This window comes from Dendropsophus ebraccatus, chromosome 10, assembly GCF_027789765.1.
Source record: "Dendropsophus ebraccatus isolate aDenEbr1 chromosome 10, aDenEbr1.pat, whole genome shotgun sequence".
NCBI lineage: Eukaryota > Metazoa > Chordata > Amphibia > Anura > Hylidae > Dendropsophus > Dendropsophus ebraccatus.
Genome location: NC_091463.1, coordinates 88,580,848 through 88,652,936, shown reverse-complemented (window position 1 = coordinate 88,652,936; position 72,089 = coordinate 88,580,848). Strand labels below are relative to the sequence as shown.

The window sequence follows — 72,089 nt, the reverse complement described above, 5'->3', positions numbered from 1 at the left end:
GACGCGGACGCGCGCCGGTCACGTGGTCGGAACACACAACGCAACCGCGCGCATGCGCGTCACACAGGCAAAGAAGAGGATAGTCTGCTGCCATCTACAGGCAAAACAGGCACATGGCCAATGTAAAATGGTGCAATGTGATACAACCAAATGCAAAACCACATGTATACATGGGCCATCTGTAAATAACATTTAAAAAACATGTGTTTGGAAAAAATTGGGAAACATTTTTTTATATACTAATGGACGAATACATAAAGAAAAAATATATATGATGAATAATAATAACGATAGACAATGACAATCACAGAGTGAATACATAAATAACAAAATAAATCATGAAAAAAATAAATGAAAATAAAAATATATAAATAATGAAAATAAAAATAAAAAGTAAAAAATGTGTAAAACATGTATGAAAAAATATATAAAAAAATGGACAAACAAATACGAATAAAGGATTATATATATGAGAAAAACAATAAATAGATGACTAAATAAATAAATATTAAATAAATAAATAAATGACTGTAAATAATAAAAACAATAACAACAATAATAACAATAATAATAATTAATATTTATTTATTTAGTCATCTATTTATTGTTTTTCTCATATATATTATCCTTTATTCGTATTTGTTTGTCCATTTTTTTATATATTTTTTCATACATGTTTTACACATTTTTTACTTTTTCTTTTTATTTTTATTTTCATTATTTATATATTTTTATTTTCATTCATTTTTTTCATGATTTATTTTGTTATTTATGTATTCACTCTGTGATTGTCATTGTCTATCGTTATTATTATTCATCATATATATTTTTTCTTTATGTATTCGTCCATTAGTATATAAAAAAATGTTTCCCAATTTTTTCCAAACACATATTTTTTAAATGTTATTTACACATGGCCCATGTATACATGTGGTTTTGCATTTGGTTGTATCACATTGCACCATTTTACATTGGCCATGTGCCTGTTTTGCCTGTAGATGGCAGCAGACTATCCTCTTCTTTGCCTGTGTGACGCGCATGCGCGCGGTTACGTTGTGTGTTCCGACCACGTGACCAGCGCGCGTCCGCGTCATACAGGCATCACATGTGACCAGCATATCACGTGATCGGGCATGCGGACGTCATCATATTGCGCACGTGACCGGCGCGCGTCCGCGTCATATAGGTATCACATGTGACCGGCATGTCATGTGACCGGCCATGCGGACGTCATCATATTGCGCCGTTTGCGCGGACGTCGGTCGCACCCGGAAGCAGTATCTCTATTTACCAGGTAGTCTGATTTTATGTGATACACTACACGTGCGGAGCGGGTGGGTGATTGGCCCCTTTAGTGGCATTTTAGGTATTTATAGTGTGACCCTCCAGCAGATAGGTACCCCTTGAAAAAGGCTACGCCGAAACGTGCGTTGGGGTGGGGGCCGCCGGTGGACACCTTGACCTTTATTATTTATGGTAGGACACCTTAGTAATTTCTTTCATCAGTTGTAATTTATGAATTGTTTACTGCACTCCTTTGGCTTGCTTAGTATATACTATTTACTTATAGCCTTCTTGGCACTGTATTTAGCACTTTAGTCTACCATTTACTTATTTATTTATTTATTTATCTACTTGTGTCCATCTGCAGCAGCCCCCTCATTGTATGTTTGTCGTTTTTAATATTTCTTGTCAGCCATGGTTCATTGTGTATTTATTCATTATTTTGTTATTCTTTTGCAATTTTAACAATAAAATTTATATGTTGTAATATGTCAGATCAGAGGTTCAGTTGTTTTTCTATTGGTATTTAGCTTGCTACTAGAACCCGAAGTTCTTAAACCTTACATTTATCCCCCATACATTAGAGCAGTACAGGTAGTGTATTGTATGGTGGAGTTCTACAGACTTTATATATGTGTTAAAGCCATCTGTAAGTAGGATGAAAGACACTGATTCCACATCTGTAGTTTGTAGCTTTCTCCTCCTTTGTATTTCCCCGCTGTAAGCCGACACACTGGGCGTGCTGATACATAGAGAATATAATAGAATATAATAGAGAGAGACTTGGGCTGGGTTCACACTGTGTTTTTGCAATTTGTTTTTTTGCAAAAATGGATGCATTTGTGTGAATCCGTTTTGATCCGTTTTTCCATTGATTTCCATTGTAAAAAAAAAAAAAAAACAGATCCGTTTTTTTTTTTTTTTTTTTTTTTTTTACGGACACAAACGTAGCTGACACCACTTTTGTGTCCGTTTAAAAAAACTGATCCGTTTTGATCCGTTTTTCTCTACAATGGAAGTCAATGGAAAAACGGATCAAAACAGATGCACACAAATGCATCCATTTTTTGCAAAAAACGGATGAAAAAAACAGATAGCAAAAACGCAGTGTGAACCCAGCCTTAGACTCCTTTATTTGTGGCTTATAGCAAAGCAATGCAATAACATATATAACTTATATTTAGTGGGTGTTTGGAGGTGACGGTCCCTGTAACATTGCTTCTATATTCTTATATATTAGGGATCATAAATAATTAATAACAAATGTTTCCATAGTGTTAATATCGTAAAGATAAAGTAACATGTCCATATGGTGGAATAGTGGCTGCTGTATAGTAGAAGATAGCTCCAATAATCATTCCAGAGTGGTTTCATGGTGGAAGGAAATCATTATATACGGGGGGAGTCAGAAGTCTCAGAAGACCCTATTACTTCAAAAAGGAAAATGACATTTTTAAATACCCCCCAGCAAGTAATAGGTGTGGGGACTATATTTTGGCCGCCATCTTAAAAGCTGCCATATTGGATCAAGGGCAAGTTCTTCCATTGGGAAGGTGGTTGTTTAGCATATCAGAAGAGAACACAATTGTATCAGAGATCAATTCCCCACAATCAGATTTACAATAAACAATATCTCATGTGATTCAAAAGTTATTAACACAGAAAGTTGCAAAAACAACTAGTGAAGTTCCCTGGGATGGCCGGGTGCTGTCCATGGTGCTGAACACAGAGCTGAAGGCGCTTAATCTAATCAATATGAACCCGCATGAGAACTCTCTCTGTGTTATATTATGTTATACTATGATATATACTGACATAATCACATATGGAAAATATTCTGCTGAAATGATTGGGAATAATGACTATTATGTTATAATAAAATGTGTCTATTGGGACCAAAGTGCTGTATGGAAGTGTAGTGTAGTATACTGTAGCACCATGGAAAATACAGCCTAGATGTGGACTACTCCTAGATACTAGTATGTGGAGCAGTCCCAGAGTTATTCCCTGCACTGGATAACCAATCAGGCAGATGATCGGCCGTGGGTCGTCCACGTCCACAGGAAGCCAAATATTACAATTTAATCATTTCGACCTCTGGGAATGAGGGTCTAGAATTCAAAGATAATTCATGAATCCTGATGGGACACAACTATACTTATTAGTTATTATAGATATCTCAATAAATCTCCAACACCAGTTACCACATTTTTAAATGTTAAAGGTTTTTCTGATCAAACTAAAATGTTATTATGTTGCCGCCCTTCAGGAGAAAATATCAGACAGCCTATTCTCCTCCTACATCATCTTCATGTCCCCTGCCGGGCGATGCTGCCTTCACTTCTGAGATGGATCTCAGGGGTGACAGCCACTTATCCAATCACTGATAGACGGAACAGCACCGCGGCCAGTGATTGGCTGACCAGGCTGTCACCCCCAAGATAAGTCTCGGAAGTGGAGATGGGATCATTCAGCCAGGGACCTTAAGATAACATAGGAGGAGACTGGAGGAGCACGGAAAGGGAAGAATAGGCTGTTTGTTATATTCACCACAAGAGCAGTAACATGTTAAAAATTTTTGTTTGAGCGGAATACCCCTTTAATACACAATAGAACAGTGGAATGCAAGAAGTAATTGTCAGATAAAAACCAAAAGTTACAAAGAAACATACATACATATATACAAGGCAACAGTTGGGGTTGGGAAGCTTACTAGACCCCATACATATACACCCACCGGCCACGCTAGTAACGGGTTGGACCCCTTTTGCCTTCAGAACTGCCTCAATTCTTGGTGGCATAGATACAACAAGGTGCTGGAAGCTTCCTCAGAGATTTTGGTCCATATTGACATGATGGCATCACACAGTTGGCGCAGATTTGTCGGCTGCACATCCATGATGCCAATCTCCCGTTCCACCACATCCCAAAGATGCTCTATTGGATTGAGATCTGGTGACTGTGGAGGCCATTGGAGTACAGTAAACTCATTGTCATGTTCAAGAAACCAGTCTGAGATGATTCTAGCTTTATGACATGGCGCATTATCCTGCTGAAAGTAGCCATCAGATGTTGGGTACATTGTGGTCATAAAGGGATGGACATGGTCAGCAACAATACTCAGGTAGGCTGTGGCGTTGCAACGATGCTCAATTGGTACCAAGGGGCCCAAAGAGTGCCAAGAAAATATTCCCCACACCATGACACCACCACCACCAGCCTGAACCGTTGATACAAGGCAGGATGGATCCATGCTTTCATGTTGTTGACGCCAAATTCTGACCCTACCATCCGAATGTCGCAGCAGAAATCGAGACTCATCAGACCAGGCAACGTTTTTCCAATCTTCTACTGTCCAATTTCGATGAGCTTGTGCAAATTGTAGCCTCAGTTTCCTGTTCTTAGCTGAGCGGAGTGGCACCCGGTGTGGTCTTCTGCTGCTGTAGCCCATCTGTCTCACAGTTGGCCGTACTGTGCGGTCAGAGATGCTCTTCTGCCTACCTTGGTTGTAACGGTTGGCTATTTGAGTCACTGTTGCCTTTCTATCAGCTTGAACCAGTCTGCCCATTCTCCTCTGACCTCTGGCATCAACAAGGCATTTCCGCCCACAGAACTGCCGCTCACTGGATGTTTTTTCTTTTTCGGACCATTCTCTGTAAACCCTAGAGATGGTTGTGTGTGAAAATCCCAGTAAATCAGCAGTTTCTGAAATACTCAGACCAGCCCTTCTGGCACCAACAACCATGCCACGTTCAAAGGCCCTAAAATCACCTTTCTTCCCCATACTGATGCTCGGTTTGAACTGCAGGAGATTGTCTTGACCATGTCTACATGCCTAAATGCACTGAGTTGCCGCCATGTGATTGGCTGATTAGAAATTAAGTGGTAACGTGCAGTTGGACAGGTGTACCTAATAAAGTGGCCGGTGAGTGTATATCTATAAGATACATTACCCTAACAGGGCACATATACCGGGGTTATTATCCTGAGAAGTAACTAGTTAGGTTCCCGGCTGCCACAGCAATCCAATGAGGAGACAGAGAGAGTTCCTTACATCAACTTTTTCACCCTTAGATGCAGTGGTCACTACTGACTGTGGTGTCTGGGGGGTAATCTGCCTGATTACATGCCGCCATCACCTCACCCACCGGTGCAGGTTCCTCTCCTTACAGTCAGCAGTTCCCCCGCCACAGTGACATGTCTAGTGTCATGGAGATCTATTCTTATATGTCAGGAGCACAAGGGTCCCCTTAGTATTATACAGAGTACAGGGGTCCCCTTAGTATTATACAGAGTACAGGGGTCCCCTTAGTATTATACAGAGTACAGGGGTCCCCTTAGTATTATACAGAGTACAAGGGTCCCCTTAGTATTATACAGAGTACAGGGGTCCCCTTAGTATTATACAGAGTACAGGGGTCCCCTTAGTATTATACAGAGTACAGGGGTCCCCTTAGTATTATACAGAGTACAAGGGTCCCCTTAGTATTATACAGAGTACAGGGGTCCCTTTAGTATTATACAGAGTACAGGGCTCTCCTGAGTGTTATACAGAGTACGGGGCTCTCCTGAGTGTTATACAGATTACAGCGCTCTCCTCAGTGTTATACAGAGCACAGGGGTCTCCTGAGTGTTATACAGAGTACAGGGCTCTCCTGAGTGTTATACAGATTACAGCATTCTCCTCAGTGTTATACAGAGTACAGGGCTCTCCTGAGTGTTATACAGATTACAGGGCTCTCCTAAGTGTTATACAGAGTACGGGGCTCTCCTGAGTGTTATACAGAGTACGGGGGGTCTCCTGAGTGTTATACAGAGTACGGGGGGTCTCCTGAGTGTTATACAGAGTACAGGGGTCTCCTGAGTGTTATACAGAGTACAGGGGTCTCCTGAGTGTTATACAGAGTACAGGGCTCTCCTGAGTGTTATACAGATTACGGGGCTCTCCTGAGTGTTATACAGAGCACGGGGGTCTCCTGAGTGTTATACAGAGCACGGGGGTCTCCTGAGTGTTATACAGAGCACGGGGGTCTCCTGAGTGTTATACAGAGTACGGGGGTCTCCTGAGTGTTATACAGAGTACGGGGCTCTCCTGAGTGTTATACAGAGTACAGGGGCTCTCCTGATCATTATACAGAGTACAGGGGCTCTCCTGATCATTATACAGAGTACAGGGGTCTCCTGAGTGTTATACAGAGTACAGGGGTCTCCTGAGTGTTATACAGAGTACAGGGGTCTCCTGAGTGTTATACAGAGTACGGGGCTCTCCTGAGTGTTATACAGAGTACAGGGGTCTCCTGAGTGTTATACAGAGTACAGGGGTCTCCTGAGTGTTATACAGAGCACAGGGGTTTCCTGAGTGTTATACAGAGTACAGGGCTCTCCTGAGTGTTATACAGAGTACAGGGCTCTCCTGAGTGTTATACAGAGTACAGGGGTCTCCTGAGTGTTATACAGAGTACAGGGCTCTCCTGAGTGTAATACAGAGCACGGGGGTCTCCTGAGTGTTATATAGAGCACAGGGGTCTTCTGAGTGTTATACAGAGTACAGGGGTCTCCTGAGTGTTATACAGAGTACAAGGGTCCCCTTAGTATTATACAGAGTACAGGGGTCCCCTTAGTATTATACAGAGTACGGGGCTCTCCTGAGTGTTATACAGATTACAGCATTCTCCTCAGTGTTATACAGATTACAGGGCTCTCCTGAGTGTTATACAGATTACAGCGCTCTCCTGAGTGTTATACAGAGTACAGGGGTCTCCTGAGTGTTATACAGATTACAGCGCTCTCCTGAGTGTTATACAGAGTACAGGGGGTCTCCCGAGTGTTATACAGAGTACAGGGGTCTCCTGAGTGTTATACAGATTACAGCGCTCTCCTGAGTGTTATACAGAGTACAGGGGTCTCCTGAGTGTTATACAGAGTACGGGGCTCTCCTGAGTGTTTTACAGAGTACGGGGCTCTCCTGAGTGTTATACAGAGTACTGGGCTCTCCTGAGTGTTATACAGAGTACAGGGGTCTCCTGGGTGTTATACAGAGTACAGGGGTCTCCTGAGTGTTATACAGAGAACAGGGGTCTCCTGAGTGTTATACAGAGCACAGGGGTCTCCTGAGTGTTATACAGAGCACAGGGCTCTCCTGAGTGTTATACAGAGTACAGGGGTCTCTGCTGATGGTACAGACCACCAGAGAGGAGGAGACATCACATCTGGGCTACAGGGAGGACATTTATATTCTCTTCTTTTTCTTCCCTCTCAGTTCGGCCACAGGTGAAGGTCTCCGGTCAGGAAAGAGATGGGATTCTGACGCTTCACTGCCAGGCGTACGGATTTCATCCCAAACCAGTGGACGTGAAGTGGATGAAAAACGGGGTGGACGACCTTCCTGCATATCAGACCACACGCACCCTCCCCAATCCTGACGGCACCTATCAGATCAGGGTCAGTGCGGAGGTGTTACCCAAAGAGGGCGACAGCTACTCCTGTTATGTGGATCACAGCAGCCTGGGGGAGCCACTGAGCATCGTGTGGGGTGAGTTGTATCCATACTGGGGGAGCCACTGAGCATTGTGTGGGGTGAGTTGTATCCATACTAGGGGGAGACTATGGCATATGTCAGGACTGGTGTTATCTAGGAGCAGACAAGGTCCTACCTGTTCCACTCTCCATCGCTTATGTCTAGAGACATTAGAGAGATTACTTATGTCTAGAGATTTTTTTCCTCCGTACCCCCACATACACGTGTATACTTAGTTCACCCCAGCGTGTAAGTGCTCTAATTAGGAATATGGAATAAGCTGCTGCCAGACACTTCTGTTGGCGGTTTATCTACCCACCCAACATATACAGTACCCTCATAAGTACAATACATAAGTATGCTAGTGTCAACCAAAAAAAGAAATTAACAAACCTAAAAAAAAAAACATACCAAATTTTATGAAAAAGAATAATCTTTATTCAACAAATTTAAATAGTTAATAAAAACACATAAAATACATATATCACTGGTAGAAAGTACACAGACAAGATAAAAGAACCTGGATGAGATGCCCCAGATACTGGAAGCTAGGCACCAAAATAAAGCAGGTGTAATATTGCTATATGTAGTTTAATGGAGTCAATCATGGTACTTGGGCTCCATCTAAAGGTCAACAAGAGGAATAACACACTATGAAATACAGTAAGGCCAGGTTCACACACTGTAAGACACCAGTCGTTCTGTGACCCGGGCGGGTTGCAGAACGGCCAATGTCTGTGAAGATCATCCTGGCCGGTACTGCAGTACTGGCCGGATGAACTTCATTTGTACCAAATTGGGATGCAGGCGCGTCCGTGTGCGCCCGCATCCCAATACGTCATTGCACACAATGCTGGAGCCGCACACTCCATTGTGTGAACTGTCAGTGGTGTGCGGCCACTATTCAATGAATAACAGCTGCACAAAACTGACAGCTAGAGATCCCGAGAGGAGTGTATACTATGGGGGGGATTTATGAAGACTGGCGTACAAGTACGCCGCTCTTATATTAAGCCCCGCCCCCTTTTTCCCAGCAGGATTCGCTAAGAGGTGCACGAATCTGCGCCCGGCGTACCAAATCTACACCTGCTTCCAGCTGGTGTAGATTTGCGTCATGATTTACACCTGCGAGCAGGCATATATCACGCCCCCCATGCTCCACCAGCCTGCCCATTGGGCGAGCGGGGCGTACTCCAGGAGTACGCCAGGGAGGAGGGGCGAACCTGGGCCTTCACCTTGGCGTACACTTTGTAAATGCCCCCCTATATGTGTACACTCCGGATGGGACTCATTACAAAGTATAATTGGACAGACAACCCAAAACAAAGTCCTGCCTAAATAAATCTACTGTGCAACCAAACCTATACACACAACCAAAGAAATTGCACAAATAATCTAGAAGTATAACAAATCCTTTATTACCATATACATCATATACATAATATTAAAAACTCAAAATTTCCATGGGGAATGACACAGATAACACTAAGGCCAGAGGGGGAGGAAGATCTCAGTGCGGTAAACCAACCAAGTATATATATATATACACATATATATGCTAAAGTGCTATAGTGTAATATGTGCCAGTTACAACGCTGCCATCTGGTGGTCACTAATAGTAAAGTACAGGCAGTAATGTTGAACTAGAACACCTCAACATAGAAGTGGACAGCTAAATCAGTACTATATAATCTATAGAGGGAAAACAGGTACGTAATTCCTCAGCTGGCCACCAACTAACAAAGGAGCGCCAAAAGTAAAACGCCATATACAATTGCAGTTCATATGTGACCACATTCCAGGAGCTCCTGATGAAGAGAGCGAAACGTGCGTCGGGCTTGTGGGCCGGACGGTGGTAAGATCTCAGTGTGTGTGCGGTGCCTGGACGCTGGAATGTGGTCACATATGAACTGCAATTGTATATGACGTTTTACTTTTGGCGCTCCTTTGTTAGTTGGTGGCCAGCTGAGGAATTACGTACCTGTTTTCCTCTATAGATTATATAGTACTGGTTTAGCTGTCCACTTCTATGTTGAGGTGTTCTAGTTCAACATTACTGCCTGTACTTTACTATTAGTCACCACCAGATGGCAGCGTTGTAATTGGCACATATTACGCTATAGTACTTTAGCATATATATATATATATATGTGTGTGTATATGTATGTATGTATGTATATATATATATATATATATATATATATATATATATATATATATATATATATATAAACAAAGAAAAAAAGCAGCACTTCAGGTATATAGTATAGGGGTGCCAGCGGTAAACACCCGGGTCCAGGGTGTAGGCAATATAAATTCAAAAATACCGCAGCACACCTCAATTGCAATAGAAAAGCTAAAATTATTATGTTAATTTGTTTTCCCTAAGACCCATTGGCATCACAACATATGGGGTAAATTCGCCCCTGCGAGCCCCTGGGACGAAGGAATATTTAATGAAAAAATATCAATTAAATTTTAATCCCCTCCTCCATGAGGTATAAATAGGCTCCACCTCCCCCTAGACCTCAGTCTAATTATAAAGAAACATAAAACACAGGGAGGGAGTCTTGTGATGCCAATGGGTCTTAGGGAAAACAAATTAACATAATAATTTTAGCTTCCCTTACGTCCCATTGGCATCACAACATATGGGGAATTAGCAAGCATTATCCCCAATGGGCGGGTTATTTATTATGTCCGCATTAAGAACAGATCTTGCAAAGGTTGTTCTTGACAAGAAAGAAGTATCCAGCCTGAAATATCTCACAAAGGTAGTCAAAGACGACCAGGTAGCTGCCTGGCATATGTCCTCAAGTGGCACAGCGGCACGCTCTGCCCAAGTGGAGGCCACAGCTCTAGTAGAGTGAGCCCTGGTAAATTCTGGTGGATCCAGATCAGCAAAGGAGTAACATAAGGCAATGGAGTCACAGATCCATCTGAATATTGAAGGTTTTGAAGCCTTTCTCCCCTTGTTCTTTCCTGCGAAAGGGATAAAGAAATTCTTGTCGTTACGAAAATCACCTACTTTATGTAGATAGATCTTGATAGCTCTGGATATGTCCAATAAAGAAAGATCCAAGTCTTCTTTAGATGATCCAGTAGGAGAAAATACAGGCAATACTATTGGCTGGTTGATGTTGGCAAATGAAGCCACCATAGGCAGGAATCCTGGAAGGAACCTAAGGATAACTTTGTCTTGGGAAAAAAATCACGTATGGAGGTGCGGAGCCAAGGGCTTGAAGTTCTCCAACTCTCTTAGCAGAGGTAATGGCTAGTAAAAGAGAAACTTTCAATGTTAACTTGAAGTTTACTTCCTCCCAAGGCTTAAAGGGAGGAAGACACAGGCGTCTCAACACAAAGGATAAGTCCCATGGGTCTACCTGCTTTACCAGGTTAGGCCTAGTCTAGCCTTAACAAAATTCTTTACCTCCAAGATCTGAAAGAAACGTGAGTTTAGGTGTGCAGAGAGGGCTGCTATCTGCACCTTGATGGAACTAGGTTTTAATCCTTTATAGAAGCCTTCCTGTAAAAACTCCAATGACTGTGGAGTAGAAGGTTTAAGTCCATCAATACTCCTGCTTGCACACCAATCTTGAAAATCTTCCAAATACGTGCATAAGATTTATTTGTAGTGCTACTACGAGCGTGAGAAAGGGTATACTATACCTTCTCAGAAAAACTAGAGTCTAATACGGTCCTCTCAGTCTCCAAGCTGTCAAGCTGAGGCTGGAAAGATTCCTGCACAGATGTTGACCCTGGAATATTAGATCCGGATGCAGAGGTAATCTCCAAAATTCCCCTATGCTCATATTCATGGGCAGGGTGAACCATGACCCCTTCGGCCAGAAGGGAGTTAATATTATTACTGACGACTGATCTAGACTGATCTTAGTCAAACTCTGGGAATCATGGCTATGGGAGGAAAGATATACGCCAGCTGGTATGTCCATGGTATTGTCATTGAGTCCAATACCGTGGGATTGTCTGCCCTGTAAAAGGAACAGAAATTCCTCAGTTTGGCATTGCTTGCTGATGCCATGAGGTCTCTCTGAGGAAGCCCCCACCTCTGGGTTAACTGAATGAACACTCTCCTTGAGAGAGACCATTCCCCCGGTAATGTCAGGCCTCGACTCAATCCGCCAATATATTGTCGACACCCCTGATATGAATCGCAGAGAGTCTGGTTATTCTGGTTTCTGCCCAACAGAAAAATCTTTACTTCCCTGAGGAGAGAAGGGGATCTGGTACCTCCCTGTTTAGGTACGCCACACAGGTCATGTCGTTCATCCGGATTCTGACTGCTCTCTGTAAAATAGGAGGAGAAAAATGAAGAAGAGCTAGGTAAATCTGAGCTCCCTCACGTTGGAGGGCAGAGCGGATTCCTGTTGACTCCAAGATCCTGCAGTCGTGATGACTGTCAGATGAGCTCCCCAACCTGTTCCTGAAGCATCTGTCGTGATGGTTATCCAGTGTGGTTCTGAAAATAAAACTCCATGTTTGACTTGTCTCCACCACATTAGAGAATGTCTTGTTTGAGTCGATAGAACATGCATCGCATCCAAGTCCTTCAGTCCTCGGTTCCATACTGTTGGTGCTTCTCTCTGAAGAAATCTCATGTGCCATAACGCCCATGGCACCGCGTCCGCAGCTGAGGCAAGGAGCCCAAGAAAGCGCATTTATGTTCTTATGAATACCTGACGAGGAGGAATTAGGAATTAAGTCTGATTTCTCTATGTTGATGAGCCAACCTAATTGTTGAAGTATGTCCTGGACATAGTTCAACTGAACTCTCAGAAGATCCTGAGTCTGAGTCATAATCAACCAATCGTCCAGGTAAGGGATAACTTTATCCCCTGTAAACGGAAGCGAACCATCATGGTGACACTACCTTTGTGAAAACAAAGGGTGCGGAGGTATTCCGGATGGAAGGACTTTGAATTGTAAGTGTCTTACCTTCCCCTGGATTTGGATGGCGAAGGCTATCCTGTGAGCCTTCAGAATCGGTACATGAAGATATGCATCCGGTAGATCTATGGTGACCATAAAATCTCCCTCCTGGAGGATAGATTTTACCGATCTTATGTTCTCCATGTGGAACGTCTTCTTTATGATGCACCTGTTGAGATATCGCAAATCTATAATAAGCCTCCAATTTCCGGATGGCTTCAGCACTAGTAACACTGGGGAGTAAACTCCCTGACCGATCTCAGATAGAGGAACATCCTCTAGAGCCTCAATGGAAAGGAGGTAAAGAATTTCTGTCTCTAGGACTAAGTGTCTTTCTGGCTTAAGATTTCTTGACAGAAGAAATCTTGGAGGAGGAAGAGATGATAAATGAAGGACATAACCATTTTGAATAATATTTAACACCCAGTGATCTTTTCTTAATTCTTCCCAGGCAGGGAGAAAAACTCAGACGTGTTCCCACTGGACAGCTTCTGTGTCAGAAGTCTGGTTTCTTGTTGGTGTCCTTATTCTGCTGCTTCCCGGAACCTCTTCTGGAATAGTTTCTTCCTCGACCTCTGTACTGGTATCTCCCTTTGCCTCGCTGAGGAGATTTTGCTCTGCGAAAGGAATCACCGCTCTTATAGGACAATGGTAGGGACTTCCCCTCCTTGTCAGACAATTCCTCCATTAATTTATCCAGCTTAGAGCCAAACAGCCTACCTGGTTGGAACTCCATATTACAGAGCTGAATTTTGGAGTTAGCATCTCCAACCCAGGGTTTTAACCATAGCGCCCTTCGGCAGCGGTTGAGAGCGTACTAGTTTTTTTACGCTAACCTGGTTCCCTGAGATGCATCATCGCAGAGGAAGTCAATGGCCATAATGACCTTTTTTAAGGAGCGAGGGACCTTGTCCCTGCTAGCTCTACCTTCCAATTTTCCTGGACCTTGGTCAGCCATCTTCTTAGGCTTCTAGAAACCTCAAAGAAGAAATGGAGACTGCCCCTTGGGCTGCCGCTGCCGTATATGATCTCTTGAGGGCTACCTCCACCCTTCTATACATCGGATCCTTAAGATTGGATCCGTCCTCCGCAGGCAGCACAGTACATTTTGACAGTTTGGCTATGGCCGGGTCCACCTTTGGAGGCTCAATCCAGTCCTTACATTGTTCTTCCTTGAGAACATATAAGGTCTTAAACCTCTTGCTCAAACCCGGAGCCTTTTCCGGTTCCTTCCATTCCGCCTGTAACATAGACAATGAAGTCTTACCCACAGAAAAAGCCCTAGGCTTTTTGAGGAGGACCAATCCTATCCTCTTCTATTTCCTCAGGGTGTATTTCAGCTTGCACAGCTTAGCAGAGCTTGTGAATTCTATCAGCTGTGAAATACCCCCTGAATAATTCTTTCTCATCTTCAGAAGTAGAAGAGGTTTCAGAAGAAGAGGATGACTTAACTTCATCAATCACAGTAAAACTGAAAATGACCATAATCCTACAGCCATAAAGTAATATACTCAAGGCTGGGAGTAGAGAGAGAAATGTTCCATTTGGTCTTTAACTTAGGACACGGGCGGCGAATCTCATTAGCCGCTAAAGTCTTTTGCACATAGTCCTTGACCCATACAACTACCTCCTGAACATCAGGCTCCTCATAGGTTTAGGTCTGCATGAAGGACAGCGTATTTAGGCATTATAAATATTTTTAGGCATTCATAAATATTTTTATGAAAGAAAGGATAAATCTTATCTGGAAAAAATGATCCTCCTACGGTATCCATAGCAGTCAGGTAGTGGAGTCTCACACTCGGCACATGAAGTGCTTCCTTAGAAGGTCTTTTGCCAGCAGCAGGACTGGTCTCCATTCAGACATCTGCAAATAATCAATGTATTACAATACATATAAACCACTAGCCTGGCTAGAGTGATATCGGAAAGAGACACTAGGTGGCAGCAACACTTACTTTTAAGTATATAGAAGAGAGATCACAGCACTTTGCACTCAGATGTTTTCTATTAGATCCAAATGAGCCACAGAAAATCCTTCCAGAGGAAGACAGACAGACCTAGAGGTAGCAACAGCTTACCTTCTGCCTTGAACACACAGCTAATCGGCATGCAGAGAGCGCACGCCGCTGCCGCCCCCCGGAAGTGACATGACGCTGATGCCGCAGTGCTGAGACGCACGCAGCGCCGATGCGTTCCACAGTCGAACGCAAATGGAAGAAAAGCCAGCGGCTCGGGTGACACGCAGAGTGCGTTCCAAGACGCACTAGGTAAGAAAAACTTAAAAGCTAAGACCTGCAGAAGCAAATATCAGGATACTACCTGGACACCGGCTCCAGCGGCATCCCAGCAATCATTACCTGGAGAGAAAACCTGAATGCAACAGGTTAACAAAGCATAAAAACGGAGGAGGGACAAAGTCCCCTAGGGCTAACAGCAACGAAGTAAAAAAAGACTGAGGTCTAGGGGGAGGTGGAGCCTATTTATACCTCATGGAGGAGGGGATTAAAATTTAATTGATATTTTTTCATTAAATATTCCTTCGTCCCAGGGGCTCGCAGGGGCGAATTTACCCCATATGTTGTGATGCCAATGGGACGTAAGGGAAAAGTGGTTTTATTCACCCATGTAAGGAAATGCAACGTTTCAGCTCAAGCGATATGAGCCTTTCTCAAGCAGTGAACACACACCCCTCTGTGGGGGGATTTTATACACAGCAAGCCAGTAAACAATTAGTGATAATAAAGTGCAAAAATAGTGCAAAATTATACATATCGTGTATATAAGCGCATCCTGCGTTAATATATCATTGTCATCTATTATATGTCAAATTGCAAACTCAGTGTATAACAAATGTGAGTTTAAAATGGAATGAAGAAACATTTGAGTCAATTAAGTAATCAACAACCAACTGTGAGTAGACAGCGGCGGCCAACACAGCGATCCAAACCCTCTGCTGTGAGCAAGCTTGTTTACAGAAAAATAGAAAAAAACTCAACAGATAAACTGACCGTCTGGAGAACGCTCCATGTGTATATCCCTTGTAAGATGAAGCGCACAGCCATCTTCAAACGCAACTGCGTGCGTGTCAGTATGTTGTGCGCATGCGCTAGGCCTGCGCTAGGAGCCAATAGAGAGAGAGAGGGGAGTGTATACAACATCACATGACTATGACGTGTTAAGAACGTAATCTAGTGTATAAGGCATAATAATGTATATACTGTGAATACAATGAAGAAAATCAGGAGCGTAAAGTAGGTAATGCAGGGCACCAACATGATTCAGTTTACAAGCACACCAATTACCACTGGACTCGCAGTCGCCGGACAACAACTATCAGACAACTGCCGATGTCCGGTATCACCTCTCAGCGCAGGGGAAATCTGCTCCGAGTAGTGTTCCAGACAACCCAGTGGGGGCTCACACCATACATACTTCCCTGCTACCCTATAACCGCATCCTTTAAGTGTGTTAAGAAAAAAGATTGTAGATACAAACACGTACATGTCAATAGTATAGTATAGTGTTTGTCTGGAACACTACTCGGAGCAGATTTCCCCTGCGCTGAGAGGTGATACCGGACATCGGCAGTTGTCTGATAGTTGTTGTCCGGCGACTGCGAGTCCAGTGGTAATTGGTGTGCTTGTAAACTGAATCATGTTGGTGCCCTGCATTACCTACTTTACGCTCCTGATTTTCTTCATTGTATTCACAGTATATACATTATTATGCCTTATACACTAGATTACGTTCTTAACACGTCATAGTCATGTGATGTTGTATACACTCCCCTCTCTCTCTCTATTGGCTCCTAGCGCAGGCCTAGCGCATGCGCACAACATACTGACACGCACGCAGTTGCGTTTGAAGATGGCTGTGCGCTTCATCTTACAAGGGATATACACATGGAGCGTTCTCCAGACGGTCAGTTTATCTGTTGAGTTTTTTTCTATTTTTCTGTAAACAAGCTTGCTCACAGCAGAGGGTTTGGATCGCTGTGTTGGCCGCCGCTGTCTACTCACAGTTGGTTGTTGATTACTTAATTGACTCAAATGTTTCTTCATTCCATTTTAAACTCACATTTGTTATACACTGAGTTTGCAATTTGACATATAATAGATGACAATGATATATTAACGCAGGATGCGCTTATATACACGATATGTATAATTTTGCACTATTTTTGCACTTTATTATCACTAATTGTTTACTGGCTTGCTGTGTATAAAATCCCCCCACAGAGGGGTGTGTGTTCACTGCTTGAGAAAGGCTCATATCGCTTGAGCTGAAACGTTGCATTTCCTTACATGGGTGAATAAAACCACTTTTTTCTATTGCAATTGAGGTGTGCTGCGGTATTTTTGAATATATATATATATATATATATATATATATATATATATATATACTTGGTTGGTTTACCGCACTGAGATCTTCCTCCCCCTCTGGCCTTAGTGTTATCTGTGTCATTCCCCATGGAAATTTTGAGTTTTTAATATTATGTATATGATGTATATGGTAATAAAGGATTTGTTATACTTCTAGATTATTTGTGCAATTTCTTTGGTTGTGTACAAAGTATAATTGGTGTTACAAAAAAAAAAAAAAAAAAAAAGACCTCGTGTGGGAGTGTAGATGATAAAATGAAGGTGCTATGGGGTTTTAAACACATAGAGGATAAAAGGAAATTGCAAAAATTTAAATTGGCTCAGTCATTAAGGGGTTAAGGCCCCTATACACTTTATACTAGGCAGCTGTATGGCTGCCCTTTGAGTCTCCACTAACATCTGTGATGGACTTTCACTGCCTGACCCCTTTGTTTTTCTAGATATAAGCTGCCATCAGAGCAGTCTGGCTGTGGTTACCCCTCCGCACAGGGAATACATTAAATTATGCCAAGCCAGACGGTCATGTGTATGGGGGATGGGAGAGAGAACTGTCAGCCAAATAATTGTTCAGCAGACAGTTAGTGAAAGTATATGGGCTCCTTTAGGCCACTTATTTTTTTTCACAACCTCCCCATTGGCCCCAGTGTAAAAGTGCCAGCGATCAGCTGATATACAAGTAAATATTCATCAGCTGATTAGATTTTTTGTGCGACTGATCCCTAGGTGGGTATGAGCCCGCTGAAGGGGTCTCTGATCCATAGAGATTACATGGAGATCCATAGAGATACATAGAGATTACAGTGTAACCTACAGATCATTTACAATTTCCATTATCTGAACCAGAACCTGAACCAGAAAAGCCGAGCTGGGTCACCCCCCTGATCATCGCCGTGGTGGTCGTCATTCTTGCTGGTGTTGGGGTTGGTGTATTTCTGCTGTATAAAAGTAAGTGTAAATAATGCAGAGCTTCTCTCCTATACTGGCATGACTGTATATATGTCCTCTAACAGGGCAGATGTAAGATGTTATCGGACAAAACTGTGAATTAATATCTATCTTACTGAATCTTGGATGTACAGTGGGGCCTCGGATTAGGAGCATAATTCGTTCCGGGGCCGCGCTTGTAATCCAAATCGCTCTTACACCAAAGCAAATTTTCCCATAAGAAATCATAAAAATGCAGACAATTGGTTACACACCCCAAAAATAATGATTTATTATTCTGAATAACATGTAGGACAGATGAAACAAACATTTATAAACAGCTGAATATGTGATATAAGTTACTGTACAGTGATGGAGAGGATGGGAAACACAAGGGCGGACAGAGACTGCAGGGAGCAGGAAGGAATGAGCAGGACAGATGTGGGCACATACATGCAGCACTCTCTGTCCGGGGAGAGAGGGGTTACAGCTATGGAGAGATTACCCCCACAGTCCTGTCCTCTGATGTAAGCCCCAGCCTGAAGTGGATCTGCTATGATTTGGAAGGTGAGGGAGACTTCCTGGGTCAGAGTACAGGGCTGTAGACCCCACATCATTATGTCAGGCATACCTTCATTACCTTCATTACTCACAAGTCACGTCTTCTTTGATTGGTGTCTTCATTGTCTTCCCCACTTGACCCAGGCTGTCACAATGACTTCTTCTGGTCACCACTGATCTAATGATGAGTAGAATCTGTCAGACACACATCTTAGGTTCTACACTTTTATAACACCACCTACCTTTTTTCAAGCTGTAATAATGTCCCTTTCTGTAGCCCATGCAATATTAGTTTCCTTAACAGCACCCCTTAATAGTGCCCCATACAGAAGTTACCCCAAAATAGTGCCCCACACAGTAGTTACCCCATTATTTCCCCCATGCTGTAGGTAATACTATAATAGTGTCCCAAATAGTAGTTAGTTTCCCAATAGTGCCCCGTATGGTAGGTAATTCCTCCCATAAAATTGCCACATTAAATGTACCTGGGCCCTGGGCTATGTAGTGCTCCTATAGTAGATAGCCCCATGTGTAGTCCCCCTATAGTAGATGGCCCCCTGTGTAGTCTCCTATAGTTGATGGCCCCCTGTCTACTCCCCCAATTTTAGATGGGCTCCCTCCTGTGTATTCCCCCTATTGTAAATGGGCTCCCTCCTGTGTATTCCCCCTATTGTAGATGGGCCCCCTCCCATGTAGCCCCCTTGTTATAGATGTCCCCTTCCTGTGAGGTCCCCTTTTTATAGATGTCCCCCTCCTGTGTAGTTCCCTTGTTATAGATGGCCCCTTCCTGTGTAGTTCCCTTGTTATAGATGGCCCCCTCCTGTGTAGTTCCCTTGTTATAGATGGCTCCCTCCTGTGTAGTTCCCTTGTTATAGATGGCCCCCTCCTGTGTAGTTCCCTTGTTATAGATGGCCCCCTCCTGTGTAGTTCCCTTGTTATAGATGGCCCCCTCCTGTGTAGTTCCCTTGTTATAGATGGCCCCCTCCTGTGTAGTTCCCTTGTTATAGATGGCCCCTTCCTGTGTAGTTCCCTTGTTATAGATGGCCCCCTCCTGTGTAGTTCCCTTGTTATTGATGGCCCCCTCCTGTGTAGTTCCCTTGTTATAGATGGCCCCCTCCTGTGTAGTTCCCTTGTTATAGATGGCCCCTTCCTGTGTAGTTCCCTTTTTATAGATGGCCCCCTCCTGTGTAGTTCCCTTGTTATAGATGGCCCCCTCCTGTGTAGTTCCCTTGTTATAGATGGCCCCCTCCTGTGTAGTTCCCTTGCTATAGATGGCCCCCTCCTGTGTAGTTCCCTTGTTATAGATGGCCCCCTCCTGTGTAGTTCCCTTGTTATAGATGGCCCCCTCCTGTGTAGTCCCCTTGTTATAGATTGCTCCCTCCTGTGTAGTTCCCTTGTTATAGATGGCCCCCTCCTGTGTAGTTCCCTTGTTATAGATGGCCCCCTCCTGTGTAGTTCCCTTGTTATAGATGGCCCCCTCCTGTGTAGTTCCCTTGTTATAGATGGCCCCCTCCTGTGTAGTTCCCTTGTTATAGATGGCCCCCTCCTGTGTAGTCCCCTTGTTATAGATGGCCCCCTCCTGTGTAGTTCCCTTGTTATAGATGGCCCCTTCCTGTGTAGTTCCCTTGTTATAGATGGCCCCCTCCTGTGTAGTTCCCTTGTTATAGATGGCCCCCTCCTGTGTAGTTCCCTTGTTATAGATGGCTCCCTCCTGTGTAGTTCCCTTGTTATAGATGGCCCCCTCCTGTGTAGTTCCCTTGTTATAGATGGCCCCTTCCTGTGTAGTTCCCTTATTATTGATGGCCCCCTCCTGTGTAGTTCCCTTGTTATAGATGGCCCCCTCCTGTGTAGTTCCCTTTTTATAGATGGCCCCCTCCTGTGTAGTTCCCTTGTTATAGATGGCCCCCCTCCTGTGTAGGTCCCTTGTTATAACACAAAAAAATCAACTCATCTGTCACCTGTTCCCAGCAGCTCTTCTCCCTGCAGTGCGCTTTCTCCTGTCATCTTTTAGCCCAGGCAGCGTGGTACAGAGACACTGCCTGCGCCGGAGGTCCCTGCAGCCTCTATCATTCATCTGTGTGTGTGTGTGCACTTCTTAAAGGCAAACACACAAAGATGAATGATAGAGGCTGCAGGGACCTCTGGCGCAGGCAGTGTCTCTGTACTGCGCTGCTTGCAGGGGAAGATGACAGGAGAACGTGCACTGCAGGGAGAGGAGCTGATGGGAACAGGTAACAGATCAGTTGATGTTTTGTTTTTTTTGCTGCCAAGCTGGTTAACTTTTAGGGATAGGCTATAAATGTCCGGGGCTTGGGCCCCCTGGCTGATAGGATTGCACAGGGGGCTCCTGCCACTAGATGTCACTGTATTCTGCTTATTACTTGGCACAGCTAATGGGAATGTTACTAAGTGGGTAACTGTGAAAGGCATGTATATGCCATTGTCTGTTCCTCTAATTAAGAGCCAATTCCTAGGCTGAGTGCCTCACACTTGTCTCTCCTCCACCAGCCTATCAGAGGTTGAATTCTATGTTTCCTTATGTGTTTCTGCCCAATCAGATAGCTCCCTGAGGGTATATAATGTGAGGTAAGGCAGGTTTGGGACAGCCTAGTCCAGATTATTTCAGTATTGTGAGAGAGAAAGAGGCAAGATTGTGTGCTGCTGTAGTACTTTCCAGGACCTGGCCTGGAGGCCAGGACCCATGTGCAGGGACTTTCTATCCACAGACAATATCGGGCTAGTGTCTCCTGTGGTAAGGCTGCTGTAGACACGGAAAAAAGGAATCCTATTCACGCTGGGGCACTATCTTCTCTTCTCAATTTTTAAAAAATTGACAGACTTCTCCTTTAAAGGATAGTGTGAACAGAATGTCGTCTAGAAAACATTTTTCAATCATCATTCATTCTAACTTATGCTTATCTAATTCATTCTATCTTATGCTTCTCTCCTCTCCGCTATCTTCCATCATTCTTATTATATGTTCTTTTATATGGATCTGGTGATAATGGGTTCTTTAGGTTCCTAATTCTAAATTCTCTTCTTATTTTAGAAAAGAAAGACGGCTACAAGACGACCAACAGTGAGTATTCTGTATATGTGATGTTGACTAATACATTGTGTGCGCTAATGGGATGTGAAGGAGTGAATATGGAGGAGAGTATGTGACTGTATATGAGATGTATATAGTATATAACTGTACCATGTGTACACATGGTACACTGGTATCTTTTTATCCTGGCTAATAGATGGGGTTTCCAAGTGTAGGACCCCCATTCTATTAATTCTACATACCGTCAATATAGAATTCATAATACATGAGGATACCTTCATGAGATCTGTCCACAGGTTTTATGTGATATTGGAGGTCAGTCCTATGTGCCTGCATCTACGTACGGGGCGATCGACCAGAGATTCGGGGGACCGGGCTAGCAGTCAGGCCCTTCTGCAGGGAAAGGGGAGGAGCAGAAGGCTGAACCAATGATAAAGCAGGAGGTGTGGCTCAGACTACCTCAGGCTAAGCTGTAGTTACAGATGACAGCTCTGCCCTAATGGAACCAATAGGTAATCACCCCTGTAGGTTGTGAAGGAGAAGGCTCCATTTAGACAGCACAATCTTAGGCACACGAGCACCGATCAGCAAGTGTTCACTGCACGAATGTTCCCTGTGTTGCTCATGCGGCCATTTAAATACATTGCTATCGTCCGGAGATGTGCGACCGATAAACAATGATTTATAGATAAGTGGGCGCTAATCACTGACACTTTTATATGGGCCGATTATCGGTAGAATGAACGTTTCTAACAACACTCGCTCGCTGCCTGGGTGAAGTAACTCCAGAAGAATTATGAATAATCCGCTGTACATGAATGGGGACAACGTAAAAATAACCCAAACCAATATAAATACAAAAATATATACAAACCAGTAATTAAATAACTACGGTGTTACTCAGCTGTTCATTCACATCTCACTTGCCGCATCTTGTTAGAAGGTGGAATTTCCTTTCTAATATTTTCCCATTTTCACAGCTTCAGAAACGTCCTCTGACAAGTCAAACGATAATGTCGCCAAAGCCTAATGGTAAGTGGTGATGTATTCTAGAAAAGCTGCCGCCATGTAATGAAATAGGAAAACTGGAATCTAGAGTTATGGAAAACCGACTGGGATGAAAGAGATAATGGGGGACGTCAGAGGGGGATATAGTTATAAAGGTAGTTTAGGTCCTAGACACTATACCGTAATCCAATGCTAGAGAAATTCCCTTGTATGCCATAACTGATATAGTGATGTAAGTTGTGTCTGTATATAAACTGTGCAGACGTCGCTCAGAGATGGACATGCCCTTTATATCATTCATTGGTTTTACCTTCTCTGTTGTAGTAAAACTTGTATAGAGACAAATCCCTACATTATAGTCGGCTTCCTGGGGTATAGAAGGTTTTTGAGCATCTGTAGGATATTATCACCAGTATAATGGTCTCTAATGGGAACGTTTTGTACTTTGTGTCATTATAGAACCAGAGAAGACCTACCTTCAGCTTCTATGCTACAGACTATGAAGAATCTTCGCTTTCCATCCGTCATTTATCTAATTTCCATGTGTGTAATGTAGAATGATCCCGCCATATACAATGATCTATTATTCAGCCTAATCCTGAAATAAAATGGCCGCCCAGACAATTTCACCCACAGTAACATCTCACAAAGTGAAAGAAATCTGAAGTCTGGAGACTGTACCGATTTGGTTGGGACGACCCCTAAATGTATGAAATAGAGGTTATCCAGCGAAAAAAAAAAAAATTCAAATCAACTGCTGTTAGAAAGTAAATCACTTTTATTTAAAGGTCTTCCAGTTCTTATCATCTGCTGTATGTCCTACAGGAAGTGGTGTATTCTTTCCAGTCTGACACAGTGCTCTCTGCTGCCACCTCTGTCCATGTCAGGAACTGTCTAGAGCAGTAGAGGTTTTCTATGGGGACCTGCTCCTTCTCTGGACAGTTCCTGACATGGACAGAGGTGGCAGCAGAGAGCACTGTGTCAGACTGGAAAGAATACACCACTTCCTGCAGGACATACAGCAGCTGATAAGTATGGGAAGACTTGAGATTTTTAAAGAGAATACAAATCTTTATAACTTTCTTGTATCGGTTAATTTTAAAAGAATGATTCCCCCCCCCCCCTCCATAAGAGGATCTGATAGTAAATGACTCTGCATGTGTAATACATCTGTTATATGGCGGGTTTCCTCTCACATATTGTTGCTTTCTCTTTAGGTTTATTAGGTGATTACAATAAGGTTTTGGGGATAAGACTATATTTTTATATATATTACAGCATCTGCAATAATAGTGCATTGTGTGGGGATATAATCGGCTTATATTACATTATATCACTATAATTTATGCTTTCGCTATTACATTTGCTTCATATTTTCGGTAAGGTTTGGATATGATTTCGATAGTTCCAGTTTGGTTATAAGTTAATAGATGTTTTTGATCAGTATCGGAGACCTCACACCTCTCCAATATGAGGCACGATTATCCGTTCTTACATATTACATAAATGTCTGGTGTAAATAGACTATAGAATCCTCCTCCATTCAGGACACTGGAGATTCTATATGAGATACAGATCACCATTGTCAGCTGTAAAGATGGCCGTACACCTTCAATAACTGATTGTTCGCCTGATAGTTATGTCTCCCTTTTACCGCCCATACTCCCCATACACAGGAACGTTCAGCATGGCTGAGAATTCCTGTGTTCCCTATGCAGAGGTGTAAGCTGCAGCTAGAGTGCTCTGGCAGCAGCTTATCACTCCCAGAACAAGGGGGTCGGGCAGGATTTTCCATTACGCCCCTGTCACCACCAACATCATCTGTCAGTGGTCATCAGAACAGCCCGAGTAGGGTTTTATGGCTGATGAAAGTTATATGGGGACCTTTAGTCATTTCACATTTACCATACAGTGAAACAATTATGGTTGGGTCATGTGATCCCAGAATTAATAATAGTCCTGTTAGCCGATATGGGGCTGTCTACAGAAGCAAACAAGTGCCGATCAGCAAGATCAGTGCTCACATGGAGTGTATGTACACGGCACAACTAATCGAGCAGCCAGGCCACATGAACGATCCCTGGATAGTGATCATAGTAGAGCAGATATAGAGACTGTGGGAAATGAGTTTGTTTTTACTGAATCATTTCTCTATTGAAAGATGCTGAATGATAGTTTGTTGTCCTATATCAGTATTCTGTGTCTCTTATAAAGGAACAAGCTCAGTTTTTACAGGACGTGAGTATTTGCTGATAGAACGTGAGCCATGTTTAAGAGCGGATGAACGCTTCTAGACACATGGCGGCCACCACAGCTACTTCATATTGTTAATCCTGCAGCTGTTATGGAGATCGCCATGTTTTTTGCAAGGAATGTCACCTACGTAGCTGCTGTGTTAGGGAATGGTTGTCTGTGAGAAGCAGAAGTTCTGGCTAATGGAAGTCAAGTGCCATCATATCCCATACTATACATGTATAAGCATAGTCAGCGGACACCCAACACATTCTATCCCATACTATACATGTATAAGCATAGTCGTGGACACCCAACACATTCTATCCCATACTGTACATGTATAAGCATAGTCAGCGGACACCCAACACATTCTATCCCATACTATACATGTATAAGCATAGTCGTGGACACCCAACACATTCTATCCCATACTGTACATGTATAAGCATAGTCAGCGGGCACCCAACACATTCTATCCCATACTGTACATGTATAAGCATAGTCAGCGGGCACCCAACACATTCTATCCCATACTGTACATGTATAAGCATAGTCAGCAGACACCCAACACATTCTATCCCATACTGTACATGTATAAGCATAGTCAGCAGACACCCAACACATTCTATCCCATACTGTACATGTATAAGCATAGTCAGCGGGCACCCAACACATTCTATCCCATACTGTACATGTATAAGCATAGTCAGCAGACACCCAACACATTCTATCCCATACTATACATGTATAAGCATAGTCAGCGGACACCCAACACATTCTATCCCATACTGTACATGTATAAGCATAGTCGTGGACACCCAACACATTCTATCCCATACTGTACATGTATAAGCATAGTCAGCGGACACCCAACACATTCTATCCCATACTGTACATGTATAAGCATAGTCAGCGGACACCCAACACATTCTATCCCATACTGTACATGTATAAGCATAGTCAGCGGACACCCAACACATTCTATCCCATACTATACATGTATAAGCATAGTCAGCGGACACCCAACACATTCTATCCCATACTATACAGTATAAGCATAGTCAGCGGACACCCAACACATTCTATCCCATACTGTACATGTATAAGCATAGTCAGCGGACACCCAACACATTCTATCCCATACTGTACATGTATAAGCATAGTCAGCGGCAGCTCTCCCCCCACACACTTACCCGCTCGCTGTCAGTGCGTGTAATAGCACCAGCAACCAGCAGGGAATGAGGAGCAAGCCAGCGCTGACCGACAGGTGCTTGCTTGCTCCTGCTGATTGTCCCGTGTAATAGGGGTCCTATTAAATGGAGTGATTATCAGAAGAATAGGCCTGTATAACAGAGCCAGTGATCAGCCTCCATACGAACAAATGTCTTATCATTGACTAATCACATTGTTTTGCTTTGTGATAAAACCCTTTCTCCAGCTACACATCATCCTTTGTGTAATAGAGACAACTGATAGAAGTAAAGGCTGCATGAACAATCCAAGGATCCTTTGTGCAGCCCTGCCCACGTGATAACTGAGCCATGTAAACAAGTGTCAATCTAGGAAATCACTGATCCCTTCGGGCTGTGTAATATAACCTTCAAGCATTCAGAATTACAGATTATATAACACCACTAGTTGGTTTCCAGTTATGAGACAAGAGTTTAAAGGGGTTTTCCGGGTGACATGTAGTGATGAGCTGTCTACAGGATAGGTGACCCACTGATCAGTGACTCCTGGGAACAGCTCATGGGTACATTTTACCCGGAAAACATTGGATCCCCAGATTGTCGGCACCAGGAGACTTTTTTTGCATAGGGAATGGGAATAGTGATCAGTGTTTTGGTAAATAAAACCCTGTGAGGATGTAATAAATATTACAGTATTTCCTGCCTATTGGCCGTATCATTTATGAATAAAGTTCATTTACACCAATATCACTGTTGTCTTGTTGTAACTTTCACTATAATTCTAACTAATGGAGGTTTTTACACAGAAAAGTGCCAAATGTACCCTGGGATCTTATACTTATACAACCAATGGATGAAGCTCTGGCATCCCCACATTTACTACATATGTCACCCAGCTTTTATACTTCATGGCAAATACACATATACTCACCGGCCACTTTATTAGGTACACCATGCTAGTAACGGGTTGGACCCCCTTTTGCCTTCAGAACTGCCTCAATTCTTGGTGGCATAGATACAACAAGGTGCTGGAAGCTTCCTCAGAGATTTTGGTCCATATTGACATGATGGCATCACACAGTTGCCGCAGATTTGTCGGCTGCACATCCATGATGCGAATCTCCCGTTCCACCACATCCCAAAGATGCTCTATTGGATTGAGATCTGGTGACTGTGGAGGCCATTTGAGTACAGTGAACTCATTGTCATGTTCAAGCAACCAGTCTGAGATGATTCTAGCTTTATGACATGGCGCATTATCCTGCTGAAAGTAGCCATCAGATGTTGGGTACATTGTGGTCATAAAGGGATGGACATGGTCAGCAACAATACTCAGGTAGGCTGTGGCGTTGCAACGATGCTCAATTGGTACCAAGGGGCCCAAAGAGTGCCAAGAAAATATTCCCCACACCATGACACCACCACCACCAGCCTGAACCGTTGATACAAGGCAGGATGGATCCATGCTTTCATATTGTTGACGCCAAATTCTGACCCTACCATCCGAATGCCGCAGCAGAAATCGAGACTCATCAGACCAGGCAACGTTTTTCCAATCTTCTACTGTCCAATTTCGATGAGCTTGTGCAAATTGTAGCCTCAGTTTCCTGTTCTTAGCTGAAAGGAGTGGCACCCGGTGTGGTCTTCTGCTGCTGTAGCCCATCTGCCTCAAAGTTGGAGGTACTGTGCGTTCAGAGATGCTCTTCTGCCTACCTTGGTTGTAACGGTTGGCTATTTGAGTCACTGTTGCCTTTCTATCAGCTCGAACCAGTCTGCCCATTCTCCTCTGACCTCTGGCATCAACAAGGCATTTCCGCCCACAGAACTGCCGCTCACTGGATGTTTTTTCTTTTTCGGACCATTCTCTGTAAACCCTAGAGATGGTTGTGCGTGAAAATCCCAGTAGATCAGCAGTTTCTGAAATACTCAGACCAGCCCTTCTGGCACCAACAACCATGCAACGTTCAAGGGCACTCAAATCACCTTTCTTTCCCATACTGATGCTCGGTTTGAACTGCAGGAGATTGTCTTGACCATGTCTACATGCCTAAATGCACTGAGTTGCCGCCATGTGATTGGCTGATTAGAAATTAAGTGGTAACGTGCAGTTGGACCGGTGTACCTAATAAAGTGGCCGGTGAGTGTATGACTCAATACATTGTTTAGTGATGGAATGTTCTGGCTTCAATACATATCCCAGAGACCTAAAGGAGAAGTTCAGCCAAAACATATATTTCAGTATGTTATGTTATCCAACAAAAATTATACAAATTCTCAATATACACTAATTATGGGAAATGCACATATAGTGCTTTATTCCTTCATTTACTACAGCTTGAAGTCTTCTATTCCTAGCAAAAATGGTGATGTCACGACGCACAGGAGCATGAAGCAGGGTAACCTTCGGTAACAGCTCTGGTGCAGGATGGGAGAGAGACCACCGGGATGATGTGACATGTACATGTACTCGAACCTGCAGCATTTAATTCCCTATGCCTTCCTGGTCCGTGGGGCCCGAGTACCGACTGGAATTCTGGGATACAGCCGATTCCCTAGGCTGTATCTCGGAATTCCAGGCGGTACTCGGGCTGTCTCCTCCTTCCCCACAGACTGGCCACATGATGATATGAGGTCATTGCACTTTCCTGGAGATCCCGTCTCTGGAGGTCACAGGCTTTGGGCCTGAAAAGAGGAGCAGCAGCTCTATCCATCATGGGCGCTAGGTAAGCATTTAGGGGGAGATTTATCAAACATGGTGTAAAGTAGAATTGGCTCAGTTGCCCCTAGCAACCAATCAGATTTCACCTTTCATTTGCCAAAGAATCTGTAAGGAATAAAAAGTAAAATGATTGGTTGCTAGGGGCAACTGAGCCAGTTTAACTTTACACCAGTTTAATAACTCCCATTTATTTTTATTCTGTTTGGCCACAATGGATCATTATTACTATATGATGGGGGGGGGGGGGGCATTATTATAATCTGGGACAACAGAGAGCAATATTACTGGGGGCACAGGGGTACTATTACTGTAAAGAAGCACAGTGTGCATAATTAGTGTATGGAGGGAAGAAAGGGGTCATTAAATAGTGGCGCAGGGGTTTATTAATAATAGGTAGGGGCACAGCTGGAGCATGATTATTATGTGCATTATTACCAGACAGTTCAGCCTCTTCCCACATCTAATTTATCACCTAGATTTACACCTGCAAACAGGCAGACAGGATTTATAATCTGTAGTTTGAAGACGCTGCCACTGTCTAGAGCAGTGCTTCTCACACTGCGAGGCACCCCCTAGTTGCTGGTAAGGCACAGCTGGAGACTAAAGGCTTTTCCTGGCTGCCACACTCTCAGGATTAGGAACATTATTGACTCTTTTTATACTTATTTTAATGTTATAGTGTTTAGGAGACAAATGAAGGGTAGACAGACTGAGCAATAGTTTTTATTTTTCCACGGACTCACGGATGGTGAGGCTCTTGGACAGTCTGGTGAGGCCAGTGGCGAATTAAATGTAACCTGGGCCCCCCTCCCCCCTATAGGAGAGGTCCCAGCAGCACAGAGGATGTCAGGAGAGGAGGGTGCTGATCTATAGGAGAGGTCCCAGCAGCACAGAGGATGTCAGGAGAGGAGGGTGCTGATCTATAGGAGAGGTCCCAGCAGCACAGAGGATGTCAGGAGAGGAGGGCGCTGATCTAATAGGGGAGGGTCACAGCAGCACAGAGGATGTCAGGAGAGGAGGGGGCTGATCTTATAGGGGAGGGTCACAGCAGCACAGAGGATGTCAGGAGAGGAGGGGGCTGATCTTATAGGGGAGGTCGCAGCCTCCCAGCAGCACAGAGGATATCAGTAGAGGAGGGTGCTGATCTATAGGAGAGGTCCCAGCAGCACAGAGGATGTCAGGAGAGGAGGGCGCTGATCTAATAGGGGAGGGTCACAGCAGCACAGAGGATGTCAGGAGAGGAGGGGGCTGATCTTATAGGGGAGGGTCACAGCAGCACAGAGGATGTCAGGAGAGGAGGGGGCTGATCTTATAGGGGAGGTCGCAGCGTCCCAGCAGCACAGAGGATATCAGTAGAGGAGGGTGCTAATCCTATAGGAGACGGTCCCCCTCTCCCCCCCCTTATAGATGGTACCCCTCTTTCCCCCCCTTATAGATGGCCCCCCTCTTCCCGCCTTATAGATGGTCCCCCTCTCCCCCCCCTTATATCCTTATTGATGGTCCCCCTCTCCCCCCCTTATAGATGGTCCCCCTCTTTCCCCCCCCTTATAGATGGTACCCCTCTTTCCCCCCCCCCCCTTATAGATGGCCCCCCTCTCCCCCCCCCTTATATCCTTATTGATGGTCCCCCTCTCCCCCCTCTTATAGATGGTCCCCCTCTCCCCCCCTTATAGATGGTCCCCCTCTCCCCCCTCTTATAGATGGTCCCCTCTTCCCCCCCCCCTTATAGATGGTACCCCTCTTCCCCCCCCCCTTATAGATGGCCCCCCTCTTCCCCCCCTTATAGATGGTACCCCTCTCCCCCCCTTATAGATGGTCCCCCTCTCCCCCCCTTATAGATGGTCCCCCTCTCCCCCCCTTATATCCTTATTGATGGTCCCCCTCTTTCCCCCCTTATAGATGGCCCCCCTCTTCCCCCCCTCTTATAGATGGTCCCCCTCTTATAGATGGTCCCCCTCTTCCCCCCCCCCCCTCTTATAGATGGTGCCCCTCTCCCCCCCCCCTCTTATAGATGGTCCCCCTCTTCCCCCCCCATAGATGGTCCCCCTCTTATAGATGGCCCCCCTCCTCTTAGAGATGGTCCCCCTCTTTCCCCCCCTCTTAGAGATGGTCCCCCTCTTTTCCCCCCCTCTTAGAGATGGTCCCCCTCTTTTCCCCCCCTCTTAGAGATGGTCCCCCTCTTTTCCCCCCCTCTTAGAGATGGTCCCCCTCTTTTCCCCCCCCCTCTTAGAGATGGTCCCCCTCTTATAGATGGTCCCCCTCTTTTCCCCCCTTATAGATTGGTCCCCCCTCCCCCTCCGTGCAGGCAGATTAAAAAAACAAAAAACAAAAAACAAAAAACTCACCTTACAACCCGTTCCCCCGTCGAGCCTCTCCGCCTGTCCCCGGCTGATGTGCGGCTGCCGGAGGTGTCCCATCCTGTCCCCGGCAGTGCGCGCATCACAGAGCTCCCCGTGCGCCGGAAGTCACAGCAGCAGGCGCACGGGGAGCTCTGTGATGCGCGCGCTGCCGGGGGATAGGACGGGACACCACCGGCAGCCGCACATCAGCCGGGGAACAGTAAGAGCAGGACTCTTGTGACTGCAAGCAAAACAATGCTTGCGGTCACAAGAGCCTGCAGTGGCGAGGGGGGGCCGGGCCGCAGCGGCATTATAATGTGGGCGGCGTGGCATGGGCCCCCCGGGTGGCCGCCCAAACTGCCCACATTATAATCCGCCATTGGGTGAGGCCCAGGCATCACTTTGCTCTGTTGGGTGAGGCTCCAGTACAAAAGTTTGAGAAGCGCTGCTCTAGAGGAAATGCTGCCCCTGGTCAGCCTATAGTCCAGTGTAAGGGTAGCTTCACATGTAACGGAATCACAGCGGATTTCACAGCAAAATCTGCAGCGATTCCCCTTTTGTTAATTTCAGTAGGATTACATACTCGCAGTGGAATTGTCATCCCGCTGCGAGTATGTAAGCGTCAGCCCCCTTAACCCTCCTGTGGCCCAGTGCATACATTACCTGGTCAGAAAATTTAAACAACCGGCACTCCGTTTATTTCTGCGGCGCGGTGCTTGTAGCAGTAAGTCACATAGAAGTGGAATGAATCCCGTAACTCGCTTGTGTAAACTGCAGTTTACACAAGCGAGTTCCGGGATTCATTCTACTTCTACATTACCTGGTCTGCGCTCCGGCTTGTTCTGTGGCTCCCGGCATCTGAACATCTCGCTCAGCCAATCAGTGCGCTGCGGTGGGACAGTGGGATGTCAGGACCCCGGGAGTCTCAGAATAAGCCGGAGCACAGACCGAGTAACATATGCACTGGGCTGCCGGGGGTTAAGGGTGCCGCCGCTTACATACTAGCAGCGGGATAACAATTCCACTGGGAGTATGTAATCCTTTTGAAACTGACAGGAGGGAAATTGCAGTGGATTTCACTGTAAACTCACAGCATGAAATCCGCTGCGATTCCATTACGTGTGAAGCTACCCTAAGGGGTTCTCCTATGAGAGGGGGGAGGGGTAGAGAGACTAACTTAGCAGGATCCTATGGGGTTGAGGGAACACAAATTAGCAAGGTTCTCTGTGCCAAAAGCAGGGGGGAGGGGGGGGGGGCAGAGGACTGGAACCTGGCCTGGAAAGGGGACACACAGTGTGACTGCTGTGTGAGGTAGACAGCGGAAGAACAGCAATACAGGGTTCACACTAGCTCAGTAGACATACAGGGAGCTTTATCAAGCAGTACTACGGTAGGAATGTCCCTTGCTGCCCATAGCAACCAATCACAGCTCTGCTTTCAAATATTTATGAGCTGTGGTAAAGTGAAAGCTGAGCTGTGATTGGTTGTTATGAGCAAGGAAGAGAATCTTGGTATTGGAGAGCTTGAGAAATCTGTATAAATATTCTTAGGCTGGGTTCACACTGTGTTTTTGCTGTCCATTTAATGGATCCATTTTTAACGTACACAAAAACGTGGTCAACCAGTGCAGATCTGGGCTAAACCTGAGGGCAGATATCCCTCCTCTCCTCCAGGTCACATTTAGGATACACTCACATGTACTATGTATGCTGCACATTCTATCATTGACTTACCAGCATAAAATCTGCAACGTACACAGTACAAGTGAATATACCCTTACAGCGCTCTAGGAAACTCACATCTAATGTGTATGGTCACCTTTCAATTGTCTGGCAACAGCTTTCTCCCTGCTTCCTATTCAAAATACATATATACTTAGTCAAGCCACTTGTATGGTGAATTGGGAATGACTGCTGTTGGCTGAACGGCCATCTTATGTGAAGGGCTATCCTGAGAGTGCAGCATGGCAGCCCTTAGACCACCACCCAGCTGCCTCTTTGTTCACTTCCAGTCATAACCTAAGACCAATATTACCAGATATCTGCATACAGGGAAGACAGATCATGCAAGGAGTTTGATAACAAATGGAATCCATGTATATGATGGGGACCTGGGGTAGGTGACGCACAGACCGCTCTGCAGCCATTATATAAATATTTATTTGTCTTCTCTGCAATAACAAGGCAGCAAAATGAGAATTAAAAATCGGAGCCCCCCGTCCTTATTCCTCCACCACATCTCACAGAGGGTCGGTATCTGGGCAGGTGGTTATGGCACGCCGCTTGTGGCCGGTCACTCCTTGTCCTTGGGCTTGTTGATTATGACCTCGCCCAGGCTCTCCAGGACTTCCCTCTTGTAGTCATCGAAGTCTCCTTCTATCTGATTCACAGTCTGGTCCTCTACAACCCACAGATGGCAGTTTGTCTCTGTGATGAGACGGGCGTCATGGCTGACAGTGATCACCGCTATAGAGAGGTTGGGGGCAATATTAGTGGCGGAGGGCGACATGAAATGCACAAGTATAATCTATGTAAAATCTCCACAATACATAGAAGCACCCACCATCATCTGTCTGCAGAATGGATGCACCCCTGGCACCATCGTACAGGTCATTCATGTCTAGCCTAGTCTGGCATAAGTGGCACAGTTCTATTTAAAGGGTTACTCAACCTCCCAGTCTCTCCTAAACTTGACAACATACCATTCATATATACAGTATATAAGGATTGAGCTTTGAGTTTCTTTAAAGGAAAACATTGAATTCCTAAAAAAAGAACCCCCTTCCCATAAAGTGGCAGCTTCTATGGCTGGACACCAGTTATTTATCGCTTCTGCAGCGGCCACTACAGGACATAGTCGGTACTACATGCCGCCCATCAAGTGAATGGCTGTCTATGGAAGGAACACTTCCATCAGATCGACAGCCGCTGCTTGATAGTGGCTCTATGCTCTGGGGCCCAAAAGGTGGACCCCACTCTTTCATACCTATATACACTACAAAAGGCACAATGAAAGGGTCCTTACTGGACTTATCTGTGCCAATGTATGGGTCACAGTCCATTTTAACCAAATAACTAATGAACAAATTTAAAGGGGAACTCCAGTTACATTTCCCCAGCTATAAAACCCTCCCCAGACAGCAATGTGGACATCAGTCACATAATGGTGGACACTCACCTCCTTTATATTCATTCACTGCTTCAGCCAGAGCATCAATGGATTCAATATCCAAGTTATTTGTAGGTTCATCCTGTAGGGGGCAGTAGTGAAGAGACTGAATCAGTATGACAGGTTTATTACATGTACAAGACCAATATAGGAGTGTACATGTACTCACCAAAATGAGGACATCGGGTTCTCTACAACATAATTCGGCAAAGACGACACGAGCTTTCTGCCCCCCTGTAATGATGACATTATACCCCTCTATTAGTATCAATGAGGTATTTATTACATAGGAGGACATGGGGCAAGGTGGATTAATCACCTGAAAGTTTGCAGATCTGAATGGTGTGTGCATGGCTCTCCAGTCCAAACCTCCCCAGACACTTCCTGGCATCCTGGTACGGGAGGTTGAAGTTCCTCTGCAGATATTCCGTCGCAGTCTCCTCCATGTTTAGCTGGTCGGCATATTGCTGGTTAAAGAACCCAATTTTCTATGGGAACAAGAGAAGATAGAAGGCAGTGTTATAGACCAGGAGTAAGAAGAGGCGGCATTGTCCTCTGAAGAGCCCAGGACTCACCAGCCGGTGGTTTTTCCTCATTTCTCCTTTTGTCTGTGAAGTTAAACATGAAATGGTTAATATTCAAAGCTACAAATACAGGAGGTCACTAAAGAGATATGACAGCCATATACTCACAGGGGTCAGTTTACCAGTCAGCAGCAGCAGCAGCGTACTCTTCCCCACACCGTTCGGACCCACAATACAAACTGGGGAGAAAGAAGATTTCATTATCATTCAGGTATTACAATTCCTCTACATACTCGGATCCATATTATACAAAGGAGGAAGTATTATAGTAGTTATATTCCTGTATATAAGGGGCAGTGTTATAGTAGTTATATTCTTGTATATAGGAGCAGTATTATAGTAGTTATATTCCTGTATATAGGAGAAGTATTACAGTTGTTATATTCCTGTATATAGGAGCAGTGTTATAGTAGTTATATTCTTCTATATAGGAGCAGTGTTATAGTAGTTATATTCTTGTATATAAGGGGCAGTATTATAGTAGTTATATTCTTGTATATAGGGAGCAGTATTATAGTAGTTATATTCTTGTTTATAGGAGCAGTATTATAGTAGTTATATGCTTGTATATAGGAGCAGTATTATAGTAGTTATCACGAACTGGAGAGAATACCATATCATACTTGTGTCGTTTGGGGGCAGCCTTCCCCGCCGGTGGTGCTGGCTGGGTTTTGGTGGGGTTTTTTGGGTCTGGTCCTGTGACATTGGGGTTGCAGGGCCGTTCCATGGCCTCCCTTCCCTGCACGTGCACGCTTTGCGGGGTTGGCTGCCGCTGACCGACACGGTGTGGAGTTAGCGTAGGGACCCGTGTGGACCAGAGGACCTGCGCGGTGGTACACGGGGCAATATGGCTTGATCAATTCATATACAGACACTCTGGTGTTGATTTTTAATATAGGCCTAGCGGCATTAGTATCAGCCATAGATGGGATGTGCAGCGGTTCCATTCTCTCCAGTTCGTATTATAGTAATTATATTTCTGTATATAGGAGCAGTATTATAGTAGTTATATTCCTGTATATAGGAGCAGTATTATAGTAGTTATATTCCTGTATATAGGAGCAGTATTATAGTAGTTATATTCCTGTATATAGGAGCAGTATTATAGTAGTTATATTCCTGTATATAGGAGCAGTATTATAGTAGTTATATTCTTGTATATAGGAGAGGTATTATAGTATATTCGAGCCGTATAATAGTAGTTATATTCTTGTACATAGGAGGCACTATTATAGTTATATTCCTGTATATACAGGGCTCCAGATGGCGACCAAAATGGTCGCCAATGCGACTGACATTTTGCAAATGGCGCCCAGATTTATTAATCTGGGCGCCATTTGCGACTGGCCCCGGCGCGCTGTCTCTTTAAGATGCGCGGCTGATGCGCGGCTGCCGGGGGTGTCCCATCCTATCCCCGGCAGCGCGGCGCATCAGTGAGCTGCCTGGGGCCCTGACTTCCGGCACAGGAAGCGCGCGTCAGAGACGCTTCCTGTGTCAGAAGTCACAGCCCCGGCGTACAGGGAGCTCACTGACGCGACGCGCTGCCGGGGATAGGACGGGACACCCCCGGCAGCCGCGCATCAGCCGGGGACAGCGTCCGAAGAAGAAGAGGATCGCCGGGGGAGCGGGTTGTCAGGTGAGTTTGTGTGTTTGTTTTTTTTTTTTTAAATATTGCTTAGCATAGAGGAAAGGGGGGGGGGGCATCTATAAGGGGGGGAGAAGAGGGGGCATCTATAATGGGGGGGGAGAGGGGGGCATCTATAAAGGGGGGGAGAAGAGGAGGCATCTATAATGGGGGGGGAGGGGGCATCTATAATGGGGGGGGGGGAAGAGGGGGGCATCTATAAGGGGAGGGGGTATCTATAAGGGGGGGGAGAAGAGGGGGCATCTATAATGGGGGGGGGAGAGGGGGCATCTATAAGGGGGGGAGAAGAGGGGGCATCTATAAGGGGAGGGGGTATCTATAAGGGGGGGAGAAGAGGGGGCATCTATAAGGGGAGGGGGTATCTATAAGGGGGGGAGAAGAGGGGGCATCTATAATGGGGGGGGAGAGGGGGCATCTATAAGGGGAGGGGGTATCTATAAGGGGGGGAGAAGAGGGGGCATCTATAAGGGGAGGGGGTATCTATAAGGGGGGGAGAAGAGGGGGCATCTATAAGGGGAGGGGGTATCTATAAGGGGGGGGAGAAGAGGGGGCATCTATAAGGGGAGGGGGTATCTATAAGGGGGGAGAAGAGGGGGCATCTATAATGGGGGGGGAGAGGGGGCATCTATAAGGGGGGGAGAAGAGGGGGCATCTATAAGGGGGGAGAAGAGGGGGTATCTATAAGGGGGGGAGAAGAGGGGGCATCTATAAGGGGGGAGAAGAGGGGGTATCTATAATGGGGGGAGGAGGGGGCATCTATAATGGGGGGGAGGAGGGGGCATCTATAATGGGGGTAGAGGGGGTCATCTATAAGGGGAGGGGGCCATCTATAAGTGTAGGGCAAACTGGCTGCAGACACTGGGAGATAGATATATGCACAATTATTATTATCAGGGCCCCTCAGGTGTCTGTATTGTAGGGGGTCACTTGCATTAGTCACTAGGTGAGAGATATATCTATCTATATACACATCTTGTGGGGGGTCACTATGGCTGCAGTCATAAGTCTAGCTCAGTATGTATAGACTGTTGCAAGCTTTTAAAGGGAACCTGTCACCCCCGGTGCCGGGGTGACAGGCTCCCAACCCCCCGTTAGAACCCCCTATACTCACCTCATCGCGCCGGGTCCCGCTTCTGAAGATGGTCGGGTCACGGAGATCTCAGCCGCTGCAGCCCGGCGCGCACACTGAGAGATGAGTCCAACGCTCATAGAGAATGACGGAGTGCTGGACTCTCCCGTCATTCTCTATGAGCGTTGGACTCATCTCTCAGCGCACGCCGGGCTGCAGCGGCTGAGATCTCCGTGACCCGGCCATCTTCAGAAGCGGGACCCGGCGCGATGAGGTGAGTATAGGGGGTTCTAACGGGGGGTCGGGAGCCTGTCACCCCGGCACGGGGGTCGACAGGTTCCCTTTAAGTTCAAGTTCAGAAGAGTAAGCCTCATTAAAAGGCTAGCCAAGTGAGGCTGAAGTACTGAGTCAGACTGGATATGGTTGTCAGACTGGATATGGTTGTCAAGTTGCAAGTTTCCATGTTGAACGTTTTCAAACTAAGAAAAGAAAGGATCTAAAGGAGGAGGATGCTGCCGCGGCCTCTGCACACAGTAAGTCCCATTTAACATAACATTAATTTTACATGGTTTAAAATGTTGGCGACCAAATATTCTATTTGGCGCCTAAATTTTTCAGGTTAGGAGCCAATGGCTCCTAGGTAAATTTTTTAGTCTGGAGCCCTGATATAGGAGCAGTATTATAGTAGTTATATTCTTGTATATAGGAGCAGTATTATAGTAGTTATATTCTTGTATATAGGAGAGGTATTATAGTATATTCGAGCCGTATAATAGTAGTTATATTCCTGTATATAGGAGCAGTATTATAGTAGTTATATTTCTGTATATAGGAGCAGTATTATAGTAGTTATATTTCTGTATATAGGAGCAGTATTATAGTAGTTATATTTCTGTATATAGGAGCAGTATTATAGTAGTTATATTCTTGTATATAGGAGCAGTATTATAGTAGTTATATCCCTGTATATAGGAGCAGTATTATAGTAGTTATATCCCTGTATATAGGAGCAGTATTATAGTAGTTATATTCTTGTATATAGGAGCAGTATTATAGTAGTTATATTTCTGTATATAGGAGCAGTATTATAGTAGTTATAATCCAACGAGAGAAGAAAGTGCTTGCACTATCGGTGTATCGGGCTGAATGGATTCAGGTGAGGCGTATGTGAATAGACATCCGGGGTGCATCGGCAGGAAGCAAAGTGTAAAATGGCACAAGCAGGTAGATACAAAGAGTCCAAAGCACTCACCGGATAGTAGCAGTCTTTAGCGATTTATTACACAGATCATCACAGGGAGGGGGAAAGATGGAAGAGGTGCGGGAGCGTCTCTGCGAACAGTTTCACGCCAAAGCGCTTTGTCAAGTTCAGAGTACGTCCCTGTGATGATCCGTGTAATAAATTGCTAAAGACTGCTACTATGCGGTGAGTGCTTTGGACTCTTTGTATCTACCTGCTTGTGCCATTATAGTAGTTATATTCTTGTATATAGGAGCAGTATTATAGTAGTTATGCAACACACAAGGGAAAGGGTCCGCACCACCTAGCGTCTCTCCGCAGAGAGCACTAACAAGCGAGCAGTATGTGTAAGGACAATTCACCTGATCAAATACACCAATAGCCACATGTGCCAGCAAAAGTCACTTGTAACAAACAACGTGGAGAGAAAGAGGAACGCACTCACCGTGTCGGCTATGAAACTTGATCCTTTATTGCATGAATAGTAAGGTGCTCATGGGGGAGGGAGGAAAGTGCAGGTCTGGCGTCCTAGCAGCAAACATTTTCGCGTCACATGAGCACCTTACTATTCATGCAATAAAGGATCAAGCTTCATAGCCGACGCGGTGAGTGCGTTCCTCTTTCTCTCCACGTTGTTTATTAATTATAGTAGTTATATTCCTGTATATAGGAGCAGTATTATAGTAGTTATATTGTATATAGGAGCAGTATTATAGTAGTTATATTGTATATAGGAGCAGTATTATAGTAGTAATATTGTATATAGGAGCAGTATTATAGTAGTTATATTCCTGTATATAGGAACAGTATTATAGTAGTTATATTCTTGTATATAGGGGGCAGTATTATAGTAGTTATATTCCTGTATATAGGAGCAGTATTATAATAGTTATATTCTTGTACAGAGAAGCAGTATATTAGGGCCTCACCTCTGGAATCCATGTCTATGCCAAAATCCAGGTTCTTAAACAGCATTTTCTGTCCATGATAGCCAAAATCAACCCCTACAAGAACACAAAGAAGCGATCATGGTCTCGCAGCCCTTGGTGTAAGACAAAGGTGAGATTGGTGAAGGACTCTTCTTACCATGCAGGCCCAGGATTGGAGGGCTGAGCGGTGGGGGGTTTGGGAAGGTGAACTTTACGGTGTACTCCTTTGGTCTCTTCAGTAACTCTGCTGGTTCATGGCCTTCCTCATCTGTATTCTTCTTCCGACATTTCTGCTGCTTCCGCGTTAAGGCTTCTTTCGTCTGCTTTTCCTAGAGCAGATGAAGACCAGAATGTGAGAAACACTGCCACTTAAAGGGGAATTCTAATAAGTATCTCATAGTATAGGATACAGATCAATGTTATTCAGCGCTCTGTGCCTTTAAGAGGTACTGGGTATTACATGCAGATTGCCTTAGTGTAAACCATAGACTCCAACACTGGAAGTGCCAGCCTCTTACCGCTTGCTTGGAAGACTTCCCTCCAGCTTTTAACTCCTTCAGCTTCTTTTCCTGCTTGTCATACTGTTTCTGCATCTCCTTCTGTTTTTGCTGATACATCTTCTTAAAGGTCACTGGAAGGATAAATCAGTAGCGTCAGGCCCAGACCCCATGCATATGGAGGGATCAGCCAAAGGTCTCTTGGCCCTTGAACACTCACTGTAATTTCCCCGGTAATAATACAGCTTCTGTCCATCAAGGTGCATTATGTCTGTACATACATCGTCCAAGAATCCCTGGTCGTGGGACACTATGAGGAGGGTTTTCTTCCAGCCCTGGAGATAACTATCAATACGTCAAGGAAAGAAAAAGTCAGCTCACTACTCAGCGGCTCCGGAGAGGTAGAAGTCTTATAGACTCTATGTGAACTACATCTGCAAGTCTGCGGATACCAGAGTACCGAACTCACTTATTGAGCCAGATGACGGCGTTGAGATCCAAGTGATTTGTGGGCTCATCCAACATGAGGAGCGTTGGTTCCATAAAGAGAGCCCTGAAATACAGAACACGGTGAGAGTTTGTGCAAAGTACTGGAACCATCTACTCACATATGAAGAGGGGGAAGAGGGAGATGCAGCTTCAACTTCTCACATTTAGTTTCAGCAAAAGAGCACAATGAGGATAGACATGGATCTTACATGATCTGTGACGTCACAGGGCACAAGTCAGGCCCCAGGACAGTAAAATATAGCAGTGTATTGTGGGTAAACCAGGCGGATGTAGTTACCTGGCCAGTGACACTCTCATCCTCCAGCCTCCACTGAATCTCTTGGTCTCCCGATCCTGCATCTCCGGGGTGAATCCCAAACCTGCCAAGATCCTACGAGCTTTGGCTTCTGCAGAGGCGGCTCCGGATGCTCTTAACTCTTCATAAACCTGGGTGAGTATATAACACATGGTCATACACTGCTCCGCTATAGTGTCCACCACTGTCCCTGTAACCCCACCACGGTTACCTTCTCCAGGAGCTCAGCTACACTATCATCCCCCTTCTCCAGCCTGGCCTGCAGTCTCTTCTCCTGCTCCAATAACTTCAGACGCTTGGTATCAGCTTTAAGAACGGCCTGGACGGCCGGGGTCTCATCAGCCACAACCTCTGCAGGTAAGAGACCAGACATACGTGAAGGACAAGCAGCGGTGAGTCGACAGGACATGGCGATATCAGGACCCCCATCTTTTCTTACCTTGCTCACAAAGCAACACATCAATATTTGGGGGAATATTCAGGGCCCGGTTAGCTATGTGTTTTAGGAGTGTGGTCTTCCCCTTCCTGACGGAGAAAAGAAGTAATCTTGAGTATGCAAGAGCACTGACAACGGACAAAGACAAAACGGGATATACCTAAGTATACTCACCCATTGGGACCCACTAAACCATAGCGACGGCCCGCCACAACGTACAAGTCAGCATTAACGAACAACTCTTTGCCGTGGGCAGAAATACTGAATTTCTCTAGCTAAACGCAAAAAAACCCCATTGTGAATAGAGATAAGATTGAGATAACACGTTAAAAAGGGAACTTTAAAAAGGGAATTTATTACTTTAGAAAACTTGGCGGGGGGCTCCGCACAATTTCAGAACACGTTTTTCAACCAAGAATGTAAATGGTGAAGGTCTCATTTTATTGAAACCTGATGTAAAAAACTGCTGTCAATTTCCAGCCACAGCCAGCTAGGTTTCTGTGTATTCCAGGGATGGGAAACTTTGGGTCCTCTAGTTGTTGCAAAAACTACAATACCCATCATACCTGGAAAGCCTGGGGGCTGTCTGGGCATGATGGGAATTGTAAATTTGCAACAGCTGGAGGGCTGAAGAATTCCCAACCCTCGTGTATTACCAAAAGTCCTAATAAAAAATATAAGGCAATGGAGTAATTCTGTGACCACATGTACCTTGATGTCGGAGGCGTTCTCCAGCATGGCCTGACGAGAGGAGAGTTCTGCTTGTGACACGGAGAAGTCGTTCTCTGCCGCTGTTGCCTTCTTCATGGTGGCCACCTGCTTCTCATAGTCCAGCTATAAAAGAGGAGGGAGGTCAAGCAGTGTGGCCAATACAGTCAGAGGTAGAAGTTACAGGCCTTTCCCGAACTGAAGAAATCCTGGACAATACCCTCCACACTGACCTGTTTCTTCATTTTCTTCTTCTCCTTCTTACTCATGTTGGCAAAAGGATCCTCAGCTGCTGCGGGCTTTTCATCCCCGTCATCTCCTTCATCCGCCGACTGTCAATCAAACCCAGTGTCAGATCAGATTTTTACCAATGTTGTGTAGCCGACCCTATCGCTCTAAAACTATGGGGCAAGGAGAAGTAATAATGCCCCGTAACAAAACTCAGGGTGCTTCACTTCCTACTGAAAGCATTAAATAAATGCAATTATTAATGCTGATGTCCTCCATTTCAATATTAAAAACAGACTTCCACACTGATAATTTATGTCTGAGGAAGATATTGATATATAAGAAAACTCTGGCTATGTTCAGCCACCAACAGGGGGAGCCATCTGCCTACAGATGTATTCAGCTAGTCTGTGTGGTGCACTCCCCCTAGTGGTTGATGCAGGTAGTATTGGTAACCAAGGAAAGCTCCTCACAAGGGCACAACTCCACCTGGCCTATGGTGCCATGTGCGTCCTCTGACAGCCCCACACTCACCTTATCAGATCCTGCACTTCTCATATATTCATTATCATCATCCTCATCATCCTCCAGAGCAACAAATCGATTCTAAAAGCAACAGAATAAACGCATTAGTTGTATCCCCCCTGCAGTGAATGTGGTATTACACAACGTCCATTGGAGTCTATAATACTAGGCTGCCTGAGTCCAGAGAGAGAGGTGATGACTGCTGTCTCTCTATCCCAGCTCATAGCTAGGGATCCCCATCTACATACTCTGAAAGGGCATATAGAACAGGGCTGCTCTTACTGGACAATCCTAAGTAATGTAGGTAAAACTGGCACAGGTCTATGAAGGAGCGATGGAGGTCACTGAGGGGAGAGATCTCACCTGGGGAGGTTTTGGCTTCTGTTTGCCCTTCTTGGGTTTCTTCTCTTCTTCATCACTGAGATCAGGAGCTTTGGGCGGAGGTTTCTATTAGGAGAATGAGAATATCTTAGTGTTATCAGGTCATCTTTATGGAACAGAAGCTACTTCCTTCATCCTGAAATGGGAAGGGCCATCTTCAAGGACCTATCAGGATCACCCTGCAGGGGAGGAGGCGACTATGAGGATCACCTACAAGGGGAGGGAGCGACTATCGGGATCACCTACAAGAAGAGGAGGCGACTAACAGGATCACGTACAAGGGGAGGAGGCGACTATGAGGATCACCTACAAGGGGAGGGAGCGACTATCGGGATCACCCTGCAAGAAGAGGAGGCGACTAACAAGATCACATACAAGGGGAGAAGGCGACTATCAGGATCACCTACAAGGGGAGGGTACGATTGTTAGGACCGATCAGGATCACACACACAGCGGGATATACTTACTTTGCTTTTTAATTTTTCCTTTGGCACTTCCTCCTCACTTTCCTCACTGGGTGGCTAAAATAGGAACCAACAACAGTAAGATCATTGTACAAACCAAAGGGGCATCAAAGATGTAAGGAGACTTACAGGCATTCTGGAAGGAAATGAGATGTAAAGCAGCCATCGCACCACCTTTTCAATGTAAGGGTAATCTCTTCTGGAGAGACCTCTGGATCGGCATATATCCCCAGTCATGATTTAAGAATACTAGTTGAAGTGAGACAACGACTTCAGGGGAAAACTACCTTGAAAAGGTGAAGTGAGCGCTGCTCTTCATATACAAACGCTTCCTATATCCTATACTTTACCTTCTGCTTGCTGGTTTCATTCTTCTTTCCTTTCTTATTCGGTTTCTTTTCTTCTTCTTCTACCTATTAGATTAGTTTGCAAAGATTTTATTTTTTAAATCTATAAATAAACTTCGTGAATATGACAGCCTGCAGTGATAAATCCCAACCCCAATGTACCATGGTAGTACAGGTCCACCCCCTACACTCACAGAAAACCCAGACCTGGTACAGCAACCTCCTCACACAACCCCCCTAACCCCGGAACAGGCGCAGAAAACAACTTCTCATCCATCACCTTTACTTCTTTCTTTTCTTTTTTGCCTTTATTCTTCTTTGTTGGCCGCTCTACCTCCTCCTCCTCTTCTTCTTCCTTCTCCTCCTCATCACTATCGTCATTGCCGAGGGCAGCAAATATATTTTTCCCTGAGGGCTGTAAAATAACCAACAACATCAGTGCAAAAAACACATGGAGCTGTTTCTTCCAGCAATCAGTAAGTGCCAAAACAATCCCCATAACAATCAGGGCTATGGAGTCGGAGTTGGAGTCGGAAAAAAATGTACCGACTCCAGCTTTAAAAAAAGTCTTTGAATTTTGATATGAATTTTACAAGTTTTGCTTATAAATATATATTATGAGCAACATTCTAATAGGACACTGGCCCTATTACATAAGGGGGGGGGGGGTCGGGGAATATATCAGTAATAGGACACTGGCCCTATTACATAAGGGGGGGGGGTCGGGGAATATATCAGTAATAGGACACTGGCCCTTTTACATAAGGGTGGTCGGGGAATATATCAGTAATAGGACACTGGCCCTATTACATAAGGGGGGTCGGGGAATATATCAGTAATAGGACACTGGCCCTATTACATAAGGGGGGGGGGGGGGGGGGTCGGGGAATATATCAGTAATAGGACACTGGCCCTATTACATAAGGGGGGGGGGGTCGGGGAATATATCAGTAATAGGACACTGGCCCTTTTACATAAGGGTGGTCGGGGAATATATCAGTAATAGGACACTGGCCCTATTACATAAGGGGGGTCGGGGAATATATCAGTAATAGGACACTGGCCCTATTACATAAGGGGGGTCGGGGAATATATCAGTAATAGGACACTGGCCCTATTACATAAGGGGGGGGGGGGGTCGGGGAATATATCAGTAATAGGACACTGGCCCTATTACATAAGGGGGGGGGGGTCGGGGAATATATCAGTAATAGGACACTGGCCCTATTACATAAGGGGGGGGGGGGATCGGGGAATATATCAGGAATAGGACACTGGCCCTTTTACATAAGGGTGGTCGGGGAATATATCAGTAATAGGACACTGGCCCTATTACATAAGGGGGGTCGGGGAATATATCAGTAATAGGACACTGGTCCTATTACATAAGGGGGGGGGGGGGGGTCGGGGAATATATCAGTAATAGGACACTGGCCCTATTACATAAGGGGGGGGGGTCGGGGAATATATCAGTAATAGGACACTGGCCCTTTTACATAAGGGTGGTCGGGGAATATATCAGTAATAGGACACTGGCCCTATTACATAAGGGTGGTCGGGGAATATATCAGTAATAGGACACTGGCCCTATTACATAAGGGGGGTCGGGGAATATATCAGTAATAGGACACTGGTCCTATTACATAAGGGGGGGGGGGGGGGGGTCGGGGAATATATCAGTAATAGGACACTGGCCCTATTACATAAGGGGGGGGGGTCGGGGAATATATCAGTAATAGGACACTGGCCCTTTTACATAAGGGTGGTCGGGGAATATATCAGTAATAGGACACTGGCCCTATTACATAAGGGGGGTCGGGGAATATATCAGTAATAGGACACTGGCCCTATTACATAAGGGGGGGGGGGTCGGGGAATATATCAGTAATAGGACACTGGCCCTATTACATAAGGGGGGGGGGGGTCGGGGAATATATCAGTAATAGGACACTGGCCCTATTACATAAGGGGGGGGGGTCGGGGAATATATCAGTAATAGGACACTGGCCCTATTACATAAGGGGGGGGGGGGGTCGGGGAATATATCAGTAATAGGACACTGGCCCTATTACATAAGGGGGGTCGGGGAATATATCAGTAATAGGACACTGGCCCTATTACATAAGGGGGGTCGGGGAATATATCAGTAATAGGACACTGGCCCTATTACATAAGGGTGGTCGGGGAATATATCAGTAATAGGACACTGGCCCTATTACATAAGGGGGGGGGGGGGTCGGGGAATATATCAGTAATAGGACACTGGCCCTATTACATAAGGGGGGGGGGAGTCGGGGAATATATCAGTAATAGGACACTGGCCCTATTACATAAGGGTGGTTGGGGAATATATCAGTAATAGGACACTGGCCCTATTACATAAGGGTGGTCGGGGAATATATCAGTAATAGGACACTGGCCCTATTACATAAGGGTGGTCGGGGAATATATCAGTAATAGGACACTGGCCCTATTACATAAGGGTGGTCGGGGAATATATCAGTAATAGGACACTGGCCCTATTACATAAGGGTGGTCGGGGAATATATCAGTAATAGGACACCGACCCTATTAGGTAACAGTGGTCGGGGAATATATCAGTAATAGGACACTGGCCCTATTAGATAAGGGTGGTCGGGGAATATATCAGTAATAGGACACTGGCCCTATTAGATAAGGGTGGTCGGGGAATATATCAGTAATAGGACACTGGGTCTATTACATAAGGGGGTGGGGGGGGGTTGGGGAATATATCAGTAATACAGCACTGGCCCTATTAGATAAGGGTGGTCGGGGAAAAGTTGTCGGTCACTATTTGTCAGTTTGTTTCCATTTGAGTCCATTGTGTGAGGTGAGATCTGTGCTGTTCTCTTCCTGGATGCTGGATGATTGTATATGAGCAGCAGTGTAATATGAAGATATCCTGTGTAATATAGAGGGGAAGGAGACATAAGTAGTGTAGCAGTAACCTCCGTCCTCAGTGTGGTGGTTTCTCTCTGGGAGAAGATTGTGTGTTTTTCTTCAGTGTTCTATGGCTGCAGTAGGCTGTGTGTATGCTATAGCTGAAGCAGGCTGTGTGTATGTGTGCTATGGCTGCAGCAAGCTGTGTGTGTGTGTGTGTGTGTGTGCACACTATGGCTGCAGCAGGCTGTGTGTATGTGTGCTATGGCCGCAGCAGGCTGTGTGGGTGTGTGTGTATGCTATGGCTGCAGCAAGCTGTGTGTGTGTGTGTGTGCGCACTATGGCTGCAGCAGGCTGTGTGTATGTGTGCTATGGCCGCAGCAGGCTGTGTGGGTGTGTGTGTATGCTATGGCTGCAGCAGGTTGTGTGTGTGTGTGAGTGTGTGGGTGTGCTATTGCGTGCCCCACAGTGACCTTCTATATCACTATGTGTGACCCCCTCTCTATATCACTATGTGTGACCCCTCTCTATATCACTATGTGTGACCCCTCTCTATGTGTGACCCCTCTCTATGTGTGACCCCTCTCTATGTGTGACCCCTCTCTATGTGTGACCCCTCTCTATGTGTGACCCCTCTCTATGTGTGACCCCTCTCTATGTGTGACCCCTCTCTATGTGTGACCCCTCTCTATGTGTGACCCCTCTCTATGTGTGACCCCTCTCTATGTGTGACCCCTCTCTATGTGTGACCCCTCTCTATGTGTGACCCCTCTCTATGTGTGACCCCTCTCTATGTGTGACCCCTCTCTATGTGTGACCCCTCTCTATGTGTGACCCCTCTCTATGTGTGACCCCTCTCTATGTGTGACCCCTCTCTATGTGTGACCCCTCTCTATGTGTGACCCCTCTCTATGTGTGACCCCTCTCTATGTGTGACCCCTCTCTATGTGTGACCCCTCTCTATGTGTGACCCCTCTCTATGTGTGACCCCTCTCTATGTGTGACCCCTCTCTATGTGTGACCCCTCTCTATATCACTATGTGTGACCCCTCTCTATATCACTATGTGTGACCCCTCTCTATATCACTATGGCTGACCTCTATATTACAGGGATCTGGCATTGTTAGCAGTGCTTCTGTGTATATGGTAAATATTAGTTAGAAACATAGAATATTGTCAGCAGGAAAAGACCCCCTGCCCCATCTAGTCTAGTTGTGAGTAGTTCAGGACATGAAGGCTGGAGACTGGATCCACTGCACACACAGGAGAAGCTGCTTTATATACAGTATTCCTTTACTCCCTCAGAAGTCGCCCCAGGATCATGTAGGACATTAGGGAGAAACTGCTGAGCCAGTGTGATAAATAACTCCCCTGGTATATGACTGGCAATTTATGAAGGACCGGGAGTCGGAATCGGTCCTGATAAAATTCAGGAGTCGGAGTTTGAGTCGGATCTGCGGCTTACCGACTCCGCAGCCCTGACAACAATGGCGCAAAATTCTATAATTTGACGTCTACAAGAACATAGACTGATAGTCCATAATTCAGTTTATCATGGAAAACTATACAAGATATATGGCAGATAATGCTGCTGTGACCCCGCTCTAACAGCCGGGATCTAAGATAACAGCCATCCTGACATCTACAGAAATTACAAAAAAATTACAGCTATGAGGAAAATGCAGACTGACCATCACTATTCCTGCAGTGTCATCTGTTTCATCCCAGCTCTGCAGAAGCAAAGCATTTAATTACTGTATCTGGGTCGTGTGACCTCTGATCAGCCATCATGAAGACATTTAAAGTGTCACTGTTGTTAGAAAAAACTTTTGACAACGCTGCAACACAGTCCTCTCCCCGCTCGTTCTCTTTACCAAATTTTACTAAGTGTTTCACCTGTGGGTTATCACATGTAGTACAGGCTGCTCTGTATACGTCAGAATGAAGCTGCCTGACATCTTGGTCTCTTCTCTCTTATTTATCACCAGAATATCATTCAGGAGAGGAGGGATAAGGGTTGGAGACTGAGCGGACAGACAGCCTCTCTGATGGATTTTACTGTGAGGAGACACAGCAGCCTGCACTATATAGAAAAACCTCCAGGACAAACAGAGTAAAATTGTTAATAAAGACCTGTACTAAACAAAGTACAAAATGGAGGGAAAAAGGGACCACTTACTTGTGTTTTACCACGTCGGGGGGCTGGGGCAGGGTCTACAAAATGAGAAAAGAAACAAGTACATTAGAGAGGAAGTACTGGGATGTTTTTAACTTCTACAAGTAATAGCCATGAAAAATTATAAGGACAAGATAAAAGTGACAATTCTACATCCATAGCCAATGACTGCAATGGAGGAAGTAGTAAAATAGGGCACATCCCTGACAGACACTCAACCTCTAGGAGCCCCCACTACAGCCACAAGTGTTGCCACCATCCATATTGTGGACGAATAGGAGGTCACCGCTTCATCATTTACTAGAAGAAACTGTCTGTGCGCCAGTCCTCCAACCAGATGCATTGACTGGAGGCTGCATCCATCTATCATCATTTGATCAATGTTGAGAGCTTAGATTTACCAGTATTCCTTGCTTGTTCAGGGTCTGTGCACTGATAACTATCTCTACAGTACAACCAGCCCTACATTACAGGAGCTCAGTTATACTGTAAGTGATGTATCTGACAGACTTGTGGTTTCTAGTAGTAACCAGCAGAATTGTGAATGCAGCTCTAGAGTACACCTGCAGGACTCACTGTACCTGACTCTTCCTCCTCGTCACTGGGCTGCACTGACAGTTTCTTCAGCTTCTCTGTGATCTCCCGGTCTTCGTCCCCATCATCGTCTCCTCCCTTCTGTTTCCTCCGGTCCTTCTTCTTTTTGTCTTTCTTTTTTTGCTGTAGAAAAGAATTTGACCCCAGGTATTAGACATGAGCCATCACAGTACAGGCCAGGCCCACTACTTCTGTAGACTCAGGATACAAGGACTCCATACCCATAAAGGCATCATGGACCAACCCTGGTCTGTACCCCCGGGGGTTTACCAGCACCATTGTATATCAGTCACCCCTGGGACGGTCCGGGGTCTCATGCAGCACTTGCTACCCCACCTGCTGTAGCTGCTGTTCCTTCTCTCGCTCCTTGGCCGCTTCCTCCTCCTGAGCCTGTTTATTATCTGCTGACAACTCCTCGAAAAACTGGTGAAGAAAGGAAAGAAGAGAGTTTCAGCTCCTTATACAACATACAATGAGTAATAACCATTGGTATGGGCACACAGGGAAATTTAAATAAGCTCAGAAACCATAAGTATATGATCAGGCAAGCTGAGATGTCATCCAATCTATTAGAACCGCAATAAAAGCTTTATAATCACCATGAGTAATGCTAACAGAACACTCTGTCTCCCCTCTCATGGAGAGCTTGTGTGGGACAGTCCATGCTGCTCCATCATACAAGTTCTGCTGACTGAGATGGTGACAGAGAGCACAGAAACACATGTCATTTCCAGTGGGTTCACCACGAGATCACATGACCCAACAGAAGGAAAGGACTCGAGGATTTTTCAGATGGAAAGAACTAAGTGAGAATATATTATCTGAATATTATATACTGTACTGGCTGACTAACTGCATAGTGAGAAATAAAAGAAATTACATCTTAAAGCGAATGTACCACCAGGACCTTTTTTTTCTTCTCACTACCTTATTGGTGCCGGAGCGGGGATCCCAGTGGCGCGGTCCTTTTATCAGGTGGGCCCGGTACCACCAGTGTGACAATATCCCCTCCCCTTGGTGACAACTCTATTAGGATCAAGTGAGAGCACCTCATCGAGGGGAGGGAATATTGTAACACTGGTGGCGCCGGACTCACCTCCAGTATATAGAGCCGGGCCGGAGCACAAGAAGAAAACTGCATCACAAGTGGGAACCATGCAGGATTTGAAAAAGGACTGCACGACCAGGATCACTGCGCCAGTACTCAGGGTACAGAAAAAATAAATTTCCGCAGTCCTGATGATACATTTACTTTCGAGTGTTATGGCTCTGCCGATGCTCACCTATAGAAACATAGAAGACTGTCAGAAGTAAAAGCCTCCATCTTGTCCACCTTATTATCTTAGGATAGATAAACTATCCCACATATGTGTAATTGTTTGGGGTCTGGATGCTTAGACACCCACTGATCCCCAGAATAAGGTGGGAGAAGCACTTGGTTGTGCGATTCTCCCAAGACTTTCCAGGTTGTGGTCTCCTTGGCTGGAGCAGTCAGTGACCACGTCTGCAGGGAGACACGGAGCGTGATGCCATCAGTCACAGCACAATAACTATTCCTTCAATAAATCCAATACTTCTATGCACTTTTTTTTTTTTAAACTTCTTCCCACAAAACAAAGCACACATATGGGATTACCGATTTCTTTCCTTTCTTGTCTTTCTTTCCTTTCTTCACCACTTTATCTGAAAGTAAAAAACAGAGACATTAGAAGAGGCTGTGGCTCCATTATCTGGATGAGCAGAGGCTGAGTCAGCGGGGGAGGGAGGGGCGTTCTGCTGACAGGTGTCAGTAATGTGACGTGTCATGTGTTCATGTGTACAGAACAGTTCCCAGCAGCCCCTCAGCATACACCTGCTATTAAAGGGGTACTCTGGGCGGGCAGTGGACCATTACCAATAACATGTATGGTTACTGCAGCTTCCAATTAAAGGGGTTATCCAGCGCTACAAAAACATGGCCACTTTCCCCCTACTGTTGTCTCCAGTTTGGGTGAGGTTTTGAAACTCTGTTCCATTGAAGTAAATGGAGCTTAATTGCAAACCACACCTGAACTGGAGACAACAGTAGGGGGAAAAGTGGCCATGTTTTTGTAGCGCTGGATAACCCCTTTAAGAGAACGCTTCACTCTGATCAACTACTGAGGCGCCACCCTGCTCTTCATGCCTCCACATACGACTGTTAAAGACATAAAGGAGCCATGATGGAGGCTCCATCTTTAATCGTGTCTTTATCCAATTCATTATACAGATGACTCCTTTAGGCCCCATGAAAACTTCCATGAAATGCGAAGCTTTGGCTGTACAGGCATGACGGGAATTGTAGTTTTGCAACAGGTGTAGAGCCAAGGTTCCCCATCCCTGGTCTGTACAAATGAGCAGCCATCTATGTGTTATTGGTGAGAATCCAGCACCAGGTAGCCCTGCCGATCAGCTGTTTGCGCCTGGACATACATGGTGACTCCCTTTAAGTTGATACGGCAACACGTCATTCCACCAAATATTAGCATGACGTGCCGTCCTGTAACTATAGATCAGTAGCAATTTGGCTGCAGTTGCATCTGTATTATATTGAGGTGAGGGCTGACAATTCTTTGACCGGTCACCAAAATTCCATCCAAGAGTCTGGTGTCCCGATCTAACACATAGATGGTGGTTCATTTGTATGGGCCAGGGTTAGGGAACCTTGGCTCTACAGCTGTTGCAAAACTACAATTCCCATCATGCCTGGACAGCCAAAGCTTCGCTTTGGCTGTCCAGGCGTGATGGGAATTGTAGTTTTGGAACAGCTGGAGGGCCAACGGTTCCCCATCCCTGGTATAGACCAATCAGCCCATCCTGTAACCAGAAAGTGACAGCGACTTTTGGACCCATAATGTGACGCGGCTACCTCAGATATCAAAACAGTGAACACGTTCTCGTCATGTCGAACATCGGCATAACCTTATATCACCGAGCGCACAGCACAGCAGAACTACAACCCCCATCATGATCTGTCAGCCAGAGATTTGGAACAGCTGGTGAATATCTGTAACCGGTGTCATAGCATAACCCAGTACCCCTTATCCTCAGAGTTCTCCTTTAAATTTCCCATACTCCATAGTGATCATCTGAGTCTTTCTTCCTCCCTCCACCACGTACTCACCAGTCTCCTTCCCCTTCTCCTCCTCGTCTTCCAGATCCTGCTTTCTAGGCATCTTAAGGTCGTCAGGAACTTTGAAATCCTTCTAAAAATGACGTCACTGCCCTCCCGTGATGTCAGCGCAAAACCCGCTTACTCACGTGGCGCAGCCCAATCTACCGACCGGCGAACAGAACCTGTCTACTATCCCGGCCCCCTTCTAACCCTCTAAACCAATCAGATTGCCAGTTTCATCCGTCAGGTTTACAGCTTCATGATAGGAGAGACGCTATTGGCTAAGACTTGGGTGAAGCAAGAATCCAAGCCGGACATCAGTTTATGATTGGTTAGATTATAATTGAAAACGAGGTATGAGCCGCACGTTGTCCCGCCCATACGTCCTTCCCCATTGGACGAACCCATGTTGCCCCGACCTTCCTTATTGTCATTGGCTGGAAAAAGTCATTTGACTAACAACTCTACATCGGCTTGTTCTCATTGGCTGATTGTAAGGGCACCGCGAGGCGTGACACGCATACTGCATGGCCATTGGCTACTAAGCCTCTGGTTTGAGGCGTGGAACGCACAACGGGTATTTCCTGTTACTAGGGCAGAAAGAAGCACATTGTCCTGCTTAGGTCTTGCCTGGTAATGCAGGGTTATTGCCTGTGCCTGTAGGGGGAGCCTTAGAGGGCGCTGGCTCCAGAAGAGGGCAGCAAGACGGTTCTGTTAGTGGGTCTTTAAGTTGGGGGGCAAGACTAGAGGTGGGAGGCCTAACCCTGAAAAGCAGCAGTGGGGGTCATCATCTAGTACAGAGGGCACAGACCCCCAGGAGGTAGGGGCTAGGTTATAACTCTAGAAAGTGAAGAGGTCTGCTGATAGCACTGTGTGTTAGTGGGGCAGAGATGCAGGGGCTCCGTCTGTATTGTTAGGGTTAGTTCACACTTGGGGGATACCTGAGAATCCACCGATACAATATCTAAAGCAGCAAAACTTACCCCAAGTCTTGGGGGTTCATGATACTACAAGATGCCTCGTAAGAAGCCGTTCAGCAACAAGCAGAAGAAAAAGCAGCTCCAGGACAAGCGGGAGCGGAAGCGCGGTATGTACCATGTGACACGGCGGCGCACTGCGTTACATTCTCTTATGTACTGTGTGTTTGAGATCTTCACAGCTTTCAAGATTTTTCTCTTGCTGTCAGTGAATGTGAACATAATAATTTACATCCAGAAACCTAAAGTCCTTACAGACCTAAGAGTGAGCGTGTGCGACAGATGTGTCCAGTCCAGGCCATGCTTTTTGACTTAAAGGGGTTATCCAGGATTTAAAAAAAAACAACACAGCTACTTTCTTGCAAAAACAGCTCCACCCCCTGTCCTCAGGTTGTGTATGGTATTACAATTAAGCTCAGTTCTTTTCATTCAAACTGAGCTCCATACCCAAACAGAGGACAAAAGTGATGCTGTTTCTGGAAGAAGGCGGCCATGTTTTTTTTTATCCTCCTTAAAGTGACTGTACCACCAGGCCCAGGCTGAAGCACTGCAGGCAGGCCGACCCACCCTTAGTGGGAGGAAACCCCCGCCCCTCTATGATAGGGTTCCATTGATTCTAATGGAGTCACGTCATGGAGGGGCTGGAGTTTCTTCCCACTAAGGGTGGGTCGGCCGCCTCCAGTGCTTCAGCCTGGGCCTGGTGGTACAGTCACTTAAAAGGCTACCTGTCATGAAGTCTGAAACCAGCTCAGTACTGCACATGACCCACATTCTGATCCAATTGGGGTTGCAGATATTAACAACCTGGCATGGTTGTCTCCATAAACACCTGTACTTCCAGCTGCAAATGGATTATAGGCCGCGCCGGATCCAGACTTACTGACAGTCACACTTTAAAGGGGATTGTCTCATTAAGACTACATGATGATTCTGGCCGCTACAGGAGACCGCCATGTTGCTCAGTGTAGATTATGGTGTTATGCACCTAATTCAGGTAAATGGGCTCACTCTGCAACCCCAAAGGGGCAGCAACTGCAGTTTCAGGATATCTATCTGAGATGACAGCGAGGCAACAGTCGTGGGCGCTTGTGGATCGCAGAGCAACCTAATTCACTCACATGGGTTGTGGTGCTATGCTCGTATATGCATCAGATTGAGCTAGGGAGTTACTCTGTTACAAAACTTTTGACGTCTGTATAACATGTGAATTTTTTTTAACACTCAACTCTGTCTCTTGTCCCGAGCGCTGCAGTCAGGAATCTAGACTAGATTCATCTGTAGCAAACCCTCAGCTCTGAGCAGTGGTTAGTCTGTTTTCAGCTTCTGGGTTTTACAATTAAAGGGGTACTCTGGACAGGAGAGCTTTTTTCACTATGGCCGGGGAGGAGGGGGATGAAAGCAACACAGTCTACTTACCTCCCCGGTCCAGCACCGCTGCTCTGGTCTCCGACTGCTTTCTGGTCTATGACGCAGCTTGAGACGTGGCATTTCAAGCCGGCTCAGCCATTCAGTGGCTGTAGGGGGGTCCCACCTCTGCAGCTAAGTGGGCTTCAAACGTCACATCTCAAGCCGTGTCATAGACCAGGAAGCGGCCAGGGACCAGAGCAGCACGATGCGGGACCCAGCATTGAAACTGGGGAGGTAAGTGCACAATGACGATGTTGCTTATATTCCCCCTCCCCCACCATAGTGATAAAAAGCCCTCATGTTCGGAGCACCGCTTTAATCGTAAAACCCTGAATCATTGTAAACTGGTTTCATATTGAGTCAGGCTGTCTCTAAATCCTGCCCAGTTCTTTGCTCTGACAGATCACCACATCCTATTTGTTCAACTTCTACCGCACAACTTTTCTAAAAATCTTGAAAGACAAGGGGGGAGATTTATCAAACATGGTGTAAAGTGAAACTGGCTCAGTTGCCCCTAGCAACCAATCAGATTCCACCTTTTATTCCTCACAGATTCTATGATAAATGAAAGGTGGAATCTGATTGGTTGCTAGGGGCAACTAAAACAATTTACACCGGTTTGATAAATCTTCCCTAAGAAGTCTAGAAAAGCTGAGTGATGGTTCCTGTAGAGTAGGAGAGGCGGTCATGATGGTTGTCACCAGTGTAGAAGAAACTAATATGGTGCAAAACCTTCTATCTACAATATGATAGATCGCGGGATTTATACAGTGCAAAGGGCCAGCTCTACATCTGGTGTAGCAGCCGCGGTTTTGTCAGATCATATCACTATCATGGTGTCTATGACTTCTGTTCTTTTTGCCAGGTCCACTTGAAGCCGGCAGGTCCGAGTCAAACAGCAGAAGCCAGAGCAGAGAACGTGGCGAGGAGAACACAGACACCTCAGACAGCGAGAGCGTCCGCCCCCAACTCAGGAGGGTCAATCAGCTGCCGCAGGTCTTCAAGCCTGGAGAAAAAGGATATGACCCCAACAGGTCAGTCACTAAATAGTGGGAATACAATGCCTATATGCCTCTAGTCTATCTTTAGGATTATCTGTGGATATCAGGTGGGGGAATGACCCAGTGCTCCTTCAACTTCACGGTTTTCCAGGCACAGCTCTGTAGATTAGGACACAGCTTTGTCGGGTACTGAGGCATATTCCCTTTCAAGTGAATGAGAGTAAAGTGTTATGCTAGGCAGGACCACTACAAAATGTATAGAGCTGTGCCTGGTAAAGTTACAAGGGGAGCACAGTGCCTTCTATCAGCTGATCATGGGGGTGCTGGCGTTAGACCTCCACCAATCCAATATTGATTGACGTGAAAGTGCCAGAAAATCCCTTTAACCTTCTGATAATCCAGCACTTCCTTATTATATGGAATATGCCCAAACCAATCTACAAGAACTAATTTAATTTCAGGGGTCTATGTTAAATGGATTTGTTGGTCATTTATGTGCAGCTGTATTATAACTAGAGATGAGCCAACCGGGTTCGGGTTCGAGTTGATCCGAACTCGAACGTTCGGCATTTGATTAGCGGTGGCTGCTGAACTTGGATAAAGCTCTAAGGTTGTCTGGAAAACATGGATACAGCCAGTGACTATATCCATGATTTTCACATAGCCTTAGGGCTCTATCCAAGTTCAGCAGCCACTGCTAATCAAATGCCGAAAGTTCGGGTTCGGATGGACTCGAACATGCTCGAGGTTCGCTCATCTCTAATTATAACCCTAGAAAACCTACAATATTCTCTCCAGCAGACTACTACCTGTATCCACAGCCTGTGTGAGCTGTCCTCTAAGGTTTCTCTTCCCTCCGTCTACTATCTAACCTGGGGTGTAACCCCCTAAAATTCTGGAAACAAATGAAAGAAACACCGAAAGAAATAAAAACAGTACAAAGATATCTATAACCTTTTCAAGGGAAACTATCAGCAGGTTAGACGAATCTACGCATAGGGCACTAAGGATGAAGGTATATCAGATACCTTTATCCTTGGCCCTGTTCCCATGCAGTTTGTAGTGTAATCCTGTGTCCGGTAAGGCCATTTGGAGCACTGCCGCTGCCAGAGCACCAATCCACCTCTGGACGGCCCATCCCTTTTAATGATTATCAGTGGATCAGGCCAGCTGGGGATGGGCCGGATTGGTGCTCTAGTGGTGGTAGCAACATCCACTGGTCCAAACGGCCTTACCGGACACAGGATTACACTATAAACTGCCCAGGAATGGCACAGAGTAGGAAGGTTAGAGACGTACTTTCATCCTCAGCCCCCTGCACAATAGTGAGCTATCATCAGGTTAGATTTGTCTAGCCTGACCATAGTTACCCTTTAAACTAATCTTAATGTATATGATTTTGGAGTGAGACTGGTTGGCTTTACATCGAGACCTCCACATAACGGCTTTAATGTCCTCTCCTACAGGTACAGGCTGCAGTTTGAGAGAGAAAGCAAGGAGGAGATTGAGCGCAGAAAGAAACTCGCCAGGGAGAAGATACTGGAGCCGGTCGCAGAAACAGAACTGGAGGTGGATATAGAGAAGATTTACAGGCCGGGCTCAGGTAACACTGTGTATAGTTATGTGTGACTGTAGTGATGTCTCCATTATTCTCATTTACAGCAAGTTTACAGATTGTATTAGGGAATTGCATGTTCAGCAGTTTTCTCACATATAGACTACAATGGCTTCTTTTATGGGTGAGAGTCATTCAGGTAGAAGAGCTAAGCAGCTGCAGGGAGATTTATTTTTCTGGAACTGTCCTAGCCATCTTCCCTGCTTCTTCCCTCACTCTATTATAGGTTTATTTACTTAATTCCCTCTTGTTACGTCATGTACCTGTCCCAGCTGATTCTTTTTTAGGGTCAGTTCACACTACAGAATTAGTGCGGAATTTCAAGCCTTAGGGCACTATTCAACGGGATGATTATCGTTCACATAAACGATCCAAACGACCGCTATTACAAAAGACCTGAAATTGTTCACCTATTTACATGGGACGATAATCGTTACTTATGATCGTTCTTGCGGCCACCTTGTCATCGCTATTGCGTTCGTCACTACTGCGAACGACCGAACGACGTATTATTCAATGCGAACGATTTGTGAACGAGCAACGATAAAAATATGTCCAGGTCTTATTAAATGATCAACGATTTCTCGTTCAGTCGTTAATTGTTAACTGCTATTCAACCGAACGATTATCGTTTAGATTCGAACGACTTAACGATCATCTGAACGATAATCGTCCCGTGGAATAGGACCCTTAGAGTAAATCCAGTAACAATGACCCTTGGAACAGAGCTGCGATTCCCTGTACACTGCTCAGAGATTTCTGTTACCTCCAGAGTACCTGACAGGACGGGGCTGTAGGGTTTCTATGGCTTTTTGTTTGAGCGTACGGCTCATGTGTCAGCACTCAGTACAGAGCGTGGACACAATGCCGGCTGTATGCCGGGGCAGGTTGCTGAGCGGGGACATTCCTGGGCACAGCCATCAGTCAGCGACTATCCCAGTATTCACACACAGCGTGCACTTTTCTCACATTCTTTTGTAGATACAGAATTATAAAAAAGATGTGCAGAGGTGTATACAGTATATACCACAGATGATCTTATTTATATAGGATACCAATATAAATGTAAGACAAAGAGAGCCTTGACCTTTCTTACAAACAAGCAAATCCATCATCCCTTCCCCCACAGCAGACCGCCCCCCTTACCTCTACACCACAGCGTATCATAGGGGAGTGTATTATAGGAGAATTACATCTGATATATAAAATAATTGTATTATAAATGTGGTGTTTTTATTGTTCTTGTTATATCTTGTCAGCTTTGCTGTGTAGACTGAGACAGGGTCAGCAGGATGCAGGGAACTTAAAGGGGTTTTTAGCCCCTGAAATATTTTATGGCTCACTACAATATAAAATAGCAACAGGAATATTACCTTACCAGCCTCTTGCTGCCCGATAGTCGTCGTGTGTATTTGCTCAGTTAATGAGCGCTGATCTAGTAGATTGGCGCTTGTTTACAGCTTATGATTGGTCCGTGTAATAGGACCCTTTTTATCGTGAGGCACAAACAAAAAGTTAGTACAACATGAATGCTATACAAGTATGATGAGCCATATCTTACAGATCAGTTTTGCAGATCATGGCTTCCGACCATTCCTTTTATGTAACACAGAACATTGCTCTCTTCCTCAGTGCTGGACTTCCCAAAAAGACCGGCCTGGAGCTACGAGATGAGCAAGGAGGCCGTGCTGTCCCAGGAGGAGAGGGCCTTCAAGGAATATCTGCAGAAGATCTATGAGAAGCACACACCTCAGGAGCTCAGCTACTTCGATCACAACCTGGAGGTGACGTATTGACCACCATGGGGGGAAACGGTTACCCTCAGGGGAGCGAGGATACTAGGTGCAGGGTGCTAATATACTGCTATCTCTCCATTGTTTTTTAACTTCCGTTGCATTATGGGAATTTAGATGTCAGCCTGTCACTCGTGTCTGACAGTGGGGTGCAGCCACATGGCCGTGTGCTAGAACAACAACAACAACCAGCAGGAATTTTAAAACACCTGAATGGGAAAAAAAAACAACAGGGAATAAATAAAAATATATTTACACAAAACAGCAAATGAGATGATTTGATTATTTAAATAGATATATTATTTGGTTATTTTCTTTATTTTCAGACTTGGCGCCAACTGTGGAGAGTCCTGGAAATGTCGGACATAATCTTACTGATAACAGACATCCGGCACCCGGTCAGTATCATAGACACTGTGCACATGCAACCCATCACACTGCCTGTAAAGTAGGAATTGTAGGTGGAGTGCTCCTTCATAGTGTATTATACTAACGGCTATCATACATGGTATCTCTGGCAGGTGTTACATTTCTCTCCTGCCCTCTGTGACTACGTGACTCAAGAACTGGGAAGATCACTGATCCTTGTACTCAATAAGATTGACCTGGCTCCCCCGTCACTGGTCGTAGCTTGGAAGCATTATTTCCAGGAGAAGTTCCCACAAGTCCATGTGGTCTGCTTCACCTCCTACCCGAGACATCCAGACGAGGAGCAAGACCCGTCAGCAGGTAAGACAGAGACTTGTGTGTTCACCCCCTCCATGTCTACCGTCTGTCACTATCTACTGATATTTATGCCATAGATGCCTACATCTAAATCCTTCCCCATTTTAAGGGGTATTCCAGCCTCTTAAACCATCCTCTATCAACATGATTCCTGTACTGGGTCTTGACTCTACCTGCTCCATGCATTGTGTATAGGAGTGCTGGAGTCCCCAGTACAGCTCCTGTGGATAGGGAATACATTTTAGGGGCTGCAATACCCCCTAAATATGTGCTGATCATGCAGACTAATGTCTGTGCCCATCTCCATGTATCTCCTGCTCACTCAGGTCTCTTTGTCTCATCTTAGTGTTTAAGAAGCGCAGGAAGAAGCGTCGGGTGTGGAACGCAGCTCTGGGCCCCAACCAGCTCCTGCGAGCGTGTGAGATCATCACTGCCGGAAATGGTAACGTCATCTGGATCTGTTCTCACTTACTTATTAATGAATCCATCCGAAAAATTCATTGGAAACTGTGGGCACCATGTATCTGCCAGGCTAGCTGACATGTCCATTACTGCGGCCCAGGAGATAAGAAGTAATGGCCTAAGGCATGTAATATGGGAAGGGGCTCTATATACCTGCCCACTGCCTCCATCAGTCTGCTCCTTTGCTCCTCACCACCCTTCGTTTGCCGCCTTGTATGTTTACTCATGTTCATGTTTTCTTTTAGTTAACCTGACGTCCTGGAGAGAGAAGATTGAGAGAGATTCGGCTGCACTGCTCAGCGCTGCAGGAAGGGAAGACGACCAAGAGGAGAAGGAGGCGGATGAGTTGGACGTTGTTGTGGCCCAGCAGGTGACTGATGCAGAACTAGGGGCACCCAGCAGAGAGCGCTATAAAGACGGGGTGCTGAGCATCGGCTGTGTAGGTGAGATACGCTCCTCGATAGGTTTTTCTTAGTATGACCTAGCTAGCATTAGTATTACATAGTTAGCTAATCATTAGAATGGCCAGAACGCAGTGCAGAGGCAACATGCACAGTGATCAGGTGATGGCCAAGGCAGCTTCTATAGTTTTAGGGTCAGGGACATTTATTCATGATGAGTTTGTCACTTAAAGGAAAGCCAAGGGCCCTATTACACGGAGCAATAATTAGCCAAATCAGGCCAAGTTGGCTGATTATCGCTCCGTGTAGAGACAACGATCAGCTGATGACAATGATCATTGGCTGATCGTGTCTTTAGGTCCGGATCTAAAATCAACGGCTGCCGACCGCCCATTTCTACGTGTAATAGCGACGCGCAGCCGACGGCAAACGATTGGATAAACTGTTAGACATAACCTCTCCACGCTCCCTGAGTTGACAGGCTGCTCAGCCAATTGCTAGCCAGGACTGCCAATGACCGGTCAGTGATTGGCTAAGTGGACTGTCAGCTCAGACAGGACGCTCTGAAGCTGCAGCCGTTCTCCGAGAGTGAGAGCAGAGAGCAGGAGAAGACCGGGAGCGTGGAGCGGTAATGTGTTAGAGCAAGGGCTGCACGAACATCACTAACAATATCCTTGCAGCCCTTGCTCAACTATCATTGAGCCGTGTAATAGGCTTAGTAAACAAGGACAGGTCTAGTAGATCGTTTCTCCTTTACATTATTGATCAGGCCGTCTAATAGGACCCAAAGCCTCAACTATACAGGTTATAAAAGCAAAAGTAATGTGTATTTACCTGTATGGAGAATAAAGTGCAGATCACAGGGGAGAGAGATTTCTCTGGACTTTCTGTTCGTCTCCCCAACTTGTAGTCGCTGATAACAGAGAGCAATGGAATAGAAGTAAGATATAATTTTATTTTTTGTCTATTAAAATCAAATAGCAGAGCATTAGGATAGTGATGATTGTAACAGCATCTGATCTGATCCTTAACAAAGCCTCCTCCTCCTCCTCTTCCTCCTCTCTTTGCCAGGATTCCCAAATGTGGGGAAGTCTTCACTGATCAACGGACTTGTTGGAAGGAAGATTGTCAGCGTGTCACGGACCCCGGGTCATACCAAATACTTCCAGACGTATTTCCTGACCCCCACAGTGCGTCTCTGTGACTGCCCCGGCCTCATCTTCCCTTCACTTATAGATAAGCAACAGCAGGTGAGTAGCTGATACATAGTGGTCTTATTAACCCCTTGAGGCTCTGGTGGGAGCACTTATTAAGGGTGCGGTCACATGTACAGGGTCTTCTCCAGATATCAGTGTAACTAAATGACTGAGAACAGCGGCAAATCTGCTGCAGATCCTGGACGTGTGAATGGACCCTAAAGGGGGTTACTAGCGCTAACACTGATCACGTGTGTACAGAATAGATGACGTGTCTTATCGGTGGGGGTCCAACCTCAGCAACACGACCATGGTCGGTGAGTGATAGGCCAGAGTCAAAGAAACTTCTAGCTATGTTTAACCTCATAATTACTGCATACTGTAGCGATTGAGGCATAATAATGGGGGTGTACTTGACCATGCCATTATGCTTCCTGGTCAGGCACCTAAGATTGTCATTCAATATTGCCAATTGTTATGGGGTACCTGAGTAACAGATGTGTGCGACCATAGTAATGTGCAATGTACTTGTAAAGATTGTGTTCTTCTCTGTACACTAATAACTGTGACCATACGCTCATGGTCCGCATATAGCTCGGAAGGGGGAGAAAGTACCCCTACAATGAAACCTGAATGTAAAGGTGGAGGGAGTACATGACACAGGCGGTAATAGATGGATCCCTCTGTCTTGTACCGCCTGCAGTAGACATGACACAGTGCATTGTGGCTCTCGCTCTCACTTTCTCTCTCTTTTACAGCTTCTTGCAGGAATCTACCCTATCGCCCAGATCCAGGAGCCTTATACCTCTGTGGGATATCTGTCCTGTCGAATACCAGTTCCTCAACTCCTTAAACTAAACAATCCGGATGGGCAAGATCAGGGCTGGACTGCATGGGGCATTTGTGAAGGTAACTTTATATATATATAATATATATATACAGTGTCGGACTGGGGTACCTTGGCCCACCAGGGAAATTGATTCTTGGGGCCCACCCAACATATAAAGACATAATCAGCGCCAAACCTTTCACATTAGTACAGCGACTTTGCATAGAGCTGTGTATGTGACCAGCAACGCTAGTGCACTGCCAGTCACTTATACACTTGTTACTGATTCATGCAGTTGTTATAAAACTGCACCATTTATGTAGAAACTTTAATGAAATTCCAACAATATTGCTGTAAAAACACATCAAAAATGTAATGTGTGAACACAGCCTCAGAAGATGAAGGAAAAAATGACCATCTAGTCTGCTCCTCTATTACAATCTCCAGCAGAGGAGTCTCATGACGGTTTATTCTAGCCTCACCACAAGCTGTTGGGCTGGAATAAGACTTTAAAGGACCATCATGAAAGGCATATCAGTGGTCATTAAAGCGTTAAAGGGGTACTCTGGTAAAAAAAAATATATATATATTTTTTTTAATCTGATGTCAGAAGTTACAGATTAGTAAATTACTTCTAATTAAAAATCTTCAGTCTTTCAGTACTTATCAGCTGCTGTATGTCCTGCAGGAAGTGGTGTATTCTTATTAATCTGACACAGTGCTCTCTGCTGCCACCTCTGTCCATGTCAGGAACTGTCCAGAGCAGCAGCAAATCCCCATAGAAAACCTCTCCTGCTCTGGACAGTTCCTGACATGGACAGAGGTGGCAGCAGAAAGCACTGTGTCAGACTCGAAACAATACACCACTTCCTGCAAGACATACAGCAGCTGATAAGTACGGGAAGACTGGAGATTTTTAATTAGAAGTAATAAATAAATTCGTATAACTTCCTCACACCAGTTAGTTTAAAAAAATATTTTTCACTGGAGTACCCCTTTAAGGTCAATACAAAATGTCAGACAGACGTGATTAAAAGTTTAATCTGTCTCAGGGGTGAGACACCCAACAATGGCCAGAATGTCACTCAGTCCATCATAATGCAAGTGAGGGGCTGAGCACTCATTATAGGAGATGGGTTCCATTATAGTCTATGGGCCTGTCATGTGTAACATGACTGATGGAGTGATGATCTAGCCACCACAGGAGGTCTCAGCACTGACACCCCGACTGATCGAAACATTTCACACGTCTGCATGATGTCAAAAGTTTTTATAATGACAGTCCAGGCTCTTGCACACATCCGTGTATGCCTCCATAAATGCACCGTCCATAACCGCACGCTGCCCAAGTCTATGCAGCCCGGCTGCAATCTGGGCCATTTAATAACATGTATTTCTTAGGGGTTCTGCTGATTACAGGAAACAAACTTTATATAATATAGTGGAGACAGTGACCTGTAATCAGCCGGACTGCGCACAAGGTCTGGGAGTGATGCTTCACCGGGCTGTTACTATCAGAGAGACCCCGACCAAGCTAAACCTCTCATATGTCAAAAGTTCATTCAAATAACAGTTAACACTTTAAAGACTGCAAATATTCACAATCAATGGCTGCAGCAGGTCATTGCAGTGATTGGCTGAGCGGGTTGTCAGCGAGTCAGGACCAGTAGAAGCAGCAGGAGTGCACCAGTGGAAAGAAAGCGGTAAGCATGGTGTCACACAGCTAGGTTCACACAGTAGTTTGGTCATTTTTTTTGTAACCAAAACCGGGAGTGGATTTGAAACACAGAAAGGCTCTGTTCACACACTGTTGAAATTTAAAATAACACCAATTATTTGCCATTAAATGGCGGCCATCCACTAAATTTCTACAGTGTGGGAACATAGCCTTTCTGTGTTTTCAATCTACTCCTGGTTTTGGTTGCAAAATACTGAGCAAAAATACTGTGTGTAAACCTAGATTTAGGCTGGGTTCACACCACATATAACACCGGCTGTTTTGTGACGCAGCTGGGTCACAGAGCAGCCGGTGTTACTGGAGATCATCCCGGATAGTACTGCAGTACTGGCCGGATGATCTTCATTTCTGCTGAATTCGGATGCAGGTGCACCAGTGTGCACCCGCATCCGAATTCACCACTGCACACAACGGAGCGTGTGGCCGGAGCCGCACACTCCATTGTGTGAACTGCCATGTCTGTACGGCCGCAGAAAAATGACATGTCAGTTTGGGCGATGATCAGCTGATTCAGGATTCTTACATTAAAGATGATAGGTGTCGTATTAGACGTAGGAGTAAGATTTAAATCAATGGATGAGGCGTTTCTAAGGGAATCCTCAATAGATCTGATGATCTCATCTGATGAAACCCGTCATCCATTGATTAAAGTCTTACTGTGATATCAACTACAACACCTATCATCTTTGATGTGAGAATCCTGAATCAGCTGATCAGAGCCCAAGCCTCACGGATCTCCTGCACAACTGGACCTCCAAAGTGTGAACTTCTCATCACATACATACAGTATACATATATACACAAATAGACATACTGCAGACATACACACTGTATACATATATACACAAATAGACATACTGCAGACATACACACTTTATACATATATACACAAATAGACATACTGCAGACATACACACTGTATACATATATACACAAATAGACATACTGCAGACATACACACTGTATACATATATACACAAATAGACATACTGCAGACATACACACTGTATACATATATACACAAATAGACATACTGCAGCCATACACACTGTATACATATATACACAAATAGACATACTGCAGACATACACACTGTATACATATATACACAAATAGACGTACTGCAGACACACACACTGTATACATATATACACAAATAGACATACTGCAGACATACACACTGTATACATATATACACAAATAGACATACTGCAGCCATACACACTGTATACATATATACACAAATAGACATACTGCAGACATACAAACAGTATACATATATACACAAATAGACATACTGCAGACATACAAACAGTATACATATATACACAAATAGACATACTGCAGACATACACACTGTATACATATATACACAAATAGACATACTGCAGACATACACACTGTATACATATATACACAAATAGTCATACTGCAGACATACACAAACATGAAGACACAACACACCTTACATATATACATCTAATCATACATCTAACACACACAGACTCACCAACATAGATACACAGATACAAAAGCATGCAGATTACACATATAAACCATCTATAGAACTACATTACATAATATACACTATATACATGATAGAAAACACACACACACACACATATATATATTATATATATCTATATCACTCACATGCATAAACACATGACACATGTACAGACACACACTGATGACAAAGATAGACAAGAATATACACAAACACTTACATGTTCAGCAGGGCAGGAAGCTTCAGTCTTCTTGTCTCCATCTTCTCTTCTCCCAGCCGGGCCGGGCAGCCTCCAGCCTCTCCCCATCTCCTGTGCACCGACTGCACACATAGCAACAGGAGAGAGTCACGTGATTGCAGAGGGGAGGGGGGATGGAGGAGGCCCTGCTGCTGCTGCCGCTCTCCTGACAGGCAGGAAGAGGGCAGCGCTGAGGCCCAGAGCTGATGTAAGGAGCCAGGTGAGCAGGGGGAGGGGAGGGCCAATGATTATACAAAGAACGGGCCCTGATGCCGTGCTGAACTCACCCCAGCAGTGTGGGAGCCAGCAGGGGGCCCCTTGAGCTCCCCACACTAGGCAGCTTCCAAACGGGAGGCCCCTCTCTGGCTTAGGGGAAGGGCCCTGCAAGATGGAGGAGGGGGTGGGGCCCACCGGGGGATCCCCCGGCTCCCCGGTGGCCCAGTCCGACGCTGTATATATATATCTTTTGTACTCCTCAGCATAGGCTGTGATGCTGTGAACTCTCTCATACAGTTGTGACCCAACCTCTCATTCTTTTATTTCACAGCCTGGGCAGATAAGCGCGGCTACAAAACTGCAAAAGCCTCACGCAGCGACACGTACAGGGCCGCCAACAGCCTGCTGCGCCTAGCTGTAGATGGACGGCTATGCTTGTGTATGAGACCACCTGGATACTCCTATAAGAAAGGTACAAGTCTAACCTTACTTTTAAAATAAGTTATGTATCTACACAGTGATTGCACCAGCAGAATAGTGAGTACAGCTCTGGAGTATAATACAGGATGTAACTCAGGATCAGTACAGGGTAAGTAATGTATGTACACAGTGACCCCACCAGCACAATAGTGAGTGCAGCTCTGGAATATAATACAGGATGTATCACTGGATCAGTACAGGGTAAATAATGTAAAATATGTACAGAATATCGAGTGCAGCTCTGGATTCAGCTTTTTATGTAAATTATACATGGAGTTTGTGAGTAAAATTCCTCTTTTTACTTTTCCTCTTACAGCGACTTGGGAGAAACATCCAGAAACATTGGAAATGGTTTCTCAGGTTCAGACACGAGGACAATCCGAGAGTCACTCCTCTTCAGCCGGAGAAGAAGAGGAGGAGGAGATCTCCAGTTCAGGGGAAGAAGAGGAAGAACGTGACCGGGATGCAGATGAGGAAGAAGATGAAGAAGAAGAAAATTCCACAGAGCTACAAGCTAAGAAAGGGGCCAAAAGTAAGACTGCTGATGTCAACCCTTACGCCCTCCTCGGTGAAGACGAGTGTTGAGGAGTTTGGGCTGTGACATTATGGGCTTGTCCTCTAGTACAGGTGAGGTTATTGCCTTCCATGATTCACTTACTGCACAGTAACCAGGCAGTGCCGCCCTCACCCCGGATTCTGCTTTACAAGAAGAAGCTGACATCTGCCCCATGACTGCTCCCTGTACACTCCACGGCAGTGTCCCGCTATCTATGGCTCCTCAACTGTGGCACAACTACAACTCCCAGCATGCTGAGGAGCCACAGATTGCAACCAGGGACTCCACTTAACAAATGGATGAAGGTTTATTGGGATATTTCATTTGTAGGGGACACAAATAGGCCTATATGTGATTGTTACATAAAATGAAGCCTATTCACTAGGCTGGATTTCCATAGTCTCTGTATATTGTGTTCAAAGATTATTCTAAGATCGGAGGGACAATGGGGGAGATTTATCAAACGTGGTGTAAAGTGAAACTGTCTCAGTTGCCCCTAGCAACCAATCAGATTCCACCTTTCATTTTCCAAACTGTCTGTGAGGAATAAAAGGTGGAATCTGATTGGTTGCTAGGGGCAACTAAGGCATGATGGGAATTGTAGTTTTGCAACAGCTGGAGGGCTGAACGTTCCCTAGCCTTGGCTTTAAGGCTGAATTTGTAAGCCCATTACACAATGGTAGAACATCACATCATAAGTGTACTTGTGTACTTTTGCAGCCAAGTTTTGTTTCTTTCTGATGCACTCTGTATACAGCTGCTACGTGGACCTTTGTGTTTCCATGGTTACAGACTACAGATTATGTGTAGTCAGATTGTGCAGTCATGTGTTACTCCACCCCTTCTTCTCTTCCTCATAGCCTACAGACCGAGAATAAAGGTATGTCCACACTACGGAATCCCGGCTGATCATCCACCGCGGATTCCACAGCCTGCCCCTGCTCGCTGCTGCTGGCGGCCACGCACATCTCTGCTGGTCCCATAGGCTTCTTCTATGGTTTGACAGATTCCGCCATCCACCCAAATAATTAACCTGCTTATTTTTCGTGTGGACAGCGGAATCTGCCAAACGATAGAATGAAGCTTATGGGAGCAGCGGAGATGTGCGCGGCCGCGAGCTGCGGAATCTGCAACAGGTGATCCGCCGGAATTCCTTAGTGTGGACATACCCTAAGGTAGAGTAACACATGACTGCATGTTGTCTGTAGTAATCGTTTGATCAGAATACACAGTGATCTGCATCTGTATACACAAAACGGTAGGCACAGTTGCTTTAATTTTACAGTGCATTAGGGCAACTTTTTCAACAATGGTTTGAAAAAGTGTGCGCTCCACATACTGAGACTATGAAATCCTTTAAGATTAGGGCAGCTATAAGATACCTTATCAGACCAAATTTGGCATGCGCACTAATACCTGCTAAAGTTTGGGGTAAGGTACCATTGGGCTGATATCTAGTACTTCTACCCCCTGGGGCATCGGAAATGCAATTAGATAGACCTCACCTATAATCCCATATTTACATTCATAGCACAGCTGACTTAAGGTGTAGGGCCAAGTAGCACCAACACATCAGCCTCGCTGTGTTTCTGTCCCACATACTGATGCGATGACTATCTCAGCAGTCAGTTTTTCCCTGTAACATTGTGTGAATTATAGGTACAACCTTTGCTGTTTACGGATCCGCTAAGAGTGAAGTTTCCCCATTGACCGCACTTTCATATCCCGCAGGCTGTACGCTCAGCCCATTCATGACCTCAGCTACAATACAATTGACCGAAGTACTGGGATCGTTACTCAAAACCAGCTATTGCCTCACTGAGGTGTAAGGTTCCCTGTGACAATACATCTCAATAGCTTATCCTGTGCATATACACCTCAGCCGCATCCATCCTGGTAATAAGGTATAACAATGGCAGAGTGGTGTTTGGGGGTTTGTTTCTTTTGCCTCAGCCGAGCTGTTTCTACTATACTACATTAATATTGTGCGTGCTTTATCCATGATTATCATATGGAGGGAGAGCTTGGGGGGGTGGGGACCAAGGTGCTATGTATAACCAATCTGTATGTAACTAAACAATTCCGATAGAGAACTAACTCCTGATGCTCCAGATCAGCTGCCGTGAGGATATAAGAAAAATTGCGCAGCATCTCCATCATCCTTTGCTTTGGGCTTTGTGGACTGTAGAGGTCTGGGTTTATTAAAGGGCCTGTTCAACCTTGCAAACAATTTGTTATTTATTGTTCTAAAGTAGCAGATATTGAAGAAAAAAAAGAATATAAGCAACTTTCCATATAGTTTTCATTATAAATCGTCAGTTTTGAAGACCTGTGTGTTACCATGTAGACAGACTTAAACCTACTGTATGTAGTCCGATCCTGTAATCATCCTCTTACTTACATACATATATATATATATATATATATATGTGTGTTAATTAAGACTAGAAGGAGGATAACCTAAGCATCTGGCTACACAGGCTTTGTTGTCTGTTACCATGGAGACACATAGGTTTGTGCACAAATGGATCGAAGATAAGTAAGACTATATGCAAAGATGCTTCCTTTAAAAAGCACAAGAACAGTAAAAGAAAATTTGGACTTTCCCCTTTAAGTAGAGGAGCGGGTGTGTCCTACTTTCTGGCAATGGAGCGGTGAAGTTACCAACAAAAGGCAGCGATTCCTGCAACATGGCCGACTTGTAACACGACACCCCTACCTCATAATAAGTACGCCCTCTTGCCCTAAGCTTCCAAGGCATATATACTCAATTTGTCGTAGTTTTCATGGCTTCAAATCTCTATTTTGCTGTATACAAATAAATACAATTCTATTTACTGATCCCTGATGTGATTTCTTTTGCTCAGAATGGATGATACTGAACGGATAGTAACTCCTATCATCCACATGGGGAGCAGCTGAGTCATGGCCGCTCATTCTTTTCAGCAGGCATCCAGTGAATATCTGACATTCCTTAGTAACTCCTGTAACCATGGAAACACCCATTGTAGTGCATCCTCTTAAGTCCAGCTGTTGCTAAGGAGGAGTGTCCGCTATTCACCGCATGACACAAGTGTTCGACTTTTGTCTTCGGACTGACGGACGACTCTCATCTGGTGCTGGCATTTTAATTTGGCAGGATTATTCTCCCCGAGAACTAACTATGAGGGTGTGCACTATGCATGTTATGCTAAGGAGGGCATAAAGTTATTGGGGGGGGGGTTTGCATGTGAAACAAAGTCTATTAGATGGTCGTAGTCAGCCGGGGCAAAGCAGGTGACCTAGACCTGGTCATCTGCCACAAGAGCTGCTCTTTCTGTGTATTATATTACCAGCTACAGAAGTCAGTGATAGCCAGATCACAAGGCGTTAATGCTAATCGGTCTGCTCATTTTTATCAACTAAGTTAAAGGGGAACTCCGGTGAAGAGAGATTTAACCATGTTCAATCCCCACCCATAATCTAAGCTTGCATGTAATAAGTTTTTGTCTCTATCGCATCCTGACTCACACCCTGAAGCTACTAAAAACCCTCACTGCCTGCTCCTCTCTGTCTCCACTCCTTCGTCCCCCCTTCTGAGACTGAGGTCACATGATTTTTGTCTCTTTTGTTGCCAGGCAAGCTGTAATGCCTCATATCTAACCCCGCCTACCACTGACATCACATAGTGATCACTAGGCCAAGGTGGGGAAACAGCCTCTCCTGAGTAATGTAGGGGAAAGGAGTCACTGTTGTTTTATGTTTCTCTGTGTAATCTATGTAGATGAATAGATAGATAGATAGATAGATAGATAGATAGATAGATAGATAGATACAGTACTGTACAAAGCAGAAGCACACCAAGCTAGTGGTGGGTGGATATTACACGACGGGTGAGTACCCAGCAATTGGTTCTGAGGTGTGATGCATGCTGGGACATGTAGTTTCCTGGCTGGTTGCCATGGGATCATTTA

General features: G+C 45.2%; 3 protein-coding genes across 3 annotated transcripts in view; 2 read left to right on the top strand and 1 right to left on the bottom strand.

Moving 5' to 3' along the window:
* The window catches only part of LOC138766301 (class I histocompatibility antigen, F10 alpha chain), a 223,764-nt gene extending 200,370 nt beyond the window's left edge, over nucleotides 1–23,394 (top strand). Inside the window, exons 6-8 of the mRNA XM_069943799.1 lie at nucleotides 21,674–21,703; nucleotides 22,654–22,705; nucleotides 23,141–23,394. Of these exons, the coding sequence (XP_069799900.1) occupies nucleotides 21,674–21,703; nucleotides 22,654–22,703 (80 nt within the window). The 3' untranslated portion in view covers nucleotides 22,704–22,705; nucleotides 23,141–23,394. The remainder of the gene's footprint in view (nucleotides 1–21,673; nucleotides 21,704–22,653; nucleotides 22,706–23,140) is intronic.
* Nucleotides 23,395–33,307: 9,913 nt separating this feature from the next.
* On the bottom strand, nucleotides 33,308–53,262 carry ABCF1 (ATP binding cassette subfamily F member 1). Its single transcript, XM_069943774.1, has 27 exons — nucleotides 53,004–53,262; nucleotides 51,498–51,544; nucleotides 50,198–50,284; nucleotides 49,849–49,984; nucleotides 49,271–49,305; nucleotides 44,471–44,605; nucleotides 44,194–44,256; nucleotides 43,847–43,900; nucleotides 43,362–43,445; nucleotides 43,008–43,079; nucleotides 42,479–42,577; nucleotides 42,249–42,371; nucleotides 41,712–41,812; nucleotides 41,541–41,626; nucleotides 41,313–41,452; nucleotides 41,084–41,232; nucleotides 40,766–40,849; nucleotides 40,517–40,641; nucleotides 40,318–40,430; nucleotides 39,957–40,128; nucleotides 39,800–39,874; nucleotides 35,025–35,095; nucleotides 34,908–34,940; nucleotides 34,652–34,820; nucleotides 34,502–34,566; nucleotides 34,342–34,414; nucleotides 33,308–33,629 (listed from the first exon to the last, which is right to left on the bottom strand). The coding sequence occupies exons 1-27, from the start codon at nucleotides 53,053–53,055 to the stop codon at nucleotides 33,457–33,459; spliced, it is 2,616 nt and encodes an 871-aa protein (XP_069799875.1). The 5' UTR covers nucleotides 53,056–53,262; the 3' UTR covers nucleotides 33,308–33,456.
* A 306-nt stretch (nucleotides 53,263–53,568) lies between these two features.
* On the top strand, nucleotides 53,569–69,208 carry GNL1 (G protein nucleolar 1 (putative)). Its single transcript, XM_069943773.1, has 12 exons — nucleotides 53,569–54,081; nucleotides 56,244–56,412; nucleotides 57,846–57,982; nucleotides 59,627–59,778; nucleotides 60,114–60,185; nucleotides 60,309–60,516; nucleotides 60,860–60,955; nucleotides 61,221–61,418; nucleotides 62,448–62,626; nucleotides 63,331–63,481; nucleotides 67,432–67,572; nucleotides 67,897–69,208. Exons 1-12 carry the CDS (start codon nucleotides 54,009–54,011, stop codon nucleotides 68,163–68,165), a joined length of 1,845 nt encoding a protein of 614 aa, XP_069799874.1. The 5' UTR covers nucleotides 53,569–54,008; the 3' UTR covers nucleotides 68,166–69,208.
* Nucleotides 69,209–72,089: the final 2,881 nt, after the last annotated feature.

Excerpts from the sequence above, each read along its gene's own strand:
- GNL1 (XM_069943773.1), top strand. The coding sequence starts at position 54,009 with ATGCCTCGTAAGAAGCCGTTCAGCAACAAGCAGAAGAAAAAGCAGCTC. Across the intron at positions 54,082-56,243 it reads CAAGCGGGAGCGGAAGCGCG|GTCCACTTGAAGCCGGCAGG; the intron begins GTATGTACCATG and ends TCTTTTTGCCAG. Across the intron at positions 56,413-57,845 it reads AAAGGATATGACCCCAACAG|GTACAGGCTGCAGTTTGAGA; the intron begins GTCAGTCACTAA and ends CCTCTCCTACAG.
- ABCF1 (XM_069943774.1), bottom strand. The coding sequence starts at position 53,055 with ATGCCTAGAAAGCAGGATCTGGAAGACGAGGAGGAGAAGGGGAAGGAG. Across the intron at positions 43,080-43,361 it reads AGAAGCCAAAACCTCCCCAG|AATCGATTTGTTGCTCTGGA; the intron begins GTGAGATCTCTC and ends TGTTGCTTTTAG. Across the intron at positions 41,453-41,540 it reads TGTGTTGCTTTGTGAGCAAG|AGGTTGTGGCTGATGAGACC; the intron begins GTAAGAAAAGAT and ends TCTTACCTGCAG.